Source organism: Henckelia pumila, chromosome 1 (assembly GCF_033568475.1).
Source record: "Henckelia pumila isolate YLH828 chromosome 1, ASM3356847v2, whole genome shotgun sequence".
Taxonomy (NCBI): Eukaryota; Viridiplantae; Streptophyta; class Magnoliopsida; order Lamiales; family Gesneriaceae; genus Henckelia; species Henckelia pumila.
In genome coordinates, this window is record NC_133120.1 from 147,340,045 (window position 1) to 147,412,133 (window position 72,089).

Genomic DNA, 72,089 nt, shown 5'->3' on the forward strand with positions numbered 1-72,089 from the left:
AAGACAAGAATAAATTAAACTCTTTTAATTTTTATTTTTTTGGCTTGATATAAATTTTGAATCTTATTTAAAATGAGGGGTTTTAATTTTGAAATTGTCTCATTATTTTATTTTAAAAATCGTGTGCCATGATTTTGTATGTTTGTCGGATTCATGCAAATATATTATCTAATAATATACATACATTCATACTACTATATATCACATATATCATAATATTATAATTAAATAAACAAGAATGATCGATAGCCAATACTATTTGATCCATGTGAGCCAAACATGGATCCAAGCTCAAATCTTAGTTAAATGCAGGGATGCAAATGCAACTTATTACATAAACTTTCAATATTTTACATGTCATCATCTTGATTATCGGGCATACCATCTTCCAATCTTGATCTTCCACTAATTCTAATAATTACATTTGAAAAACCATGGCACGTAAGGGATACATCTCATGGGGTGAGAACATATCATAAACCAGACCAACTTTTATTCAAAATAAAAGAAATGATAAAAATAGTAAAATATTCTAACATACACCTAGCAAATTGGTCTTGGCTCTCGATCATACTTCATGCATATAATATCACATATTATAAATTCCATCAAATCATGTATCTTGTAATTTTATTACTAACCGCCATAATTATTAAATGAATTAATAAATTAAATAAATTATTTTATTTAATTTCCAATTAATTCAATAATAATTAATTTCTTGTAAAACTCATTTTACTATAAATAATTAAAATCACATTCTAATTATTTATTTCATAAGAAAATATTTATAATTTTACTAAAATTAATTTTAAGGGTAAACTTGTCTAATTTTCGTAAAATTTCAGTTGTACCCAAAATAATTTAAAATTATGAAAATCACATCGGGCCAAAAACTCCGTTCGAAAACCCATGGGCGAGGCTGCCCAAAACTTTTCTAGACAGCCAGCCCCTTTGCTCATACGCTGCCCGAACAATTTGGGCAGCTTGAAATTGGGCTGGTGTTATCCGGCCCAATTGCAATTGTGAATTACAATTCACAATTGCAATTCACGAATTGAATTCAATTCGTGTCTGCAATTTGTAAAATTCAATATATTTTGTTAAAATTTTGGAAAAATAAAATTTTTAAGGCGGGGCGATTTTGTAAATTTTCTTATGCGGTTATAAATAATAAAAAAAACTCAACATGTAATTAACCATATGATATAGAGAACATGTCTCTGATATTATTTATGGAGTAACGTTTTTTTCATGCCCAAGACGCAGCGGAAGTTTTAATTTTTTAATTTGGCATTCAAAATATTTTTGGGTACTCGTATGATTTGAATCAACATTCATAGGGTGTTTTGAGATAATACCTTTGGTGAATTAATTTACTTGACACCAACTATTTCGGAATTAGCAGAGATAGCTCTTGTTGTAATTTCCTACGAACGATCAACTGGAATACCACATTTCTTAAATCTCCGAATCATGTCCACGATCGGATTGCTCGTTTCTCTTCAAACACGCACTAGAGATATATGAAAAAATTTATCGTTGAGATATAAAACACACAAGAAAACACCACTCAAATTTTCCCATCAATTACAGAGAAGTGGTCGAATTCTTTTCAAAGATTGGAGAGTAATTTTTTCGAGAATCATACACATACATATTGTATTTTCTTAATTAGCAAGTTTGTGTGTTAAGGATATAATATATCAACCATTGTATATTATTACCATATGTAATATATCACATATATATGTATATATATTATTCCAAACATTCACATTACCAAATCACACATTTGCATATATTATATCTATATATAATATTGCACACACACATATATATATTAATATATTACCATATATATATATGCATAATATGGAAGTTATATATATATATATATATATATATATATATATAGAGTTCTTTTATGGTGCCCAACTCTCTATGCCCAACTCCATGCCCACCATGTACAATATGTGATAAGTCAACTCATCAATTGTATTGGTCAACTCACATATTGTACATGGTGGGCATGGAGTTGGGCATATGAGTTGGGCACCATAAAAGAACTCTATATATATATATATATAGAAGTTTTCAGCTTCCCAACAAATTCCTTCCAACTTCATCCCCGACCACTCGGGTTTTAGTGGTGAAAAAAATCAAAAACAAAAACAACTAAAACCCACCATCGGATTTTAGTGGTCGGACATGAAGTGGGAAAGAATTGTTGGGTAGCTGAAACTTTCTATATATATATATATATTTGTATGTATGTTTTATGGGTCTTTTTAATCCAAGTCCAACCGGGATACAATTAATTAAATCTATTTAAGACTTTTAATTATTTTACATGATGGGCATATACTCTTACAAGTCCATTAATCATGGGCTCATTAGAGTGCTCTCATCATAATCCCGATCGATGATTAAACATCACCGATATGACAACCTCAACTTGCTTGCCATTATGATGCACATTTTGATTTTCGAAATAACTAAAGAACAACTGCTAATTTTGGAACACTTCCACTGAAATTAAACAAGTGCAATAAAATTTCTATAAGCTCTTATAAACTCATTTATAGGCTTATTGTTTGATATTATCAAACTTATTATTTGTTATAAATTCAAATCCTTGAATTTATTATCTCAACGGAAACAGGAAAACCGGTGCTTGTGTGACCATCAATGGTTCAGGGATACAAGTAGTCGTGGGTTCACAACTCTTTGTGATTCAGGACATTGTCCTTTATACGGGATCACCCTAACTCGCCCCATTCTATGCATCAACACCTTGATCATAAGAATGTTAGAATTCATTTTTGATTAGACCCATCGAATCATGGTAAGAGAGTCTAGTAGCATCGCCCCATGATTCTCTAGGTATCACTGATAGTGCCTGTAAGAACCAATATATTATGATTATCGTACAGTACGGTCCCTTCATCTCATATATCCCGATCGAATTTGCAAACATTGTGTAGTAGCCCGGACCCAGTTTTAGTGATTAACTGCTATTTAATCCAATAAACATGATTAAGGAGACTTCTAATGGATTAACGGAGCCCGGGATTAGACCCAAAATGATCAGAAATGGACCGAAGGGTCAGGCAGAACGAAAGCAATGTTCTAGGAATGGATGCAACGTTCGTGCCATCAGAAATGCATCACTGCTTACGTACTTGATGTGACATTGGCACCATCGGAAGCAACGATGGTGAACGGACGCAATGTTCGTCAGGCAGAACGAACGCAACGATGGAGGAACGGATGCAATGTTCGTTGTCTATAAATAGGGGTGCCGAGGCTCACATTTGATCACACCTTTCATCTCTTCTCTCTCGATTCCTTTGCCTTCTAACTCAGATCTAGGGAGTTCAAGGAGTCCCGTTGGGAATCCGGAAGTGGCATAGCGATCCAGGCGTCGTAGCGGAGCTGTGGCCTAGTTTTGAGGCAATCGACGGCAAAGGGCTAACGACGGACGAAGGTATAGCTTTTGCTTCCTAAAAATATTTAGGAGTATGCAATAGCCTAGTTAAGGCTTTTAGAGCTCTTTAATGATATTAGTATCATTTGGTAGTGTAGTGCGGATTATAGGTGTAGACCTAGAGCTGGTATAGCGCGCCTAGTGTTGAGGTACGAAAGTACTGTTCGAGATATCCTGACTGAGTATGCATGTATTATGTGACTGCATGATTTATATGCCATGATTTTATGTTGTATACATTTACATCTTGAGCTATCTCTATTGAGATGTCTGTTAGTAGGGTTTACCCTATCTTGTTAGTGGATGGACTTCCATCGATTTGGATCCCGCGTATCCACTGGTATTTTCGGTATGTGAGCCACCTCCTGAAGCGACGGCACAACGTGCTACATACCAGGGTCTGGTCTGTCTCTGTTATCTTATCTTTGACCTCGAGTTTGTAGGGAGTTCACTTGCATGCATGTATACTCATACTATCGTGCTTAGCATTTTATGCTCACGCCTAGTACTCTGTGTTTTTGGACACCCTATTCCATGGGGTAGGTTTGCGATTGGATGAGGCAGGTGGATCCAAGAGGGGCTAGGCAGTGGTTGGCCAGCTGGAGCTTCGTCTAGGCTTTTATTCTGTTGTATTGGGTTTATACATTGTTCGATCTGGTTGTATAATATTTGGGTATTTACAGATTCCTTTCATTGGGATTGTATAATTTTTATGGTTTCCGCAGTTTTATTCTGATTACTGTTTTGATTAAGTTCATTGCATGCCTAAACTCTGTTTAGTAGGTGATCTCGATAAGGGTCACTACACATTGGTTCATCGAGGGTTGCATGTGAAGTTCGATAACAATGTGATACATCTTAGAGAATATGTAACGCCCTCAACCGATGAAGATGTTACAAAACTAACATAACCTTACAATAACGCGGAAAAGAATTTTTTTTTTTTTTTTTTTTTTGAAAGATGTATGCATACATCAAACCTTACTTAAAACATTTCAGAATAGTTTACAACCTTAAAATACATCATAAATTTGCAAATAGCTCAAGACATAGCATATCACACTCAACACATAACACACTCATGCATCGCCCGCCGGTCCGACTCCTTGCTCTTCTTCATGTCCGACATTAAACTCGTCGACATATGCATAAATTTCTGTAAGAGTGGGTGCCCAGTGAGCCAACTGTGTGGCTATGGGCTTTGATGACTCTTTTTATGAACAATCTTTTGTTTAATATTATTTACACTTTTATGGCAATGACTTTATATTACTTCATATTGTTATATTGTGATATACTATTGTTGTTTTGATAAAGACCTTGAATATACTATAGTGTATGTAAGATGTGGTAGAACATGGAGATGTCTATCATGAAATACATCTTATAGTCACTGTATGTTCTAAAACCGTTCCTAGTCGATTGAGCCGTCCGATAATAAGGATAAGGATCGCTCGAGTTTGAGACTAGCATTTGCGATGCGGAGTACCACGTTTCATTGGTAGGGAACATGGAGATGTTCGAAGCATGCAAATGGATATTCATAGGATGAATAATCGAACTACCCTATCCGGACTTTCCAAGTGGTTATCACTTATCGAGTGGATTAAGTCCGCGGTTTTGGTTGTACACCATTAGTCCTTACGACTTGAAACATCATGGAGACTCTATATGCTAGTGCTGTGCTTTGACTCGTTTACCGACTCTATGGGGGTCATCAGGTGTCGAGATTGGGTACAGTTACGACACATATAGGAGTCAATGCATTGTTGTCAAGGATTCACCACATACTTGCGAGTATGGATATCCTATGCGATCTGAGGAGATATTAGTGTGACAAATCTCTGGCCAGAGTACTTGATGTGATTTAAGAAATGGTTTCTTAGTAGCACATGCGATGTCACTAATTTGATCTTCAAGATGTATTGCATAGTTATCGAATCTTGAGCGACTCTCGATATACCAATGGTTGTTGATTCGATCGGGATATTTGGATGAAGGGACCGTACTGTACGCTAACCAAAATCTACTGGTTCTTGTAGGCACTATCAGTGATACCTAGGGAATCATGGGGCGATGTTGCTAGGCGCTTTACCATGATTCGTTGGGCAAGTCGGAAAGTGTTGTTCCGAGTCACAAGGAGTTGTGAGCCCACGGCTAGCTGTATCCCTGAACCATTGAGGGTCACACAGTGTAATGGAGTTTTAATCCCCGTTGAGATAGTTAAATTTAAAGAGTTAAATTTAATGAACTAAGGAGTTGGACTTCTTAAATAAGAGTAAGGGAGTAGGATTTCCTAAAATGACATAGGGATGGACATTTTTGGAAACCACTGAATTCGGATTCAGGAAAATTTATTTTGACTTTAAAATGTGCAGAAATGGTTTCTGTGCACATTGGTGAAATTGGTTCATCGATCGGAGTCACGATGAATTTTATATTAATTTCTGAACGTGCGGGCTTTGCTTGTCGGGCCCTAGCTTATGACTAATGGGCCCTAAGGTGTTAGTGGCCTGCATTATAAATAAGTTATTTCAGTACAGAAATTACACACAACAGGTCATAATTTTTGAGAGCAAAAATCGAAAACCCTAGTCTCTCTAAAAGAAATTTCGGCCGACCCCTCCCCCTCTGCCCGAGAAAATTCCGGTCTGTGATTTTGAATCGCGGTCAGGAATAACGAATCAGATTCGTGTAATCTCTTCGCAGAAAACTTCTGATAGATTTTCTAGTGCAATCTATCAGAGGGATTAAACCTCTGTTCGTGGACCTGATTGAAGGAGTTCATCGGTTCCAGGGAGAGACAACAAGAGCAGATAAAATCTGTTGGTGTCCATTAATCTCGTTGCGATATTTAAGGTAAAATTTAATAATTGTTATTTGAATTTTACACACACAATAATTTAATCGTTGAATGGTTGATACCCACACCATGGAATTGTTCCATGATAAAAATTTTTAAACTTCCGCTGCACCGGGTATCAATCGTGATTGATCTGAGAGCCGCGTTTTCCAACAGTGGTATCAGAGCAAGGTTGCTCAGATCAAACGATTAAATTAATCAATTGTACAAAATTTTTGAGTCTCGGTTTTTGAAACAAAATAAATATTTTTAAATAAAAAAAAAAAATTTTCGGGGCAAAACCCGGGCAGCGATTGGATCGCTGCCCGGTGGGGCAGCAATTGTTGCTGCCCCGGGCGGCGCACGGCGCCGCCCAAAGGGGGCGCACGGCGCCGCCCAAGGCGGCGACCGTCGCCGCCCAGGGCGGCGCACGGCGCCGCCCAGGGCAGCGCTGTGCGCTGCCCAGCGCAGCGCTGGGCGCTGCGCAGGGCGGCGCTCGGCGCCGCCCAGGGGCGGCGCCAGGCGCTGCCCTATGGGGGCAGCCGGGCTGCCCCCGGCCCGCGCCCCGGGTGCGGGCCGGCCCGGGAGTGTCCCGGGCGGCCCGCGGGAAAAATTATATTTTTATTTAAAATTAATTTTAATATTTAAAATTTTATTTTTGGTCCGGTCAAAAATTGTTTTTGATTGGTTCACGAGATTTCGGATCGAATTGTTCGAGTCCGTAAATTTTAAAATTGATTTTGGATAAATTTGAATTTTTGGAAAATTTTAATATTTTATCCGTAAATTGAATTTTGAAATCAATTATTTTGGTACAATTGATGATAAGATATGATCTTATGATATATTAAGTAAAATATGATTTTATTTGTAAAATTGGATTTTATAGATAAAATATGATTTTATTTGATATAGAGATAAAATATGATTTTATATGTGAAATGAGATTTTATATATAAAATATGATTTTATCTTGTTTAAATTTGAATTGCCACAGCATGTTATCCAATAAATTAATTTTGAATTAAATGTTATTGGATAAGGATGATCGATTGCCATGACCAATTTTGTAGGTGTATGTTAGGAATTTACATTTTGTCTTTATTATTGTTGGTTTTATTAATGGGCCTGGTTTATGGCCCGATATGAATGTCATATGTAATAAAAGTGGGCTTGGTTTATAGCCCGTTCCCACCCCCTAAAAATGTATCCCCTACTTGTCATTGTTATTTATTGTAAATACATTAGATTTAGTGGGAGATCAAGATTTGAAGATGGTGGGCCCAGCAGACAATGAAGACTGAAGAAATGTAAATTGGAAGCATATGTAATAGGATTGCATTTGCATACTGCATATTACCTAGGATTGGACTAAGACCCGTGATTGGCAACCACGGGTCAATTAGAAATGGAATCGATCATCCTATAATATGTGATATTATGATTGTATGCATGTTTAGACATAAATTGCGTGAATCCGGCAATGCATGCAATAAATTAAATATGATGAGACAAATAATTTTATAAATAAAATCCCTCATTTTAAATATGATTTAAAATTTATATCAAGATAAATAAAGGAAATTTAAATATTGTTTAAATGTTCCTACCTTCCATCAACGGTCAATGTATGTGATGCTACCCGCGGATACGGTCCGGCTCATATTATTGGGGGGGCCCGTCCGTCGGAAAGCTGTACATTGGATCGACAAATGTTGTAAGTTGGGTGGAACTCCCATGGGATCGGCTCATATTATTGGGGGATCCACATGGCGACCGTCCATCACAACTTAATATTGATGGGTCATCTTGACATGTCACTTTAAACGGCGTCATATTATTGGGCCCTTATTGGACATGAGGAACACATGGGGGTTGCTTTGGAAGCAATTGGGCTCTACCTTTTGAGAATTATGGTTGGCTGATATTATTCGGGACCATAAGTTTGTCAATTGGACTCCATGTTCTCACTAAGGAAAAAGTTTCCCGTTTTCACTAGAGGGTGGTGAAATCGTTAAAATAGTGGGAGTGAGATTCATAAAATTAAATTCGCCTATCTTATGTCTTAGTAAATTGTTAAACAATCATTGATATATGTCTGTTTTTCTTTTCAGTATTTCATACAATGAATTCGCGAAATCCATTATTCTCGATCCTCGAACAAAACAAGTTGACTGGCGCCAACTATACGGAATGGTTCCGGAAGTTGAAGATTGTCTTAACTTCGGAGAAAATGCTCTACGTGTTAGAGAAAGCACCTCCGAAGGAAGCACCAGCTGACATAAGTCCGGAGGAATTGGCCAAACTTGATGCATGGTGTGACCATGACATCAAGACCAAATGCTATATGCAAGCCTCGATGTCTGATGAACTCCAGAGGCGATTTGAGGACACGGTGAATGCTGCTGACATTCACGCGCAACTCAAGGAACTTTTTGGGGCTCAGTCGAGGGCTGAAAGGTTCTCTACTGTTAAGGAGTTGATGACGTGCCGCATGCGTGAAGGGACTTCGGTCCGTGATCATGGGGTACGAGTGATTTGGCTCATACAGAAGTTAGCGACCCTTGATTTGGTGTTGGAGCATGAACTCAATGTGGACTTGCTGCTTCTATCTCTTCCTTCTTCATTTGATGGATTCGTGATAAATTTTAATATGAACAAGATAGAGGCCACCCTTGAAGAGATGGTCAATATGCTCGTTACATATGAATCCACACTTAAGAAGGATAAGCCAGCTTTCTTGGTGGGCTCCTCATCTTCTGCTAAGAAGGGGCCAAGTATGAAGGGCAAGAAACGTTCTGCCCCACCCAAGAAAGTGGAACCCGAGAAGAAGCAAAAGACAAAGGCTTCAAACAATGGAAAATCCAAGGATGTTTGCCATTACTGCAAGAAGCCGGGTCATTGGAAGCGCAACTGCAAGGAGTATCTTGAGCAGTTAGGAACTGCAAAGGGTATGTTCTATATCGAAATAAACATGTCACTTAATACAACTTCTTGGGTATTGGATACCGGATGTGGATCTCACATTTGCAATGATTTGCAGGTGATGACAAGAAGTCGCAGGCTTAGAATGGGTGAGACCCAGCTGAGGCTCGGGAATGGTTCCAGAGTTGAAGCTACGGCCATTGGAGATGTTTGTTTGATTTTGCAGAATGGTTTTAAATTATTGTTGAGAGATGTTTTATTTGTGCCAGATTTAATTAAAAACATTATTTCTATTTCTATGCTTGATAGAGATGGTTATTCTTGTAATTTTGTGAATGGGATTTGCAATATTTACAAGAATGAATGTTTAATTGGAAATGGACAACTTGAAAACGATCTATACAATTTAAAACTAAAAGACGTTCCAGTGAATTGTATTGACAAACCGGCGACAACAAACAAAAGGAAAATCGATAGTCAAAACCCGGCAAACCTTTGGCACGCTAGACTAGGTCATATTTCCTCAAGGAGGATGAACAAGCTAGTGGGAGAGGGCATGTTTGATATGTCTGATATTAACTCTCTACCTACTTGTGAATCCTGCCTAAAAGGAAAAATGACTAAATCTCCTTTTAAGGGGAAACCTGAGCGTAGTCAGAATCTGTTGGATTTGATCCATACAGATGTTTGTGGTCCATTTAGAGTAGGGACTCAACATGGCCACACCTACTTCATTACCTTTACTGATGATTATTCAAGGTGTATGGGTATTTATATTTAATGAAATATAAGTCTGAAGCATTTGAAAAGTTCAAAGAATTCAAGGCTGAAGTAGAAAACAAGCTAGGTAAAAGTATTAAAACACTTCGATCGGATCGAGGTGGAGAATACTTGAGTACCGAGTTTTTGGACTATCTGAAAGAGAATGGGATTCTCTCTCAGTGGACTCCTCCTATGACACCACAGCTTAATGGTGTATCGGAGCGTCGTAATCGAACTTTGTTGGACATGGTTCGATCTATGATGAGCTTCACTGAGCTTCCACCTTCGTTTTGGGGCTATGCGCTTGAAACGGCGGTATTGTTGTTGAACAACGTCCACACTAAAGCAGTGGACAAAACACCATACGAGTTATGGAATGGCAAAGCTCCTAAGTATTCGTACTTGAGGATTTGGGGATGTCCTGCTTACGTGAAGCGGACAGTGGGAGATAAGTTGGATAGTCGATCCAGCTTATGTTATTTTGTAGGGTATCCGAAGAATTCAATCGGATATTATTTCTATTATCCTGCTGAAACAAAGGTGTTTGTTTCTAGGAATGCCACCTTCTTGGAGAAGGAGTTCTTATTGGATAAGAAAGGCGAGATGATGGAACTCGAAGAAGTTCGAGAAGAACCCAAAATACAAAATAACGATCCTACACCTCAGGAACCATTGCTGGACACGCCTGCACCTAGAAGATCCGAAAGGACTTCTAGACCTCCAGTTCGATATGGTCTTCTTCTTGAAGGGGATCAAGATGAACCCGACATTGGATGTGATCCAAGAAACTTCAAGGAAGCAATTTCTGATGCGGATTCGAATTTATGGCTTGAAGCTATGCAGTCAGAATTGGATTCGATGCATACAAACCAAGTTTGGTCTTTAGTAGATCCTCCCGATGGAATTGTTCCGATAGGGTGTAAATGGATCTACAAAAGAAAGCTTGGGCCTGATGGTAAGGTATTGACCTACAAGGCGCGATTGGTGGCTAAAGGTTATACTCAAAGGCAAGGAGTTGACTATGACGAAACCTTTTCACCAGTTGCAATGTTCAAGTCCATAAGAATCCTAATTGCCATAGCTGCATGGTATGACTATGAGATATGGCAGATGGATGTGAAGACTGCTTTTCTTAATGGAGACATTAAGGAAGAAATCTATATGAGGCAGCCTGAGGGGTTCACATCCATGGGAAGCGAGCATAAGGTATGCAAGCTTCAGAGATCAATTTATGGTCTAAAACAAGCATCAAGAAGTTGGAACCAGAAATTTGATGAAACAATAAAAGATTTTGGTTTCATCAAGAACCCGGAGGAACCTTGCGTGTACAAGAAAGTAGTTAAGGATGCGGTGACATTCTTAGTACTTTATGTTGATGACATCCTACTCATTGGGAATGATGTAGGGATGTTGCAGTCAACAAAGATATGGTTATCAGGTAGATTTTCGATGAAGGATTTGGGAGAGGCATCCTACATTCTTGGGATACAGATCTATAGAGATAGGTCTAAGAGAATGATAGGACTCACTCAATCAACCTACATCGATACCATATTGAAACGGTTTTCAATGGATGGGTCCAAAAGAGGACATCTACCCATGTGTCATGGAGTTTCTCTATCCAAGTCTATGTGTCCCAAGACTGATGAAGAGATAGAGAATATGACACATGTACCATATGCGTCAGCTATAGGTAGTATCATGTATGGGATGATATCTACCAGACCGGATGTAGCATTTGCTCTGAGTGTCACGAGCAGATATCAGTCTAATCCTGGTCAAATGCATTGGAAAGCCGTGAAGGACATTCTTAAGTACTTGCGAAGGACTAAGAATATGTTCATGGTTTATGGAGGACGAGAACTCAAATTGGAAGGCTATACCGACTCTAGCTTCCAAAGTGATGTGGATGACTCGAAGTCAACCTCTGGATTTGTGTTCATGCTCAATGGCGGTGCTGTCTCTTGGAAGAGTTCCAAGCAGGACACCACAGCGGATTCCACCACTGAGGCTGAATACATTGCAGCATCAGCTGCTGCTAAAGAGGCCGTTTGGATGAGAAATTTCGTCCAAGAGTTGGGCGTCATTCCTGAATTTGTTGGTCCAGTCCCGGTGTACTGCGACAACACGGGTGCCGTTGCTCAAGCAAAGGAACCAAGGTCTCATCAAAGATCCAAACACGTACTGAGGAAATACCACATAATCCGGGAGATTGTGAAAAGAGGAGACATCATTGTCGAACGAGTGGCCTCTGCAGACAATATCGCTGATCCGCTTACTAAGCCCTTGCCAGGACCATTGTTTGACAAACATCGCGAAGCAATGGGTCTACGTAGTATGACTAGTTGGCTATAGGGCAAGTGGGAGATTGTAAGAGTGGGTGCCCAGTGAGCCAACTGTGTGGCTATGGGCTTTGATGACTCTTTGTATGAACAATCTTTTGTTTAATATTATTTACACTTTTATGGCAATGACTTTATATTACTTCATATTGTTATATTGTGATATACTATTGTTGTTTTGATAAAGACCTTGAATATACTATAGTGTATGTAAGATGTGGTAGAACATGGAGATGTCTATCATGAAATACATCTTATAGTCACTGTATGTTCTAAAACCGTTCCTAGTCGATTGAGCCGTCCGATAATAAGGATAAGGATCGCTCGAGTTTGAGACTAGCATTTGCGATGCGGAGTACCACGTTTCATTGGTAGGGAACATGGAGATGTTCGAAGCATGCAAATGGATATTCATAGGATGAATAATCGAACTACCCTATCCGGACTTTCCAAGTGGTTATCACTTATCGAGTGGATTAAGTCCGCGGTTTTGGTTGTACACCATTAGTCCTTACGACTTGAAACATCATGGAGACTCTATATGCTAGTGATGTGCTTTGACTCGTTTACCGACTCTATGGGGGTCATCAGGTGTCGAGATTGGGTACAGTTACGACACATATAGGAGTCAATGCATTGTTGTCAAGGATTCACCACATACTTGCGAGTATGGATATCCTATGCGATCTGAGGAGATATTAGTGTGACAAATCTCTGGCCAGAGTACTTGATGTGATTTAAGAAATGGTTTCTTAGTAGCACATGCGATGTCACTAATTTGATCTTCAAGATGTATTGCATAGTTATCGAATCTTGAGCGACTCTCGATATACCAATGGTTGTTGATTCGATCGGGATATTTGGATGAAGGGACCGTACTGTACGCTAACCAAAATCTACTGGTTCTTGTAGGCACTATCAGTGATACCTAGGGAATCATGGGGCGATGTTGCTAGGCGCTTTACCATGATTCGTTGGGCAAGTCGGAAAGTGTTGTTCCGAGTCACAAGGAGTTGTGAGCCCACGGCTAGCTGTATCCCTGAACCATTGAGGGTCACACAGTGTAATGGAGTTTTAATCCCCGTTGAGATAGTTAAATTTAAAGAGTTAAATTTAATGAACTAAGGAGTTGGACTTCTTAAATAAGAGTAAGGGAGTAGGATTTCCTAAAATGACATAGGGATGGACATTTTTGGAAACCACTGAATTCGGATTCAGGAAAATTTATTTTGACTTTAAAATGTGCAGAAATGGTTTCTGTGCACATTGGTGAAATTGGTTCATCGATCGGAGTCACGATGAATTTTATATTAATTTCTGAACGTGCGGGCTTTGCTTGTCGGGCCCTAGCTTATGACTAATGGGCCCTAAGGTGTTAGTGGCCTGCATTATAAATAAGTTATTTCAGTACAGAAATTACACACAACAGGTCATAATTTTTGAGAGCAAAAATCGAAAACCCTAGTCTCTCTAAAAGAAATTTCGGCCGACCCCTCCCCCTCTGCCCGAGAAAATTCCGGTCTGTGATTTTGAATCGCGGTCAGGAATAACGAATCAGATTCGTGTAATCTCTTCGCAGAAAACTTCTGATAGATTTTCTAGTGCAATCTATCAGAGGGATTAAACCTCTGTTCGTGGACCTGATTGAAGGAGTTCATCGGTTCCAGGGAGAGACAACAAGAGCAGATAAAATCTGTTGGTGTCCATTAATCTCGTTGCGAGATTTAAGGTAAAATTTAATAATTGTTATTTGAATTTTACACACACAATAATTTAATCGTTGAATGGTTGATACCCACACCATGGAATTGTTCCATGATAAAAATTTTTAAACTTCCGCTGCACCGGGTATCAATCGTGATTGATCTGAGAGCCGCGTTTTCCAACAATTTCATCCTCATTACCTGCACCATTCAAGTATAGTGAGTCTAAAGACTCAGCGAGTATATGCAGTAAAAATCGTGAGATTTCAAATATCATTTAAACGTAACATAACATAACATAAACTCATCATTTGGTGACGAATTATGCGAAATTGTGGCAACCGTCATAATGGGCACATTCATCCTTTTCTTGTTGATCAACAAGCATATGGCACTAAGCCTCATAACATTCGTTCTTTGGAAAGGCCCTCTCCGGAGCTCATCCCGGAGCACCAGTCCCGTGTACTTATCTGTCTCATGAGCCATGTTTGGAAAGGCCCTCTCCGGAGCCCAAACCGGAGCACCAATCCCGTGTTTGCCACCACAAAGACACATAAGACATCAAAATCTTTTCATGCATTAACATATCATATCATGATTCATCTTAACATCATTCATCATATCATTTCATTCATTATGAAACATCATTGTTTCATCGTAAATTCCATCATAACTTTCATTTCGTGAACATAAAACTTTACTCCATTACTTCTGCATGTCATAGATGATAAAAATCATACTTTCATATTGAACATAGGTTTCATGAATGAAACTTAGACATTTACATGCATCACATAGCGTAATCGATCCACGTAAGTCGTTCTTGTCGTTCTTGACTTAAAATTTGAAACTTTTTGCATAGAAACTCTTAAATATATTTTATAAGCCTTTGAAGATCATAATCATGAATTTAGGACCCTAAAATAACATAAACAAATCATGAATTTCGAGTGAAAGGCGCGGCCGCTCAACTTCTAGGCGCGGGCGCGCCTGACCTGCGCAAATGGTTCATCTTGCTCGCTCCGAAACTCTATTTTTAAGTTAGAATTTGAAAACGTGGTAAACATGAAAGTTGTATCTCTGGATCTTGGCTTTCTAATGCCGAAAACCGCACCTCAATTGGAGTTTGCAGTAAAAAGGTATGCTCATTCTCCCCAAATGTGTCACTGCCGGGAAATCAAAACACTCTACACACTTTGGGGTGATTTTGACCAATCTTCCAAAATTATTTTGACAAAACTCAAAACATGAAAGTTGTAGATAAATAAGCTAGCTTTCAAATAGAATTGGCCTCATATCATTTGGATTACTACCCTAATTGTTATCCTCAAAATCATAACAAGTATAGGTAATCCGGTGCCACCAAACACAATTTCAACACTTCAAACTTCAAACATAAACTTCTTTTAATCAAAATCCTAACTACATAAATCATCAAAGCTCATTTTCTTGTAATTGAACATGGTTTAACTAACTTCAAAACATTAAAATCTTAAAAGAACATGAACCTCTTGAATCAACTCAAGTACTTGACAAGAACAACCTACGCTTCACGATCTCGTAAAATCATAACTTCATGCTCTTGAAATTCATGAAAATCATGCATAAATATCTCAACACACAACAATTCATATCAAAATACATAATAGCTTGAATGGGTTTCAAAATCTTTTAAATTTGTACTTTCCTTGAAATGAAGACGAAGTTGATTCGGATTCTTGGCAACGAGCTAACCACACCAAGAACGAGATTTGGAACTTTGGCTTGTGACTTTCTTGAAGAACCGTGAAGGTTCAATAAAGAAACAAGAAGGAGAAGATGATAGAATGGAGAGAAGGGGAAAGAATCGTGTAGAGGATAGGGAAGAAGAGAGAGTCAAGGGAACAAGGGGACATGGGAAGTAATGGGGTGGGGAACCGGGTAGATAGATAGGATAATGATCATTCAATACATAATGTGTGTTCATCTCTAAAATGCAGTCAGTCACCCGTCCCGACTCGTCTGATAAAAATACCATCCCCCGACTCATGCATCAAAAACATATCAATATTATACTTAAAACGTTCGTAAAAATACGCTCTATCATCTCATTCGTAGGTTAGCCTCGTCCCATGATTCCAAAATCAAACTCGACCTGAAACCATTAACTTAATCGAAAGCGTTAAACATAAAATAATTATATCATGAAACCATAATCATTAAATCATAACTTAAACAATTTATGGCATAAAATCATAAAAATTATTTTAAAATCATCGTAAGTGACTTTAGTGGATTTGGACCTTACAACTCTACCCTCCTTAAAAGAATTTTTTCCTCAAAATTCGACTCACCAAATAATTCTGGGTATCGGCTATGCATATCTTGTTCAGTCTCCCAAGTAGCCTCTTCCACTAATTGATTGCGCCATAAGACCTTTACCATCTTGATCTCTTTGTTTCTCAACTTCCGGACTTGTGTATCCAAAATTTGGATAGGTACCTCTTCATATGACAAGTCTGGCGTCCACTGAACTGGTTCATGACGAATGACATGTAAAGGATTTGAGATATACTTCCTCAACATCGAGACATGGAAGACGTCGTGTACTCCTTCTAGATTTGGAGGCAATGCTAATCGATAGGCTCTTTCTCCAATCTTGTCTAGGATCTCGAAAGGCCCTATATATCTCGGACTCAGCTTTCCTTTCTTCCCAAATCTCAAAACTCCTTTCCAAGGTGACACTTTCAAGAACGCATGATCACCTACCTGAAACTCCAAGTCTCTACGCCTCTTATCGGCGTAGCTTTTCTGTCGACTCTGTGCTGTCAACATTCTGTCCTTGACTTTTGCTATCATGTCGATTGTCTGTTGCACTATTTCTGGTCCCAATACAGCTCTTTCTCCCACTTCATCCCAATGCAATGGAGTCCTACACTTTCTCCCATACAAAGCCTCATAAGGAGTCATTCCAATAGTAGTTTGATAACTATTGTTATATGTGAACTCCACTAAAGGCAATTTCGATTCCCAATTTCCTCCGAAGTCAATCATGCAAGACCTAAGTAAATCCTCCAGTATCTGAATCACTCGCTCAGATTGTCCATATGTTTGTGGATGAAAAGCTGTACTGAAGGCTAACTTTGTCCCCAATCCATGATGTAGACTCTTCCAAAAGTTTGATGTGAACCTGGGATCCCTGTCAGAGACTATCCTTGCTGGAACTCCATGCAATCTAACTACCTCTCGAATATACAACTCTGCATATTGATTCATCGAGAAGTTGTTTCTAACTGGTAAAAAGTGAGCTGACTTCGTCAACCTATCAACTATTATCCATATTGAATTCATTCTTCGTTGTGTAATTGGCAGTCCAATCACAAAGTCCATGGTGACATCTTCCCATTTCCAAGTGGGAATGTGTAATGGTTTCAGAAGTCCTACTGGCCTTTGATGTTCAACTTTGACCTGTTGACATGTCAAACATTCGCTAACAAACTTAAGGATGTCTTTCTTCATACCTGGCCACCAGTATAGCATCTGTAAATCCTTGAACATCTATGTACTCCCTGGATGAATAGAATATGGTACAGTGTGAGCCTCAGTCATCACATCTTCCCTCAGTAAATCTACTGCTGGTACCCACTTTCGCCCTTTGTGATGCACGATCCCATCCTTCACTGTATACAATGCACCCCCTTTAGCTTCATCTTTAAGTTTCCAAGTTAATAATTGCTGGTCTGAAGCCTGACCCGTTCGAATCTTGTCGAGCAAACTTGGAACCATTGTTAAGGCTGATAGGGCACAAACTTCCATCGGCTCAACTACTTCCAATCTGAGTCGTTCAAAATCTGCAATCAACTCTTGTTGAGTTGTCATTCTGTTCAAGGTTGCAAATTTACGACTCAAAGCATCTGCTACTACATTAGCTTTACCCGGATGGTAGCTAATATTACAGTCATAATCTTTCACCAATTCGAGCCATCTTCTCTGCCTCATGTTCAACTCCTTCTGGGTGAAGAAATACTTCAAACTCTTATGATCAGTGAAAATCTGACACTTCTCACCATAAAGGTAATGTCTCCACAGTTTGAGTGCGAAGACAACTGTTGCCAATTCAAGGTCATGGGTAGGGTAATTCTTTTCATGAATCTTCAACTTTCGTGAAGCATATGCTATCACCTTTCCATCTTGCATCAAGACAGCCCCTAATCCACTCTTGGAAGCATCTGTATAAATTACGAATCGACATGTTCCTTCTGGTATGGCTAGTACTGGTGCTGTCATCAACTTTTTCTTTAACACTAAAAAGCTTTTCTCACACTGATTAGACCATTCAAACTTCACACTTTTGCGAGTTAATGACGTTAGTGGCAGCGCTATCTTGGAGAAATCCTGAATGAATCTCCTATAGTAACCCGCTAATCCCAAGAAACTCCGTATCTCTGTAGCATTCTTTGGAGTAACCCAATTTTTAATTGCTTCTATCTTTGCTGGATCAACCTCTATTCCCTTAGCCGAAACTATGTGACCCAAAAATGCAATATGTTCCAACCAAAATTCACACTTACTGAACTTAGCAAACAATTGTTTTTCTTTCAGAATCTGCAAGACTGTAGTTAGATGCTGATGATGCTCATCTGAACTACGAGAGTATATCAGTATGTCATCTATGAATACTATGACAAACTGATCTAAGAAAGGTTGAAACACTCTGTTCATAAGATCCATGAATACTGCCGGTGCATTGGTAACTCCAAATGGCATGACTAAAAACTCGTAGTGGCCATAACGAGTCCTGAAAGCCGTCTTATGAATATCTTCATCTTTCACCTTCAATTGGTGATAACCTGATCTCAAATCGATCTTGGAGAATACTACTGCCCCTTGTAACTGATCAAACAAATCATCAATCCTTGGCAGTGGATATTTGTTCTTCACTGTTACTCGATTCAGCTCTCTATAATCGATGCACAGTCTCATAGACCCATCTTTCTTCTTGACAAACAATACCGGTGCACCCCAAGGCGATATACTTGGTCTAATAAAGCCTTTATTGAGTAGCTCTTGTAGTTGCTCCTTCAATTCTTTCATTTCAGTCGGTGCTAATCTGTATGGTGCTTTGGAAGCTGGTTGGGTTCCGAGCATTAATTCAATCCCAAATTCTACCTCCCTAGCTGGAGGTAATCCTGCAATATCATCAGAAAATACTTCTGGAAAATCTCTCACTACCTCGACGTCTTCAAGTTTCGGTCGAGGTAATTCTTGGTCGCAAGTGACACTTGCGAGGAAACCTTCACATCCTTTATTCAACAGTTGTCATGCCTTACCTACTGAAATTAAAAGAGATGAATTATTTTTCGGTGTGGCATGGAATAGAAACGTTTCTCCATCCTTAGTTTTCAAGGAAACCGTCCTTCATTTACAGTCTATTGTAGCCTCGTAACAAGACAACCAATCCATACCAAATATCACGTCAAAGTCCGACATTTTGAGGATAATAAGATCAGCATACAACTCATGACCTTGCATTTGTATACTGCATCCTCTGATAATCAAATCACTACTCAATTCTTCCCCTGAAGGCAAAGATATACTAAACCCCGAAATTGACTTATCCGGTACCAAACCAGATTTATTAACAAATTCAACAGATATGAATGAATATGTAGCTCCAGTATCAATTAAGATATGAGCAGGAATACTGGAAACATTAATCATACCTGTGACGATGGCTGAGTTTGTGTCCACTTGCTCATGAGTCATGGCAAACACTCGGCCTTTGGCCGGTCCTCTTTGTTGGGGACATTCCTTTGCAAAATGTCCTGGTTGTTTGCACAAGTAACATACACCAGTTCCCATCATACATTGGCCTGAATGAAGTTTTCCACATTTTTGACAAGTTGTTGGTGCATTTGCCGGTTTTGGTGCTGACAGAGCCAACTGTTTCTGCCCTTGAGGTTGAGGCTGTTGTTGTTGGTACGATCGGTGTTGGGGAGGGGCTTGGTACGACCTCTTTCTGTTAGAATTTCCTTGTTGGTCTCGACCCTGATAGTTAGATCTTTTTGCCTGTGACTCTTTGATAATATCATTTCTGTCCTTTTCGGACAGCATGGCCTGATCTACCGCTTCTTTGTAATTTTTCGCTCCACTTAGTCTAACATCCTTTCTGATGAATGCATTCAACCCTTCTGTAAAGTGTTTCTACTCTTTAGCAGGATCACCAGAAATCATCGGTACAAAGTATCTTCCCCTTTCAAACTTCTTTACATACTCCGCAATTGACATGTTTCCTTGACGGATCTCCAAAAACTCTCTAGCCAACCTGTTTCGGGTGCTCACCGTGAAATATTTGCCGTAGAACACATCCTTGAATCCATTCCAAGTAAGGGTGGTTAGGTTCAACGCTGCTTTGGCTCCATTCCACCAAACACGAGCATCATCACGGAACATATAGGTAGCACATCTCAATCTATCCGCATCCGTGATTTGCATGAATTCAAAAGCAGTCTCCATAGCTAGGAACCATTGTTCCGCAATCAAAGGATCAGTCTCTCCTTTGAACTCAGGTGGTCCCAACTCTAAGAACCTTTTGTGGATAGGGTTTTGATTAGCCGCAGGATGGTTATTTCCGGCATTAGCTGTCTGGGCTTGAAGCAACTGTTGGATTTGAGCTCCCTGAGCACGGCTTTGCTCTTGAAGCAGAGCAGTTAATCCCGCCAAAAACTAGTTGTTTTGATTGTTCTCACTATCTGGCCCGCAATCATTATGGTTGTTGTTAGCGGCCTTGGCATTGGCGTTGGTGTTATTTCCCCTACGTGATGCCATAGTCCTAAAGTCCAATATTATCCACACCGCTTAGTCACGATTCAATACATAAATATACTAAAACATGTAACATGCATACAATATCTCATCGCATTATCATACACATAATCAAATAAACATCATAACTTACAGACATGAAGACTGATCGTTGGAGTCGTGGCGAGTATGCATGAATGTTTCAAGAAAACCCAGAGCGAACTGCTCTGATACCAAACTGTAACGCCCTCAACCGATGAAGATATTACAAAACTAACATAACCTTACAATAACGCGGAAAAGAATTTTTTTTTTTGAAAGATGTATGCATACATCAAACCTTACTTAAAACATTTCAGAATAGTTTACAAACCAAATTCAAACCTTAAAATTTATAAAACTTGTTTACAACCTTAAAATACATCATAAAGTTGCAAATAGCTCAAGACATAGCATATCACACTCAACACATAACACACTCATGCATCGCCCGCCGGTCCGACTCCTTGCTCTTCTTCATGTCCGACATTAAACTCGTCGACATATGCATAAATGTCATCCTCATTACCTGCACCATTCAAGTATAGTGAGTCTAAAGACTCAGCGAGTATATGCAGTAAAAATCGTGAGATTTCAAATATCATTTAAACGTAACATAACATAACATAAACTCATCATTTGGTGACGAATTATGCGAAATTGTGGCAACCGTCATAATGGGAACATTCATCCTTTTCTTGTTGATCAACAAGCATATGGCACTAAGCCTCATAACATTCGTTCTTGGGAAAGGCCCTCTCCGGAGCTCATCCCGGAGCACCAGTCCCGTGTACTTATCTGTCTCATGAGCCATGTTTGGAAAGGCCCTCTCCGGAACCCAAACCGGAGCACCAATCCCGTGTTTGCCACCACAAAGACACATAAGACATCAAAATCTTTTCATGCATTAACATATCATATCATGATTCATCTTAACATCATTCATCATATCATTTCATTCATTATGAAACATCATTGTTTCATCGTAAATTCCGTCATAACTTTCATTTCATGAACATAAAACTTTACTCCATTACTTCATGCATGTCATAGATGATAAAAATCATACTTTCATATTGAACATAGGTTTCATGAATGAAACTTAGACATTTACATGCATCACATAGCGTAATCGATCCACGTAAGTCGTTCTTGTCGTTCTTGACTTAAAACTTGAAACTTTTTGCATAAAAACTCTTAAATATATTTTATAAGCCTTTGAAGATCATAATCATGAATTTAGGACCCTAAAATAACATAAACAAATCATGAATTTCGAGTGAAAGGCGCGGCCGCTCAACTTCTAGGCGCGGGTGCGCCTGACCTGCAAATGGTTCATCTTGCTCGCTCAGAAACTCTATTTTTAAGTTAGAATTTGAAACAGTGGTAAACATGAAAGTTGTAGCTCTGGATCTTGGCTTTCTAATGCCGAAAACCGCACCTCAATTGGAGTTTGCAGTAAAAAGGTATGCTCATTCTCCCCAAATGTGTCACTGCCGGGAAATCAAAACACTCTACACACTTTGGGGTGATTTTGACCAATCTTCCAAAATTATTTTGACAAAACTCAAAACATGAAAGTTGTAGATAAATAAGCTAGCTTTCAAATAGAATTGGCCTCATATCATTGGGATTACTACCCTAATTGTTATCCTCAAAATCTAACAAGTATAGGTAATCCGGTGCCACCAAACACAATTTCAACACTTCAAACTTCAAACATAAACTTCTTTTAATCAAAATCCTAACTACATAAATCATCAAAGCTCATTTTCTTGTAATTGAACATGGTTTAACTAACTTCAAAACATTAAAATCTTAAAAGAACATGAACCTCTTGAATCAACTCAAGTACTTGACAAGAACAACCTACGCTTCACGATCTCGTAAAATCATAACTTCATGCTCTTGAAATTCATGAAAATCATGCATAAATATCTCAACACACAACAATTCATATCAAAATACATAATAGCTTGAATGGGTTTCAAAATCTTTTAAATTTGTACTTGCCTTGAAATGAAGACGAAGTTGATTCGGATTCTTGGCAACGAGCTAACCACACCAAGAACGAGATTTGGAACTTTGGCTTGTGACTTTCTTGAAGAACCGTGAAGGTTCAATAAAGAAACAAGAAGGAGAAGATGATAGAATGGAGAGAAGGGGAAAGAATCGTGTAGAGGATAGGGAAGAAGACAGAGTCAAGGGAACAAGGGGACATGAGAAGTAATGGGGTGGGGAACCGAGTAGATAGATAGGATAATGATCATTCAATACATAATGTGTGTTCATCTCTAAAATGCAGTCAGTCACCCGTCCCGACTCGTCTGATAAAAATACCATCCCCCGACTCATGCATAAAAAACATATCAATATTATACTTAAAACGTTTGTAAAAATACGCTCTATCATCTCGTTCGTAGGTTAGCCTCGTCCCATGATTCCAAAATCAAACTCGACCTGAAACCATTAACTTAATCGAAAGCGTTAAACATAAAATAATTATTTCATGAAACCATAATCATTAAATCATAACTTGAACAATTTATGGCATAAAATCATAAAAATTATTTTAAAATCATCGTAAGTGAGTTTAGTGGATTTGGACCTTACAGAATACATAGTGGCATCGCATGTGTAACTAAGAAACCACTTTACCCTAATGCACATTTCATACTCTGGCCAGAGACTCCATGCACTATTATATCATAAGATCACATATGATATCCACACCCGTAGGTGAGCGATGAATTCCCGACTACAATGCACTAGCTCCTACATGTTTCGCAACTATACCCAATCTCGCCACCTGATGACCCTCTTTGAGTTGGTAAACGAGTCAAAACACAATCCTAGCATGTAGAGCCTCAGTGTTGTCTCGGGTCGTAAGGACTAATGGTGTACAACAATAACCACAGACTTATCCACTCGATGAATGATAACCATTTAGAAAGTACGAGGGAGGGTAGTTCAGTGAACTCATCGTATGAGCACCAATCTGTATGATAGAACATCTATATGTCCATATCAATGAAACGTGGTACACAACATCACAGATTCTAGTCTCGAGCTCGAGCGATCCTTATCCTTATTTTGGATGACCTAATCGACTAGGAACTTGATTTAGAATATACAGTAATTAAAATATGTGTTTCATGATTGTCATCATATGTAACCTCATATTTATTTACTATAGTATATTCAAGGTATTTATCTATGCAGCTTGCATGGTTATGCAGATAAATTAAATTCCGAATTGAATAAAAGATTAATTATATTAATATAAAATATTGTTTATTACACTTGAGTCAATAAAATGTCTAGCCAATGGTTGGCTTGCAAGACATCTACTCTAACAAGTCATACTCAAACTGTTTTTGAATGAATTAGATAACGACAAAATATGAAAATTGTTTATAAATTTGTTCAATGATTTTTTAATGCGTGTAAAAAAAAAACAAATAAATCGATATATTTACATTAATGGATGGATGTAGTATATGATAATGATAACAATAGATAATAAAATCCTTGAAATCATTATATTTAATATATGTGTATATATATATAATGTATAATGTAAATGTGGAAGAGGTTTTTTGTGAAACAATGTATATTTATGACATGAGTTGACCAGTTTTATATTTACAAAATTTATATTATTAATATAAAAATATTTTTTATAATTCAATTCAAATTAAATAAAAATCCGTCCCACAATAACAAAATTGCATATAGTTTTGGTCAAATCCCAATTCCTGAAAAAGAAATAAATTGACTTGAGGCAGCTCCAGCCGTTAAGTTGGCACCACGTGTTCTTTTGTACAAGAACCCCAGCTGCGACTGCCCCCCACCCCACCCTTCTTCTCCAACTCCCGACTAGATCCCGTCCCAATTTCCCCACCAATCACTTGCGAAATCCCACGTTTTACCTCAGACTTCACCTGAATTTCCTTCGCTGGGGCGGTGATCGTCGGATTCTTATTCCAACTACTCCAATTCTTATTTCTGTTTGACCCAGGTAACCGGGGGTTACTCGTTTCTTGATTCGTTGAAGATTGGTTCTGTTGGATTTGTGGTTTCGTGGTTTTGGAGTGTAATCTTCCTGCACTGTTGGGCTTGTGTTGCATTTCTTGTTTCTTTGGTTTTTCCCTGTTTCGAATTAGGGTTTCGGTTCCTGGAGTTGGTTTTTTCTTTTGTTTATTAAAAAATGCCCGTAAGCCGGGTTTAGGCTCATCCTTACTTGTTTAATAAACAAATTGAACGAAAAATAGACTCGGTCAAGGACTACGCGAGGTGTGTTTCGGTTATGTTTAATTCTGTGATTAATAATCTCGTTTTGTTAACCATAGTTTTAAATCTTTTAGGTCTTCAATCGTGTTGTTTTAAAGTTGTACTAATGGGTAATGATGCTATTAAAGTGAAATTTTCTAAATTTGGTTTTGGATTTCTCCCCCAATTATTTAAATTGCATAAGGTGGAAGTGGAATCCGGCATGATATTTTAGTTAGGTTGTGGAAGTAGTTTAAATTGCTAATTGGTTGATTTATTGAATTAGTTTTGGGGATGGGTTACGTGGACGGTCAATGTATAGATGCTGTTGAAAGCTACAGATTTAAGTATAAATTTCATGGCTTCCATTTATTAAAATGAAAGCTCCGCAAGCATATCTTTTAGCAAATAAGTGCTATTTGACTATAAAGATCGTACTGCTGACCTGGATGAGCTTCAAACTTTGTATGAAGAATCAATAGTATGCTAGGTTATAAGGCGTCCATCCCAAAAGGCTTGCCTATTGGGTGGTGTGCCCACATGAGTTTATAAGCAACTCTTTATTAGTTTAGTATTTTAATGTGGGATATTGTAACATAGTACTGAAAAACAAGTCTTTAATGAACCATATTGCATAATATTTTGAGTAAATATATCCTACTAAATAATAGATATAGATAAGAGTAAAAAGTGGAAGAATTTGAATGAAAGTAGATAATTGTGTAATGAGAATAGTACTGGAAAGGTAATGAACTGGTTAAATCTTGGGGTAAAAGCATGGAATAGGTTGCATATCTATCCAATTTCCTACAGACATACAAATTTAGATGGGGAAACATGTTTTTGAATCGAAAAATTAGTAAACCTTATTGAATTTTAAACTTCAGGTTCTTTTTCTTTGCCACCGGCCCCTCTTTGCTGCTAAATCTGATTAAAGGGGAAGGAGAAAGTAAAACTGTACACCCCAACCCCACTAAAATGGCCATAGTGAAAGCCCATTTTTGTCTCAGCCAAATGTTTTAATCATTTGCATGCTGGTATCATGATGTGTTCTGAATTATAATTGTTTGTGATGGCTGCGCAGTAGCATTTCATGTTTCATGGTTGACTTCTTGATACATGCATAATATTTGAATGGGCTTTTTATGACCTGTGCTTTTACTGACAGATTCTTTCCATCTCTTTTATCTCAAGGTTGTAGGTGGTTCTTTAGTTGTGGTGCATGAGTAAGATCGAACAAGTACCCCTTAAGAGTTGAGGTATGTAAATAATTCTCTATGTCGCATGCGTACACACGCTTATGTAGTACTTTATTTGTCTAAATAATTAATAGGACCTCTCGCCTCTTCAAACTAAGTGAGAAAGATAAGATATGGAAACAACAGTGCTTGTGTTTTGTGCGAAGCACTTTTTCTCGACTTCTTAATCCTTTTACCACCATTTTTATGTTCACACCATTTGTTATAACCTTTTATTTTGGCTTTATAACCATTTGACTTTCTTTAATTCCACTCCCACTATTCTAACCAAATTTTCTAGGCCAATGACTTGTTCCACATGGCCAGGTTAATACTTTTTTCAATCTGTTGACCACCATCTTATTTTGTACCAGTGTTTAGCATTTTTAATATTGGGATCCATGAATTCAACTTTGATTATTCTTCTACTTTCACTTTTTGGACAGAGCTTCCGTTTCCCCCCCTTCTCATAGTTCTTTTAACTCGACATGGTTGTGAAGATTGTCTTTTTCAATCCAGTGTTAGTAGGGGAACTTAACATGGAACGGAAACTTGATTATATTGGTCTGTTTTAATGTTTCGTTCTTTGGTTTTCTTTGCTTTCACTACATTACTTTGTACAATTGCAAAAAACTTGAAATGCAATAAGATCTTGGAATTAACAGTTTTTTGTATTATTATTTCCAGTACATTCCCTGGCAGTAATGTGCTACTACCGTATAAGACGCTGATATATGGATCCTGATTTTAACAAGTTTGGAAGAGGTAAGACTTAAAGAATATACATGTTGGTATCACATGAGTTGGTTTGGAACTTTTTCTTGTTCATTCTCCTTGATTTCCTCTTTATGGGAAATCATTTCAAATAAATATAATTTGAATTTGTATTCATAGGTCAATTGAAATCGAGAGAAGTCTTTGTTGGAATGGTGCTTGTTGGATTGATAAACATATATTTGCCTTGAAGTTAATGTTTACTAGTTGAAGGCGATCTTATTGTCATTCCTATGATGCCAGTTTATCAAAATTCTTGCATTTCTTATTTTAAAATTAAAATTGAGACCCTATCCCATCACTTGCAGATAGATCCCATCATGTTGTAGAAGAATGGAATCTAGACACTGGCTTTTTCTATTCATGTAGAGCAAGCTTGTGAGTTGTGATAAATAATATGTTCGTTTGTAGGAAGCTTGTTTTTGAGAATGAGAGGTGGTATATGGAAGTCATGGTCATAAGACCCAAGCATTGGGGCCGGGAATTATTATTTCATTTACTTTCCAGCATGGAATCATTTTTAAGATAATAGAAGAAGTAACTCTGATACTGATTTACAATCAGAAAATGTGCCTTTTTTTTCTCTCTTTTTTCTCCCTGTTTCTAGAGTTTCAAGTGCTATCCAATGTCTTGAAAGGCTTAAGCCAAAGTTGCTTAGCTCACGTCATCTTTATAATGGTTTTAATTTCTTTTGAACGAGATGATTATCTACAGCAGTCTGGATTCTTCAGCAATATATTAGATTTCAAATTGTTTCAAATCATCAAGTTTTGATATTTTCAATTAACTTATGAACCTATTCATTGAATTAGGGCCTAGAGAACTTACAGGTGCTGTGGATCTTGTAAGTCATTACAAGTTGTTGCCACACTATGATTTCTTCTGCAAGAGGCCGCTTCCGGTGTCAATTTCAGAGAGTCACTATCTCCATAACGTTGTTGGAGATACAGAAATCAGGAAAGGGGAGGGGATGCAATTGGGCCAGCTTATTCAAGATGCATCTTCATCAAGGGATACTAAGACACGAATACAACCTTTTGACTTAGATATTCTTAGGGAAGCCTTTCTGCTAAGGGACACAACTCGTGTTGATCTTTCTTCTGTGAGTGCTTTTATTAGCATTGCTTCTATAAAATTTCATTGGACTGCTGACTGCTTGATTATGGTCCTTGGGCTTTTCTGACAATAATAAAAATTTGAGCTCATTAACTGTAACCTTATTATTTTACCTTATGGAAGTATGCATTTTGTGTTGGGAAAACTAATCTGGCTGTTTGTAATGTTCTGTAGTCTGATAAAGAAGCTCCTACTATTCCTGGTAAATCTAAAAATGTGATGTTCTGTAGTCTGATAAAGGTGCTCCTACTATTCCTGGTAAATCTAAAAATGAGTCTAAAGACAAGGAGAAGAAGCACAAAAAGCACAAGGACAAAGACAAGGAGAAAGATAAAGAGCACAAGAAGCATAAACATCGGCATAAAGATCGAAGTAAAGATAAAGACAAGGAGAAGAAGAAAGATAAAACTGCCCATCATGATTCTGGCAATGATCACTCAAAAAGACACCACGAGAAGGTTAGAAAACTGTTTTCTTTACTAGTTGCTTTGGGTTGTTCAAACAAAATTTTCTTGAGAAACTTGGCTGTAACGTGCATAATTTTTTTGGAGTGAGATTTTGTTTATTATTATGTGCCAGAAACCTTTGTTGAATTCTTTGCAGTTTACTGATCCAGGCCTTTCTAGTCTTCTTTTTTTGTTTCTTTGTGACCTTTAACTGATTACTGCCTGAATGCATGCTCTCATTTCAGAAGAGGAAGCAAGAAGGAGATGAAGAGAATGACATTCATAAGCACAAGAAGAGTAAGGTAACAAGAGGACAAATGGTCTGACCTCCTTTCTGTTGGTCGTTTTCTTCTCATGTAGCAGACTAAAAATCATTTCGGTTGTAGTTCGCCTTATATTTCTGGGTTGAAATTTTACAGCACAAGAGCTCAAAGATAGATGAAACAGGAGCTGTTAAAGCGGCAGGCTGAAAAAGTGGTGTATGGTCTTTTAGTTTTGTCATCAGATGTTGCAGTTGAGAATTTGTGCTATCTTTGCTTACCATATTGTAATTAACTGAGGTACAAAGTCACTTTATTAATTTTCCCATTGTGTTTTATCTTATTCATTGATGATACAGGGCTTCAGTTTAGGGGTCAAATTAGAGCTCGTATGGCCTCTTGCGTTGATTATATATGGTGTGGTTCAATTGGCTCTACTTGTCAATGTTTGCTAAATTGTGGAACCCACAGGGAACTCAGTTGCCCTGAAATTCTGCCATTTTCCTTGACAATGAAGAAATGTTTTCTGCTTTTGCAGATCCTTCGTCTGAAATGACTTAGATAAGCCTCGTGAAGTAATTTTATTGATTTGCTTACTCAATCTGATTATATAATATGGTACATAAGCCTCAGTAGTGCAGAAAGTAAATCTCCATCTACATATCTCTGGGTACATCTAGGGTGTATTTGTGACTCGCGCATTACTATAGAGAAGTTCATAATTTTAGGCATCATGACCACAGGGTACCGTTTATTTGTACTCCTAGTTAACCTCTCTCTGGTTCGAGCCTCTGGTTCTTAACTATGTTTGCATTTCTCTTTCTATGCAGAGCTTTATTTGGACCTACTAATGTTTACCAAGAAGGTGAATTCACTTGCTGAAGTTTACAAAATGTTGAAGACGATCTGTTCTGTATTTATCATCATGCAAGAGCTCTCATGTTCCTGTAACGATAATAGAAAGACATAGAATTCATTCTTTGGCTTTTAGGCATGCACTAGGAATCAAGATTAAGTAGTTTGAGATGTTCGTGTACGATTCTATGAAAGTGGAACTGCAGATAACACATACTTCGTGAAAGGGTATTATTTGTCTGATCTCACGTTTTAGGTCGGGGTTTGGTTAGAGAGAGTCTGGTATAATTGGGTGGGGTTTGACATGATATTGTAAATTTTGTAGATTGTGCTCTTCAGTAGTTGCTGATACTTACGTTTCCTTAGCATCTTTGTATTCGCATTGACGGTATGATAGCCAAGACTACTGCTAATTCTCCTTGCATAACCAATCTATAGTGTGAATTAGTGGCACAAACTGTTTGATTGCGTCATACCGTGTATTTTATTTGTCTTTGGACTTTGATGCCTGAGGAAACTCTCCATTCCAGATTCCCAGTGTTGAGAAAAATTATGTGCTTGTTTTTAGAGGTTTCTTTTGGGGTATTGAAAAAGGTTGAATTGTTGAAGCCCGACGAGGGATTTTTGTGATAGGCTCAGTTTGAACTCAAAAATTTAGAAAAGTTTGGTAGTAACAGAATAAAGTTTAAATACTCAAATAATTGGCTGTAAAAGTTTAATTGAAAATATGATTGTTTTGTATAATATTTTATAAAACAAGAGTCCCATTATTATGGGATGATTTTGAATCTTAGCACTGATCAAATTTTTATTTTTTTATTTTTTTATTTTTTTGGAAAGAAAGTGTTTACTGATGTAGAAAATTAATCGGTGGACAAGACATTTCTATAAATTTTTTACGTTTTTGCTGAAAAATTTGAATTTGGTCACGGTGTCAAATGGAGTAGATGAAGACTTGTGGTCGAAGGCACAATTTATTTAAGATTGTGTTATGGGTATAATAATATTTATACAAAAATTCTTATGTCACAAAAAAATCAATACAAAAATTTTATTTATCAGAATCTCATGATAAAATCAATACAAAATTTTACGATATAATAGATGTAAATATTGTTATCGAAAAGAGTAATATTCATTTTGGTACATGAACTACTGATAAAATATCAAATTAGTACATGGAATTTTGTAAATATAAAATTGGTATATGATCAAATTAAAAAATCAAGTTTACCCGCTATTAAGTCCAATTAATATTAATAAAATTTGATTAGTACATAATTTAATTTCAAGGTTATTTATTTATTAATTTTAAAAATACCATATTTATTTCAAATTATATCATGAAAATATTGACAACTCAAATTATACAACAACGAATACTGTAATATATTGATGAAAATATAATAAAATAAATATATGTCAACCGAGCTCGTTGATCTTGTTTTTAAACTGTTGAAGCAAAAATATCACCATTTTAGTTTTTCGAAGCTCGCAAAAATTCTACTCGCATTCGGAGGACCACTCGAAATCAACACCCTTGCGGGTAAGCTGCGTCAACGGTCGAGCTAGCTGAGAGAAGTTCAAAATGAAGCGACGATAATATCCCGCTAGACCCAGAAAACTACGGATCTCAGCAACCATCGTCGGACGTGACCAATTAAGCACAACCTCAATCTTGTTCGGATCTACAGAAATCCCCTCCCTGGATATGATATGGCCAAGAAAGACCACTCGATCCATCCAGAACTCACACTTGCTCAGTTTGGCGTACAACTGCTCATCCGAAGAGTCTGTAGTACCAACCGCAAGTGAGAAACATGCTCGTCCGCATTGCGCGAATACACCAGGATGTCGTCAATGAAGACCACGACAAATTTATCCAAATACTCCCTGAAAACACGGTTCATCAGATCCATAAATATAGTCGGCGCATTAGTCAATCCAAATGGCATCACTAGAAACTCGTAATGCCCATAGCGAGTATGGAATGCAGTCTTGGCTACGTCCTGATCTCGGACTCTCATCTGATGATACCCAGACCTCAAGTCAATCTTGGAGTAAACTGAAGTACCCTGCAGCTGATCAAACAAGTCATCAATACGAGGCAAAGGATACTTGTTCTTCACAGTAACTCGATTCAGCTGCCGATAGTCAATGCACAACCGCATAGACCCATCTGCAAGAATCGACGTACGCTGAAACGATCCTCATCACGACGACGATGATGACGTTCCCGACGACGCTCATGATCATCATCTCCCCAGCGTCCACCTCCACTACCATGGCTACTCTGGTCATCGTAGTTCGCCATCTACAAAAGTTCCTCACGGTTACCTTATGCAGAATCTAAATCCCAAGAATACTATGCATGCTCTGATACCATAAATGTAGTGACCCTTACCGAGATCACTTACTAAACAGAACTACTACGTCTAGTGCAATGCAATTAACTTAATAAAATAGTAATCAAAATTAAACTGCGGAAACCAAAAACAATATACAATCCCAAGGAAAGGAATCTGTAAATACCCAAATAGTTATAAAAACAAATCGAACAGCTGTATCAATCCAATACATAAGAATAAACCTAGACGAAGCTCCTGCTGGCCAACCACTGACTAGCCCCTCTTGGATCCACCCGCCTCATCCAATCGCAAACCTGCCCCATGAAATAGGGTGTCCAAAAACACAGAGTACGAGACGTGAGCATAAAACGCTCAGCACGAGAGTATGAGTATACATGAATGCAAGTGAACCGCCTACTGACTAGAGGTCAAGAATAGATAACAGAGACAGACCGGGCCCTGGTATGTAGCATGTTGTGCCGTCGCTTCAGGAGGTGGCTCACATACCGAAATATTAGCGGATACGCCGGACCCAAATCGATGGAAGTCCATCCATTAACAGGATAGGGTAGAACCCTACTAGCAGACATCTCAAAGGAGATAGTACAAGATGCAAATGTATGCAGCATATAATCATGACATATAAATCATGCAGTCACATAATACATGCATACTCAGTCAGGATATCTCGAACAGTACTTTCGTACATCATATACTAGGCAAGTGCTATCAGCTCTAGGTCCACGCCTATAATCCGCACTACACTGCCAAATGATACTAATATCATTATAGTGCTCTAAAAGCCTTAACTAAGCTATTGCATACTCCTAAATATTTTTAGGAAGCAAAAGCTATAACTTCGTCCGTTGTTAGCCCTTTGCTGTCGTTGCCTCAAAACTAGGCCACAGCTCCCCTGCGACGCCTGGATCGCTACGCCACTTCCGGATTCCCCACGGGACACCTAGAATGCCCTAGATCTAAGCTAGAAGACCAAGGAATCGAGAGAGAAGAGGTGAATGGTGCGACTGAAAGTGAAACTCGGCCCTCCTATTTATAGACGGAGTTCGGGCCGTCCGAACTCCACTTCGGGCCCTGCGAACACAATCGGACCGTCCGATCTTGACTTCGGGTCGTCCGAACCCAAAAATACGTCATTGCTTACGTCAGCACAATGACGTCATCCACGACGTCTGTCGGCAGAACAATCGGAGCGTCCGAACTTGCCTTCGGATCGTCCTATCCCGTTCGGAGCCTCCGATCCTCCACTTCGGATCGTCTGGACTCGAGTTTAAAAAATGCGATTAGTTCCTTAATCTCTTTAATTGGTTACGGGCTACTACAATTCCTGTAATCTAAAATTAAAATCTGAGTCTTGAATCGACTACTTGTTACATAATTTTTCTGGTATCTACGTGTGTCCTTGATCGAGCTTTTCCCATATTGAATTTAATCCAAAATTTCTGCTGCGTTTTCAATTGAATTTTATTTTCAATTTAATTTCTTTGAGTTAAAAATCTGAATTTTCATCATTTTTATTGATTAGTCTAGATTTATTAGGAATAATCATATTATGATACTCATACATATACAGTCCCTGTGGGTTCGACATATGATTTTTATTCATTATCTATAACTTGACCTGGTGCACTTGCCACTAGATTTTTATCACACCGATTTAAGCGGTCAATACGTTTGAGGGGATTGGTTGTTGTAGTAACCCGAATTTCATTTTACGAGCTTAAATGGTTAAACTTGGTCAAAGGATTTTAATATGATTAATCGGACCAAGAAATCAACTCCAAGATGTCAGAAAATGGTCTAAGAGTCAAAGTTGTCACGGATATTTCGGAAGGTCCGAACGTGAACCATGGGAGAACTTCACGTTCGGACCTTCCGAACGTGAGATCGGAACTTCCGAAGAGTTAGGCCATGCACACTAGTAATGTGTCGCCAGAGTTTTGACATGTAATCACACGCATGAGATCAGAACGTCCGAAGGTGTAGATCGAAGATTCCGAACAAGGCAGTTTGGCACGTGGAAGACAGGCAAATATCAGAGCTTCCGATCACTTGCTTATAAATAGGCCGAGAAATCTCACAATTTAATGTGTTTAAGGTGTTGACCTGATTCAGTGTTTATTTCTTAGGGTTTTAGTCTTCTTCTCGAGGGCCGGACGATAACATGGTGTTATAGGGCTTGTAGCGGAGCTGTGATTGGGTCAGAGCCTTTGATATCAGTGGGCTGACGACGGATGCAGGTATAGTCCGAGATCCCTATTATTACTATGAAGTATTTACTAGCTTAGTGATAACTGCATTTTGTGTGCATTATTTTATGTTATTTTTATGTCTATTTTGCATGCATTCGTATTGTCTCGTTGTGTTTTTGTGTGTTTTTATGTGATTTATTGCATATGTGTGAATTTCACTCTCCGGATTGATTTTTGTAGGAATTTGCGAAGAAATCATGATTTTGGGGCAAGAGAAGAGCCAAAAGAATGAATTACAAAGCAAAAATAGTAAAAATATTATTTTTGATATTAGATTTATACTAATCCGATCTTCACCGTTCAAAATAAATTTTAAGATGTTTTGAAGCTGCTTTCCGAATTTTAGCTCGATCCGATGGCTAGAACTTGTATATTATTTTTTCAAGAAAACTGCACACTAGGAAGAAAATCAGGCGCCTAGGCGTCGGTGATGCGTCTGTGAAAAATTAATTCATGGGGCAAAAATTTGCTCGCTCGAGCGCAACTTGCGCTCGAGCGAAATATCGCGAATCAGAAAAAATTAAACATTTCGGAAAATAAAACTCACAACTTTTCGGACTTTATTTCTTGGGCTTTCAAAGACATATAAATAGGAACTCAGAACGTGATTGAGGGATGTAGAGATTCACGCAGACAACACGTGAGGCGGCTAGGGCGGAGGCTTGGAGATTGAAGAACGCTCCATTCGAGTTCTTCTTCCTTTCTTCTTCAGATTTTTAAACTGTTGTTGAATACTGTTTTTGTTATTTGAGTAGTTTTTCTTCAACCTAGACCATGAGATTGGATTGAACAGATTATTGTCGAACATGTGAATTTTTATTTGGTATTTTCATATTTTTATTAAAATTATTGATTTTTGGATTTATATTTTATCTTGTGAATAATTTGGCCAATTTTTTACTTGTATGTTAATTGATTCTGAGTCGACAGATTAGGAATTAATTTTGATCACTTCAATAATTGACATATGGTTAAACCGACTAGAAATAGTATTCGGTTTCAGTATGTGGCTTTAGGTGAAAACTGAATTCTCATAGTTTCTAATGCATTTGAGTTTGATTAGAATTATGAAAATTAATCCGTCATAATTTGAATAGTTTTAACAAATTATAGAAATATAATGTTAAACAGATTAGGAGAATTCGCCGTGATTTAGATTAAAATTGGATCTTAGATTTTGCCATTTGTTTGCATGGTTTGGTCGGTACCTTCGTGTATCTTGGTTGTCTCATTTTAATTAAATTTATTTTTCAGCAATTTTAATTCTTTTTTTTTAGTAATTGAATTTTTATTTAATTCATCGCATCTTTTTTTTTTATTATTGTGTCTAAATTAAGCTAAATAATTAAATCTTGAGAATGAACTACAGTCTCTATGAGATCGATACTTGGACTCATTATCCACTTACTATTATTTGACCTAGTGCACTTGCTAGTTCCAACCGAATTAAGTCGGTCACTTAGTTAAGACTTTTAGATCAGTATTAGTGTTGTATGATTATCTTGACTTGTAGTGATGGACTGTAGATGCCTGTACATCTAGGAAAATTATTGAGGTACGTAAGTATTGACTGAGATTTTCAGTGAGTATGCATGCTTATATGTTGCATTTTTATGTGTCATGATCCATGTTTTACTGCTTTGATATATTATGTTGCAAGTGCAAATATCATGTTGAGCTTGATTCTCCTTTGAGATAGCTTTCCTAGTAGGGTCGCTAAGCCCTTGTTTTGGATGGTTAGATACTAAGAGTCACAGTGGCCGACAGGTCGTGCGGACTCTAGTGTTCTTAGACATTTTATATCCACGTTTGGTTTGGAGTGAGGGAGTTACCTAGTGGTTTGAGTCCCCGATGGTACTACTCACACTTTGGCGCCAGTCTGAGCAGGATTTGATCACTATACCAAGTTACCCAGTCATTCATTTTGCATGCATCATGTCAGTATGTTTTCTCATTCCATCCGGGCTTGGAATGTGAATGAAATTCTATTCACTATTTCATAACTAAGTTTGCGGATTTCATGGGATTGTAGTTCCATCCGAGCTATAGACGAGGGGATTGAAATTCAAATCCTATCTAGTTGTGGCTAAGTATGCGAGTAATTATTGGGAATTTTAATAAATGTCGGGTGCAAAATATGATGGTGCATAATTATATCTCAAGAGAGTTGTTTTGTGTTGATGGATTGTTGAGAGGAGAGTTCTTGATTGTGAAACTTGTTGTAGTAACCCGTATCCAGAATTAGCGATTAAGGAGTATATTAATTGTGTAATCATATTTAGATTAATTAAAACATGATTAAGAAAATTCCAAATGGGTTAACGGAGTCCAAAAATGGATTCAGGACACTCGAAAATAGCCGGAAAGGTCCCGAAGATTCGGAGGGTTTGGAAGCTCCGAACCAAGTTAGGAGGCTCGAACTGGATCGGAGGATCCAAACTCAGGATCGGAGACTCCGAAGTGGATCGGAAGCTCTGTCGATAATATCGGAAATTCCGATCGGGATCAGGGCACACGTCATCGCTTACGTTAGCAAGGTGATGTCATGGCTGACGTAATATTGGGCGATCGAACGCTCCGAAGACGGGATCGGAGGTTCCGATCGTGTTCGGACGTTCCGAATCGGGTTCGGAGGCTCCGAACTCCGTCTATAAATAGGGGGCCGAGATTTCATTTCAAAGTGCACCTTTCCCTCTCTTTTCTCTGATTCCTAAGCCTTCTAACTCAGATCTAGGGAGTTCTAGGAATCCTATTGGGAATTCGGAAGTGGCATAGCGATCCCGACGTCGAGGCGAAGATGCGCCTAAGTTTTGAGGCTATTGTCATCAGCGGGCTGACGATGGACACAGGTATAACTATGGTCTCCTTAAATTATTTAGGAGTATGCAATAGCTTAGTTAAGGTTTTTAGAGCTTAATTATTGATGCATGGGTATTTGCATTGTAGAGCTGATATAGCCTTGGAACCTAGAGCGGGACTGCTAGGAACTTCCTGTAGAAAGGTACGTAAGTACAGACTGAGATAGCCAGCGGGTTTTCATGCTTATATGTTGCATTTGTGTGTCATATTATTATGCAACATGTGCATATCATATTGTGCCTGTCCATCTTGTGAGATGAGCCATGTAGGGTCGCTCAGCCCTGTCTGGACGGGTGATGTCTAGTGCCTAGTGACTGACGGGTCATGGGTAGTTAGCATCTGGGGACATAGTCCACATCCTATAGGAATGAGCAGTGTCGACAGGGTTTGCTCCCCAGGTTGTACCACTCATGTCCTAGGTGCCATTACTGAGCAGTTATATACAGTTATCCCAGATATGGATACCCTATCATTTGCATGCATCATATTTGTATGTTTTACCTAGTGCTTTTGTATTGAGCTTAGTGCTCACGTCCAGTCTTTTCTGTGTACCTGGACACCCCATTCGACGGGGCAGGTGTAGGTGCAGAATTGAGCACCAGGAGCTTGGAGTAGCCAATGACCAGTGAAGACAGCAGGATTAGCTGTAGGTTTTGCCTTTAGGCTATTTATTCGATTTGATTGTATAAATCAAATTGGTTTAAGCGGTTGTATTCTGTCGGTCTATTTTTATTTAAGTCTTCCGCAGCGATTTATTTAATGCATGTTTAATTATGCTCTTAACTCTGATTAGCTAGTGGATCCGGGTAGGGTCACTACATTTATTGGTATCAGAGCATATGCATGCAAGAGACTTGGGATATAGTAATGAGACTTTGGGTTATCCTTATAGGATGGATGAGACCTTGGAAGAGGTGATGATGCGGCAATTAGTTTGCCAGAGACTATCGTCATCGACAGGATTTCTAAAGATTTGGCTTATGGGATTCCAGCAAGTACGGACAGGAGTGATGGATCGTGTCCGAGTTTTCAAGACTTTTACTCATGTGGATCCTAGTTTTGGATCGAGTACCAGATGCCAGAGGCAGTGGCAGAGCATTGGATGGGATGCACTTGATGCTTGCATCTATATCGTCCATACCATGATGACACTACTCTGAAGATTCTCCACTAGTAGCTGGAGAGATTGTCAGATAGACCTTCACCAGGGAATGTCTCGAGTGCCTAAGGCATGACAGGTTTCGAGCGTAAGGTCTTTAACCTCATGCAGAACATGGTTTTGCCGGTATTCTTGTATCGATGCGTTCGGTAGGCACACGGGAAACTTCATGTTCAAAAGCATGATATAAATACAAGAAGAATGCTGATGGTAGATCGTGAGCAGAAGGGGTCAACTGACATGCACTGACGCAAAGCATAGCTGGTTATCTATCACGAGCCATTTCTCCGGAGTTCTTCGTAGGAGGACATGTAGAGAGACTTGGTCGGGAGTATGCTTGTATCGATGCGTGTGTCAATTAGAAGCTTCATGCTCAAGGAACAAGATTAGTACGATGATTTAAATATTGTATTGATGTAGTTGTAAACAGTATTTCAGTTGTAAAGAATCATCATACTTTATTTGTATCATTTCAAGTTCGATTGTACATTTCATTGTATTTTGAATACTGTATATATTACATGGGATTGTAATTGAGAAATTGTACATAAATGAAAGCAATGATACATGTTTTATTTATCCAGCAATTCGTGGATGATTGCATGATTGTGCAAAAGTTTGGATTGGGTTTAGTTGATTAGCGTTCAACTATTGTAGCTCATGGGATTTGAGTGGGCCAACTATGAAAGTGTGACTTGCGGCTAGTCTAGGCGTTTTTCTAGGATTGACCTAGTTAGTCGATGGACTGAGTTAGTGCCAGCGATGAGTGGACTCATCTGGAGGCATTAAGGGTATTGTTGGGTTTAGAACATTTGGGCTTTGTTCTAGGTTGTTTCCTTGAGAACAGTAGGCTTTCTGACCTTTGTTAGGTTGAGGCTTGTGATGATGGGTTTTCATCGGGATACCAGGTCCAGTATATGCCAAGAGTTGTAGACTATGACCATGACTAGACGTGATGGGGCGCGACCCTATGCCAGTGTTATCTGGGAGCCTTTGTGCTTCAGGAGATGGCGGTGGGAAGGCTACTCAGTCTAGGGATTTGGTGACAGTCACGACAGGGTATGACCTTGGATTAGATATCAGGTTTGATATTGATGGTTCGATATCGTCTGGGGAGCCAGAGATATACATTGAGTTTTTTGCTATGGGAACCAGTCATGAAGGGATTTTCTTGACAAGTGTATACTCTGAGCAGATAGGTTTTAACCTTTAAGTTACTGCTAGACATGCGGATCTAGTAGGTGGATGGATTTTACCAGCGATGGCTATGGGTTGTCATCAGAGTTGTGGTTAGAATTTCCTTGTGATAGGAATTATCCAAGATATTGGATGGGATGTTGTTACGAGACTTAGACTCAAATACGAGGACTACTCCATGATGAATGACTTCATCTGCGAGGGATTATATCAGATGTTGAGGATTGTACATGACTATTTAAGATGTGAGGGAAGCATGGCCTATGATCGTGAAACCTTGGTGGTTGTCCAGGTGGGTTATTGAGGTAAGCTACCTTAGTCTTGAACTATTGCACAACCTTAACTAGGGATATGATCAGGAGAGTGTTCGAAGATTGTGGAAATCCTTGGGATTCTTTAGTTATTCTTCTTGGACTTAACGAGCCGTGGTGTTCATTCTGAATGAACGAGGTAAGGATAGTGAGTCCAGTGGTTGCGCTAAGTACTGTTTGATATTTTCAGAGATTGAGCGTAGGATTTTCCATGGGATGGAAATGGGCTTAGTTTATCTTGATGTTTGCCTTGGGTGAACAAGACAACGATTAGTAGTGTTAAGGTGGCACGGGATCTGTGCTAGTGACTACTAGTGGTTATTGGGTAACTCTGTCAGAGTTAGGATGATTAAGTTCAGAATACGAAGCAGCGCTAAGTAGTGTTGAAAAGGCGCAGGACTTGTGCCAAGTAAACTATTTATGTACTGTGATCTGACACTATTTGGAAAGGGTTCTTTGTGGCAGCTGAGTCATAATTATTGACCGAGCCATGTAGGTTGGATGATCAGTGGTGGTTTGATCTGATAAGTGCGAGTTTAAGTAGATCGACAAATTCGATTGGTTGAGCCAATCAGGGTTAATCAGGATGTAGCAATTAAGAAATACTTGGGATAGTATTTTGTCGAGTAATGCTTATGGGATGAGTACTGAATACCATCTCAGAGAAATCGGAGATTTGAGTTATTTAGTCTCAATGATAGCCAGAGATGAATCTTTTGGGATTGCTGTAATCGGGAACGATTGCAAGTGGACTTGTATGATCAAGTTAGGTGCTAACTTGACAAACAAGCAAAGGAGTTGGTAGTTTCCAGTATAGTGCATTCTTGTTAAGAAGGAAACTGATATTGATCTAATCAATTTCTTAGTGATAGCAATAGGGCAGGAAAGGATTATGTTGTTGTTTCATGTGAGAGTTTTCCATTGAACAACAATAGTGAAGATTGTTGACCGGACATTTCGGTTAAGTGAGGGCATCTATGTGTACCGTTGTGGTTAGATCCAACGAGCAGTTGGAAATGCTAATGGACATTAGCAAGGAACATTAGTTGTCTAATCGTGTGGTATGACATTAGCTGGAATCTAATTCTCGAGATCTAGCAGGTTGTGTCACTAATCTTCTAGCGAGTGATGTGCGATATGTGATTGAGATAGTCAAGGATCGACTTAGTAGCCAACGAGGTTTGCCTATGGGATCGAAGATTTCGCAAGATCGTGACGGATCGAGTTTGTTCTTTCAAGTCAGTGAGCATTGTGTGACAAGTTACTTCGAGCACAAGTATTTCTCAGGATTGACTAGGAATCGACGAATTAGATCGTTCAGTGCTGAGACTAATGCATTCAGCAAGGGAGCGATTTGACCATTGAGAACCCGTTGGAATTTAATTCCAGGATCAGTATGTTCAACCTTGGGAGGTTGGTATGAGCTGATGGTATTATCAAAGACTCTGAGTTGAGTTATACCAGGTGCAATAACTGTCGAGTTTCAAGACAAAATAGGAAGCGTTTCCATATGTCTATGTACTGTGGAATGTCCCAGTCGAGCATATTGGTGAGAGCTTTCCTTATTCTTGATGTGTGTACAGTGGTTGCGAGTATGTATGACTATCAGGAGGATGTCCAACGATTGAGATTAATGGGTGAATAACCTATGGTTGAGACGATGTAGATCATCAGAGGTGTAATGACTTCTATTGCAATGTATGCGTGATTTCGCAGGCCAATGGCTAGGAGATGACTTAGTGTCATTATTAGTGATCGATGATAGTTTTCATCAAGGCACAATGTTGAGGTTATGCTAAGAAACGTGGACAGCAGAATGTACTAGACATGATGGTTTAAGTTTCCAGTATTCCTTGGGAAGCCGGTTATGCTTCAGGGAGAGTGGGGAGGATAACCAGTCTAGGGAACATTGTGAACAGTTACGTTGAAGTATAGACTTGAGTCCACTGGATTATCTTAAGCGAGATTCATGTTAGAATGTGTCAGCACAATGTTGGGATTAGTGTTTTTCTGACTAGAGGTGTTGAGCACCGAGAACTTTTGGAACCATTAGATGGTTAGGTTCGATAAGTAATTCGACGAATGCAATAAAACCAGTCAAGTTATGACTTGGTATTCGTTAGTCTAAAATTACTTTGGGACGATGATATTGATCAAGTGGGTACTGTATCCTTCGTGGTCAGGAAGATCATGGTCCAAGTGAAAGATGTATCAGAGTTACGATACGCTAGCGCTAAGGAAGTTCGATTGTCAACCAGTAGCGCAGTAATTTTCAGTTGGGAAAATGTTAATGCGGTTCAGCATTAATGAAGCTTGCAGAGAATTCGACGGGAGTCTGAGTGTGTCGGAGGATATTTCGACCAGACATTCGAGCAAGGGTTTCTTTTACGTTCTCGAGGTGTTACCCTAGATTTCGAGGACGAAATCTTTTAAGGGGGGGAGAATGTAGTAACCCGTATCTAGAATTAGCGATTAATGAGTATATTAATCGTGTAATCATGTTTTGATTAAGTAAAACATGATTAAGGAAATTCCAAATGGGTTAACGGAGTCCAGAAATGGATTCAGGACACTCGAAAATAGCCGGGAAGGTCCCAAGGATCCGGAGGGTTCGGAAGCTCCGAACCAAGTCAGGAGGCTCCGAACTGGATCGGAGGATCCGAACTCAGAATCGGAGGCTCCGAAGTGGATCGGAAGCTCCGTCGGTAAGATCGGACGTTCCGATCGGGACCAGGGCACACATCATCGCTTACGTCAGCAAGGTGACATAATGGCTGACGGAATATTGGGCGATCGGATGCTCCGAAGACGGGATCGGAGGTTCCGATCATGTTCAGACGTTCCGAACCGGGTTCGGAGGCTCCGAACTCCGTCTATAAATAGGGGGCCGAGATTTCATTTCAAAGTGCACATTTTCCTCTCTTCTCTCTGATTCCTAAGCCTTCTAACTCAGATCTAAGGAGTTCTAGGCATCCTATTGGGAATCCGGAAGTGGCATAGCGATCCCAACGTCGAGGCGAAGATGTGCCTAAGTTTTGAGGCAATTGTCATCAGCGGGCTGACGAAGGACGCAGGTATAGCTATGGTCTCCTTAAATTATTTAGGAGTATGCAATAGCTTAGTTAAGGCTTTTAGAGATTAATTATTGATGCATGGGTATTTGCATTGTGGAGCTGATATAGGCTTGGAACCTAGAGCGGACTGCTAGGAACTGCCTGTAGAAAGGTACGTAAGTACAGACTGAGATAGCCAGCGGGTTTTGCATGCTTATATGTTGCATTTGTGTGTCATATTATTATGCAACATGTGCATATCATATTGTGCATGTCCATCTTGTGAGATGAGCCATGTAGGGCCGCTCAGCCCTGTCTGGACTGGTGATGTCTAGTGCCTAGTGACTGACGGGTCATGGGTAGTTAGCATCTGGGGACACAGTCCACGTCCTATAGGAATGAGCAGTGTCGACAGGGTTTGCTCCCCGGGTTGTACCACTCATGTCCTAGGCGCCATTACTGAGCATTTATATACAGTTATCCCAGATATGGATACCCTATCATTTGCATGCATCATATTTGTATGTTTTACCAAGTGCTTTCATATTGAGCTTAGAGCTCACGTCCAGTCTTTTCTGTGTACCTGGACACCCCATTCGACGGGGCAGGTGTAGGTGCAGGATTGAGCACCAGGAGCTTGGAGTAGCCAGTGACCAGTGAAGACAGCAGGATTAGCTGTAGGTTTTGCCTTTAGGCTATTTATTCGATTTGGTTGTATAAATCGAATTGGTTTAACCGGTTGTATTCTGCCGGTCTGTTTTTATTTAAGTCTTCCGCAACGATTTATTTAATGCATGTTTAATTATGCTCTTAACTCTGATTAGCTAGTGGATCCAGGTAGGGTCACTACACTTGCACTGAATTGTTTAATGTCGGCGAACAGTCTTGAAACTTGTATTTTGAAGTTGCATGTAGCTGGGGTAACATGTCACACACACACGTTCGCATTCGACTGAAGGTGTATCATTGATGATCGAGATTATGTATGAACTTGTTTTTTGTGTGAAAAAAAAAACTTCTCTGAGGCTATGTTATGAATGATTCATCCTTGTTTATGTGTTTGTTGTGTTTTCATTCTATTTTTACATGAATTTCTCAAGGGCGAGCAAGGAGTAAGTGTGGGGGAATTTGATAGTTGTGTTTGTGTTGCATATTTTAATGTCATTCAATTTTTGTTTTGCATTCGTTTATGTGTTTTAATTACGTATTTTGTTCTTATTTCATATTTTATGTATGCATGATCTGTTTCTCGGTTTGTTGTGTAGGTCGTGCATTTTGGAGGCCATATGGACGGAACCTTGGAGCAAGGAAAATGATGCAAGCAATTATGAAGAAATTACTGTGGCCGCTCGATCCGCAATGTTCTACCGATCAAGCGGTCGTATGAAGATTGAAGGCAGTAGGCGCTGTAATTTTAGCTCGCTCGATCGGTTAACTTCTACCGATCGAGCGGCCGCATGAATTTGAAGAACATTAGGATTACAATTTTGGTCTCGCTCGATCGGTCAATCTTTTTCGATCGAGCGAGCGGGTTTGTTCGGGAAGAGGAATTCTTAATTTTGGAAACTCTTTTAGTTTGGACTCTAGCCTTTTATTAGGTCCTTTATTCCATTTTTCAGAGTGAATTATCAGATTTTGAAGTTTTCTTTTGGCGGCTAGGTTTTGTGTTCTATCTTTTTCAGACAATTTCTTCTTTTCTTTTGACTTTTCTTCGGTTGTTCATGAATCGTTGTGGCTAAACCTTAGAACTTGATTGAGGAAGACGAACCCTTGATTTTGTTTATTCATGAGATTCGAATTTTTAATGTTTGATTATTGTTGAGTATCAAAAGTTGTTCTGTTTTATTTCATGCTTGTATGTGAGATTTTTGGATTGGACATCTTAGGATTTCGCTATACAATCTACTGCTAAATTAGAATTCAAATCCGTAATTATTTGAACCATCTAATCTGTGAAGCAACTGCGTTTAATATTTTTTGCTGGTGAATTTGTTAAATCGTAGGAACAACAATTGACTAGATAAAATACAATCGGTGGTATTTGTGTTGTCTAGATTCATCAGTTTTACTCATTTGAATGCTACCTTAAATTTAAATCTAGATCGGTGGTATCCAGGTTTATTTATTGGTAAGGGTTAATCTAGAACGCTGGTGTCTAATTATCTAAGATTAAGGTGAAACAGGAATTTAATTATCAATGATGAATATTTGATATGATTAATTATTTTTAGTTAATCGATGATTGAATGAATAATATCAAGGGTGTAGTCGACCGGTACCTAGACTTGTTTCTCATTGATTTCTTCGTCATAATTTTAATCTTGCATTTTAGTGGTAAACTTGAATTTTAATTTTCTTAAATTCTCAGTAGTTAATCTCAAAAATTCAAACACTCTTTTATTTTATTTTTAAGAACACTATTAAATTTCCATTTCCTCGTGGGAATGATCCCTACTCACTCTACTACGTATTTTGTTTATATGATTGAGTCGGGTAATTTGTGCGTGACATGATTAAGCGCTACCAAATTTTGGCGCCGTTGCCGGGGAACGGTGTTAAATTTATTGTGTTCTTTTTATTTTTGTTTAATCTCACTCTCTTTTCTTTTCTTTGTTTCTAGTTTCTCTCTGTCGTTCATGCTTTCAGGTACTCTTCTGACAAAGAATTCCCCTACGACCCAGAGATCAAAAGAACTTTTCAAAGGCTAAGGAGAGAAACTCGTAGAAGACAAGAAGAGGATGAAATTCGTTCTGAAATTCCTGAGGAAGAGATAGCTGCTAACGCAAATCTGAGCCTAAGATAATTGGATACTCCTGATCCAAACCAACAACCTTTATGCATTACTTTTCCTACTCTAGAAAATAATTCTACTTTTGAGCTTAAATCTGGATTAATTCACTTATTGCCTTCTTTTCATGGTTTTGCAGGTGAGGACCCTAACAAGCACTTGATGGAATTCCATGTGGTTTGCACAAGTATGAAACCCCATGGAGTGACAGAGGAGCAGATTCAATTGAGGGCATTTCCTTTCTCTTTGAAGAGTGCTGCAAAGGATTGACTGTATTATTTACCCTCTGGATCCATCAAGACTTGGACTGAGATGAAATTTTTTTTTCTAGAGAAGTATTTCCCAGCTTCCAGAGCAGCGAATATCAGGAAGGAAATTTATGGGATCAAGCAATTTACAGGGGAATCACTTCATGAATACTGAGAGCGGTTCAAAAAGCTGTGTGCTAGTTGTCCGAAACATCAGATAAGTGAGAACTTGTTAATTCAATACACTTATGAAGGGTTGTTATCTCATGACAGGAGTATGTTAGATGCGGCCAGTGGAGGAGTTTTTGTGGATAGAACTCCAGTTCAAGTGAGGAATCTGATAGAGAATATGGCTGCCAATTCTTAACAATTTGGCACCAACAGAAATGATCATGTGGTAGCGCTAAGTCACGTCATGCCCAAATTACCCAACTCAATAGATAAAGAAGAATATGTAGTAGTGTGAGTAGGGATCGTTCCCACGAGGAAAGGGAAATTTAATGTGTTCAAAATAAACTAAAGGGGGTTTATGAGTTTTTGACTTAACTACTGAAATTTTAAACAATTAAAATTAAGTATTATCACTATCATGCAAGATTGAGAATTAAACAGAAGAAATCAATAAGAGCCAAGCCTTGGTATCGGTCGATGACCGGCAAAATCGGTGTGATATAAATCTACTAGCAAGCGTACTAGGTCAAGTAATAGTAAAGTGGACAGAGAGTCCAAGTATCGATCCCACAGGGACTGCAGTCAATTCTCAAAAATTAATTATTTTACTTAATCTAGACAAAATCATAAAGAGCAATTTGATTTAAATAATATAAGAATATAAAATAAAAACTGCTTAAGAAATAAGAATAAAAATAACTGAAGATAAAATTAATTAAAACAAAGACAACCAAGACACACGTAGGTACCAAACAAATCATGTAACATGTAGTTGATTCAGGACTCAGATTTAATCTTAGATCACGAGAATTCTCCTATCTTGTTCAAAGGTCTATTTCTAGAACAATCAAACCTACTCAAATATTGACGGATTAATCTTTCGTAATTCTAATCAAATTTGAATGCCTTAAATATTTGCGAAATTCAGTTTACACCCAAACCGCACACTGAAACCGAATTCTATTTCTAGTCGATTTTACAATATGTTGATTATCAAAGTGATCAAAATCAAAACCTCCTCTCTCGGCTTGGAATCGATTAACATGCAAGCAAACAGTCGATCAGATTATTCACAAGACAAATATAAATCTGAAAACCAATAAAATAAAATCAACTCTGAAAAATCCCAAACAAACATCCAAGTTTTCTACATGAATTTGTTCGCCTCAATCACGCCGTCTTGGTTGAAAATAAACTACTCAATAATTAAAAACAATAATTCAAAAATAAAAATAAAAAGAAGAAAAGAAAAGATAAATCTTCTCTCCCAAGCCTGTAGCCGCCACATCTGTGTTGTCTGCCTTCTGGAAATTCCAAACCCTAAAAAATATGTTATATCTTCTATATATATGGTCCGGAACGCCTACCAATTAATTTTCTTCCAAAACAAAAACTTTTCGGAACAAATCTGACGCTGGAACATGCGCGCGCGCGCCTGTAGAAGCCTCGCGCGCGCGCAGAACAAAAAACAGAGTGTGAACATGCAACTCGCGCGCGCGCGAGCTCAATTCTCGTGTGCGCGCAACACTAAAATTTTGCTGTGAGCGACAATTTTGAAAAATTCATATCTCAAGATCTAATCGTCGGATCAAGCTAAAATTTGGACAGCAGCTTCAAAAAACCTTGAACTTTATTCTGAATAGTCGAGATTGGATTTGAATCTCTCTAAAATTAAATTTGATTTTTTGAACAAATCTGCTCCGTAATTCACTCTTCAACAATTCATTTTCCTACAAAATTAACCCGAGGAGTGAAATACACTCATGCACTAAAACACATAAAAATACATAAAAACAATATGAATGCACACAAAATAAAAAAAACCCATCACGAAATAATGCACAAAAAATGCACTTATCAACACCCCATACTTAAACCTTGCTCGCCCTCGAGCAAGACATGCAAAAACACAATATGCAAACAATGACATAAGTAAGAATGAATCATGAACAACATAACCTCCGATAAGTTTCAACTTGAACAACGAAAAACCACAAAAACTTTTGATTGTTCACAATACACTGTCAGTTTAACGTAAACGTGAGTGTGTTCCATGTCATTCTAGTTTCATGCAACTTCAAAAGAATCTGTCCTAAGAATGCTTAGCGACCTATGACAAATCAGTGCAAGTGTTACAATCCAGTACTCCGTCATCTCAACAATCCCAAACAAAAATATGCACTTTCTTGAGATTAATTATATACCTCCGGATTTTGCACCGGGTATTTTTAATAAGCCCCAATAATTACCCGCAAACTTAGCTATAACTATGATAGGATTCGAATTTCAATCCCCTCGTCTATAGCCCAGATGGAGCATCAATCTCATTTAACCCGCAAACTTAGCTATGGAACAAAGATTAGGATTTCAATCATTGTCCAAGCCCGGATGGAATTGTTATTTTAAAATTTCAAATTTTCAACCCCATGAAATCCGCATACTTAGTCAAGAACAAGAGATTAGAATTTCAATCTCTGCTCGTAACCTTGATGGAGTTAACTTAATTTTCAACAAAAGTTTTTTTAAAAATTTTATAGGTACGCCCAAGATTATACATGCAATGTCTAACAACTATCAAGAATCCAAAGACAATATCATGATCAGCAAACATCTATTTGTTGGATAAACTGGCGGTCAGATCAATCACGATTGATACCCGGTGCAGCGGAAGTTTAAAAATTTTTATCATGGAACAATTCCATGGTGTGGGTATCAACCATTCAACGATTAAATTATTGTGTGTGTAAAATTCAAATAACAATTAATTAAATTTTACCTTCAATCTCGAATCGAGATTAATGGACACCACACAGATTTCTCTGCGCTTCTTGTATCTCCCAGGAACTGATGAACTCCTTCAATCAGGTCCACGAATGGGGTTTAAATCCCTCTGATAGATTGCACTAGAAAATCTATCAGAAGTTTTCTGCGAAGAGATTAAACGAATCTGATTCGTTATTCCTGACTGCAATTCAAAAATCACAGACCGGAATTTTCTCTGACAGAGTGAAGGGGGGCGGCCGAAAACTTGAGAGAAGGCTAGGGTTTATTTTCGAAAATCCTGTCTCTCAATAATGACCTGTTGTGTCTAATTTCTGTACTGCAATAACTTATTTATAATGCAGGCCACTAACACCTTAGGGCCCATTAATCATAAGTTAGGGCCCGACAAGCAAAGCCCGCACGTTCAGAAATTAATATAAAATTCATCGTGACTCCGATTGATGAACCAATTTCACCAATGTGCACAGAAACCATTTCTGCACATTTTAAAGTCAAAATAAATTATCCTGAATCCGAATTCAGTGGTTTCCAAAAATGTCCATCCCTATGTCATTTTAGGAAATCCTACTCCCTTACTCTTATTTAAGAAGTCCAACTTTTTTGTTCATTAAATTTAACTCTTTAAATTTAACTATCTCAACGGGGATTAAAACTCCATTACACTGTGTGACCCTCAATGGTTCAGGGATACAGCTAGCCGTGGGCTCACAACTCCTTGTGACTCGGAACAACACTTTCCGACTTGCCCAACGAATCATGGTAAAGCGCCTAGCAACATCGCCCCATGATTCCCTAGGTATCACTGATAGTGCCTACAAGAACCAGTAGATTTTGGTTAGCGTACAGTACGGTCCCTTCATCCATATATCCCGATCGAATCAACAACCATTGGTATATCGAGAGTCGCTCAAGATTCGATAACTATGCAATACATCTTGAAGATCAAATTAGTGACATCGCATGTGCTACTAAGAAACCATTTCTTAAATCACATCAAGTACTCTGGCCAGAGATTTGTCACACTAATATCTCCTCAGATCGCATAGGATATCCACACTCGCAAGTATGTGGTGAATCCTTGACAACAATGCATTGACTCCTATATGTGTCGTAACTGTACCCAATCTCGACACCTGATGACCCCCATAGAGTCGGTAAACGAGTCAAAGCACAGCACTAGCATATAGAGTCTCCATGATGTTTCAAGTCGTAAGGACTAATGGTGTACAACCAAAACCGCGGACTTTATCCACTCGATAAGTGATAACCACTTGGAAAGTCCGGATAGGGTAGTTCGATTATTCATCCTATGAATATCCATTTGCATGCTTCGAACATCTCCATGTTCCCTACCAATGAAACGTGGTACTCCGCATCGCAAATGCTAGTCTCAAACTCGAGCGATCCTTATCCTTATTATCGGACGGCTCAATCGACTAGGAACGGTTTTAGAATATACAGTGACTATAAGATGTATTTCATGATAGACATCCCCATGTTCTACCACATCTTACATACACTATAGTATATTCAAGGTCTTTATCAAAACAACAATAGTATATCACAATATAACAATATGAAGTAATATAAAGTCATTGCCATTAATAAAAGTGTAAATAATATTAAACAAAAGATTGTTTATACAAAGAGTCATCAAAGCCCATAGCCACACAGTTGGCTCACTGGGCACCCACTCTTACAATCTCCCACTTGCCCTATAGCCAACTAGTCATACTACGTAGACCCATTGCTTCGCGATGTTTGTCAAACAATGGTCCTGGCAAGGGCTTAGTAAGCGGATCAGCGATATTGTCTGCAGAGGCCACTCGTTCGACAATGATGTCTCCTCTTTCCACAATCTCCCGGATTATGTGGTATTTCCTCAGTACGTGTTTGGATCTTTGATGAGACCTTGGTTCCTTTGCTTGAGCAACGGCACCCGTGTTGTCACAGTACACCGGGACTGGACCAACAAATTCAGGAATAACGCCCAACTCTTGGACGAACTTCCTCATCCAAACGGCCTCTTTAGCAGCAGCTGATGCTGCAATGTATTCAGCCTCAGTGGTGGAATCCGCTGTGGTGTCCTACTTGGAACTCTTCCAAGAGACAGCACCGCCATTGAGCATGAACACAAATCCAGAGGTTGACTTCGAGTCATCCACATCACTTTGGAAGCTAGAGTCGGTATAGCCTTCCAATTTGAGATCTCGTCCTCCATACACCATGAACATATTCTTAGTCCTTCGCAAGTACTTAAGAATGTCCTTCACGGCTTTCCAATGCATTTGACCAGGATTAGACTGATATCTGCTCGTGACACTCAGAGCAAATGCTACATCCGGTCTGGTAGATATCATCCCATACATGATACTACCTATAGCTGACGCATATGGTACATGTGTCATATTCTCTATCTCTGCATCAGTCTTGGGACACATAGACTTGGATAGAGAAACTCCATGACACATGGGTAGATGTCCTATTTTGGACCCATCCATTGAAAACCGTTTCAATATGGTATCGATGTAGGTTGATTGAGTGAGTCCTATCATTCTCTTAGACCTATCTCTATAGATCTGTATCCCAAGAATGTAGGATGCCTCTCCCAAATCCTTCATCGAAAATCTACCTGATAACCATATCTTTGTTGACTGCAACATCCCTACATCATTCCCAATGAGTAGGATGTCATCAACATAAAGTACTAAGAATGTCACCGCATCCTTAACTACTTTCTTGTACACGCAAGGTTCCTCCGGGTTCTTGATGAAACCAAAATCTTTTATTGTTTCATCAAATTTCTGGTTCCAACTTCTTGATGCTTGTTTTAGACCATAAATTGATCTCTGAAGCTTGCATACCTTATGCTCGCTTCCCATGGATGTGTACCCCTCAGGCTGCTTCATATAGATTTCTTCCTTAATGTCTCCATTAAGAAAAGCAGTCTTCACATCCATTTGCCATATCTCATAGTCATACCATGCAGCTATGGCAATCAGGATTCTTATGGACTTGAACATTGCAACTGGTGAAAAGGTTTCATCATAGTCAACTCCTTGCCTTTGAGTATAACCTTTCGCCACCAATCGCGCCTTGTAGGTCAATACCTTACCATCAGGCCCAAGCTTTCTCTTGTAGATCCATTTACACCCTATTGGAACAATTCCATCGGGAGGATCTACTAAAGACCAAACTTGGTTTGTATGCATCGAATCCAATTCTGACTGCATAGCTTCAAGCCATAAATTCGAATCCGCATCAGAAATTGCTTCCTTGAAGTTTCTTGGATCACATCCAATGTCGGGTTCATCTTGATCCCCTTCAAGAAGAAGACCATATCGAACTGGAGGTCTAGAAGTCCTTTCGGATCTTCTAGGTGCAGGCGTGTCCAGCAATGGTTCCTGAGGTGTAGGATCGTTATTTTGTATTTCGGGTTCTTCTCGAACTTCTTCGAGTTCCATCATCTCGCCTTTCTTATCCAATAAGAACTCCTTCTCCAAGAAGGTGGCATTCCTAGAAACAAACACCTTTGTTTCAGCAGGATAATAGAAATAATATCCGATTGAATTCTTCGGATACCCTACAAAATAACATAAGCTGGATCGACTATCCAACTTATCTCCCACTGTCCGCTTCACGTAAGCAGGACATCCCCAAATCCTCAAGTACGAATACTTAGGAGCTTTGCCATTCCATAACTCGTATGGTGTTTTGTCCACTGCTTTAGTGTGGACGTTGTTCAACAACAATACCGCCGTTTCAAGACCATAGCCCCAAAACGAAGGTGGAAGCTCAGTGAAGCTCATCATAGATCGAACCATGTCCAACAAAGTTCGATTACGACGCTCCGATACACCATTAAGCTGTGGTGTCATAGGAGGAGTCCACTGAGAGAGAATCCCATTCTCTTTCAGATAGTCCAAAAACTCGGTACTCAAGTATTCTCCACCTCGATCCGATCGAAGTGCTTTAATACTTTTACCTAGCTTGTTTTCTACTTCAGCCCTGAATTCTTTGAACTTTTCAAATGCTTCAGACTTATATTTCATTAAATATAAATACCCATACCTTGAATAATCATCAGTAAAGGTAATGAAATAGGTGTGGCCATGTTGAGTCCCTACTCTAAATGGACCACAAACATCTGTATGGATCAAATCCAACAGATTCTGACTACGCTCAGGTCTCCCCTTAAAAGGAGATTTAGTCATTTTTCCTTTTAGGCAGGATTCACAAGTAGGTAGAGAATTAATATCAGACATATCAAACATGCCCTCTCCCACTAGCTTGTTCATCCTCCTTGAGGAAATATGACCTAGCCTAGCATGCCAAAGGTTTGCCGGGTTTTGACTATCGATTTTCCTTTTGTTTGTTGTCGCCGGTTTATCAACATAATTCACTGGAACGTCTTTTAGTTTTAAGTTGTATAGATCGTTTTCAAGTTGTCCATTTCCAATTAAACATTCATTCTTGTAAATATTGCAAATCCCATTCACAAAATTGCAAGAATAACCATCTCTATCAAGCATAGAAATAGAAATAATGTTTTTAATTAAATCTGGCACAAATAAAACATCTCTTAACAATAATTTAAAACCGTTCTGCAAAGTCAAACAAACATCTCCAATGGCCGTAGCTTCAACTCTGGAACCATTCCCGAGCCTCAGCTGGGTCTCACCCATTCTAAGCCTGCGACTTCTTGTCATCACCTGCAAATCATTGCAAATGTGAGATCCACATCCGGTATCCAATACCCAAGAAGTTGTATTAAGTGACATGTTTATTTCAATATAGAACATACCCTTTGCAGTTCCCAACTGCTCAAGATATTCCTTGCAGTTGAGCTTCCAATGACCCGGCTTCTTGCAGTAATGGCAAACATCCTTGGATTTTCCATTGTTTGAAGCCTTTGTCTTTTGCTTCTTCTCGGGCTCGACTTTCTTGGGTGGGGTAGAACATTTCTTGCCCTTCATACTTGGCCCCTTCTTAGCAGAAGATGAGGAGCCCACCAAGAAAGCTGGTTTATCCTTCTTAAGTGTGGATTCATATGTAACGAGCATATTGACCATCTCTTCTAGGGTGGCCTCTATCTTGTTCATATTAAAATTTATCACAAATCCATCAAATGAAGAAGGAAGAGACAGAAGCAATAAATCCACATTGAGTTCATGCTCCAACACCAAATCTAGGGTCGCCAACTTCTGTATGAGCCAAATCACTCGTACCCCATGATCACGGACCGAAGTCCCTTCACGCATGCGGCACGTCATCAACTCCTTAACAGTAGCGAACCTTTCAGCCCTCGACTGAGCCCCAAAAAGTTCCTTGAGTTGCGCATGAATGTCAGCAGCATTCACCGTGTCCTCAAATCGCCTCTGGAGTTCATCAGACATCGAGGCTTGCATATAGCATTTGGTCTTGATGTCATGGTCACACCATGCATCAAGTTTGGCCAATTCCTCCGGACTTATGTCAGCTGGTGCTTCCTTCGGAGGTGCTTTCTCCAACACGTAGAGCATTTTCTCCGAAGTTAAGACAATCTTCAACTTCCGGAACCATTCCGTATAGTTGGCGCCAGTCAACTTGTTTTGTTCGAGGATCGAGAATAATGGATTTCGCGAATTCATTGTATGAAATACTGAAAAGAAAAAAAGACATATATCAATGATTGTTTAACAATTTACTAAGACATAAAATAGGCGAATTTAATTTTATGAATCTCACTCCCACTATTTTAACGATTTCACCACCCTCTAGTGAAAACGGGAAACTTTTTCCTTAGTGAGAACATGGAGTCCAATTGACAAACTTATGGTCCCGAATAATATCAGCCAACCATAATTCTCAAAAGGTAGAGCCCAATTGCTTCCTAAGCAACCCCCATGTGTTTACCTCATGTCCAATAAGGGCCCAATAATATGACGCCGTTTAAAGTGACATGTCAAGATGACCCATCAATATTAAGTTGTGATGGACGGTCGCCATGTGGATCCCCCAATAATATGAGCCGATCCCATGGGAGTTCCACCCAACTTACAACATTTGTCGATCCAATGTACAGCTTTCCGACGGACGGGCCCCCCCAATAATATGAGCCGGACCGTATCCGCGGGTAGCATCACATACATTGACCGTTGATGGAAGGTAGGAACATTTAAACAAATTTAAATTTCCTTTATTTATCTTGATATAAATTTTAAATCATATTTAAAATGAGGGATTTTTAATTATAAAAATATTTGTCTCATCATATTTAATTTATTGCATGCTTGCCGGATTCACGCAATTATGTCTAAACATGCATACAATCATAATATCAAATATTATATAGGATGATCGATTCCATTTCTAATTGACCCGTGGTTGCCAATCACGGGTCTTAGTCCAATCCTAGGTAATATGCAGTATGCAATGCAATCCTATTACATGTGCTTCCAATTTACATTTCTTCAGTCTTTATTGTCTGCTGGGCCCACCGTCTTCAAATCTTGATCTCCCACTAAATCTAATGTATTTACAATAAATAACAATGACAAGTAGGGGATACATTTTTAGGGGTGGGAACGGGCTATAAACCAAGCCCACTTTTATTACATATGACATTCATATCGGGCCATAAACCAGGCCCATTAATAAAACCAACAACAATAAAAACAAAATGTAAATTCCTAACATACACCTACAAAATTGGTCATGGCAATCGATCATCCTTATCCAATAACATTTAATTCAAAATTAATTTATTGAATAACATGCAGTGGCAATTCAAATTTAAACAAGATAAAATCATATTTTATATATAAAATCTCATTTCACATATAAAATCATATTTTATCTCTATATCAAATAAAATCATATTTTATCTATAAAATCCAATTTTACAAATAAAATCATATTTTACTCAATATATCATAAGATCATATCTTATCATCAATTGTACCAAAATAATTGATTTCAAAATTCAATTTACGGATAAAACATTAAAATTTTCCAAAAATTCAAATTTATCCAAAAATCAATTTTAAAATTTACGGACTCGAACAATTCGATCCGAAATCTCGTGAACCAATCAAAAACAATTTTTGACCGGACCAAAAATAAAATTTTATCACATTAAAATTAATTTTAAATAAAAATTTAATTTTTCCCGCGGGCCGCCCGGGACACTCCCGGGCCGGCCCGCACCCGGGGCGCGGGCCAGGGGCAGCCCGGCTGCCCCCTTAGGGCAGCAACAATTGCTGCCCTGGCGGCGCCTGGCGCCGCCGCTGGGCGGCACCGTGTGTCGCCCTGGGCGGCGACGGTCGCCGTCCTGGGCGGCGCCATGCACCCCCTTTGGGCGGCGCCGTGCGCCGCCCGGGGCAGCAACAATTGCTGCCCCACCGGGCAGCGATCCAATCGCTGCCCGGGTTTTGCCCCGGAAAAAAAAAAAAAATTTTTATTTAAAAATATTTATTTTGTTTTCCAAAAACCGAGATTCAAAAATTTTGTACAATCGATTAATTTAATCGTTTGATCTGAGCAACCTGGCTCTGATACCACTGTTGGATAAACTGGCGGTCAGATCAATCACGATTGATACCCGGTGCAGCGGAAGTTTAAAAATTTTTATCATGGAACAATTCCATGGTGTGGGTATCAACCATTCAACGATTAAATTATTGTGTGTGTAAAATTCAAATAACAATTAATTAAATTTTACCTTCAATCTCGAATCGAGATTAATGGACACCACACAGATTTCTCTGCGCTTCTTGTATCTCCCAGGAACTGATGAACTCCTTCAATCAGGTCCACGAATGGGGTTTAAATCCCTCTGATAGATTGCACTAGAAAATCTATCAGAAGTTTTCTGCGAAGAGATTAAACGAATCTGATTCGTTATTCCTGACTGCAATTCAAAAATCACAGACCGGAATTTTCTTTGACAGAGTGAAGGGGGGCGGCCGAAAACTTGAGAGGAGGCTAGGGTTTATTTTCGAAAATCCTGTCTCTCAATAATGACCTGTTGTGTCTAATTTCTGTACTGCAATAACTTATTTATAATGCAGGCCACTAACACCTTAGGGCCCATTAATCATAAGTTAGGGCCCGACAAGCAAAGCCCGCACGTTCAGAAATTAATATAAAATTCATCGTGACTCCGATTGATGAACCAATTTCACCAATGTGCACAGAAACCATTTCTGCACATTTTAAAGTCAAAATAAATTATCCTGAATCCGAATTCAGTGGTTTCCAAAAATGTCCATCCCTATGTCATTTTAGGAAATCCTACTCCCTTACTCTTATTTAAGAAGTCCAACTTCTTTGTTCATTAAATTTAACTCTTTAAATTTAACTATCTCAACGGGGATTAAAACTCCATTACACTGTGTGACCCTCAATGGTTCAGGGATACAGCTAGCTGTGGGCTCACAACTCCTTGTGACTCGGAACAACACTTTCCGACTTGCCCAACGAATCATGGTAAAGCGCCTAGCAACATCGCCCCATGATTCCCTAGGTATTACTGATAGTGCCTACAAGAACCAGTAGATTTTGGTTAGCGTACAGTACGGTCCCTTCATCCATATATCCCGATCGAATCAACAACCATTGGTATATCGAGAGTCGCTCAAGATTCGATAACTATGCAATACATCTTGAAGATCAAATTAGTGACATCGCATGTGCTACTAAGAAACCATTTCTTAAATCACATCAAGTACTCTGGCCAGAGATTTGTCACACTAATATCTCCTCAGATCGCATAGGATATCCACACTCGCAAGTATGTGGTGAATCCTTGACAACAATGCATTGACTCCTATATGTGTCGTAACTGTACCCAATCTCGACACCTGATGACCCCCATAGAGTCGGTAAACGAGTCAAAACACAGCACTAGCATATAGAGTCTCCATGATGTTTCAAGTCGTAAGGACTAATGGTGTACAACCAAAACCGCGGACTTTATCCACTCGATAAGTGATAACCACTTGAAAAGTCCGGATAGGGTAGTTCGATTATTCATCCTATGAATATCCATTTGCATGCTTCGAACATCTCCATGTTCCCTACCAATGAAACGTGGTACTCCGCATCGCAAATGCTAGTCTCAAACTCGAGCGATCCTTATCCTTATTATCGGACGGCTCAATCGACTAGGAACGGTTTTAGAATATACAGTGACTATAAGATGTATTTCATGATAGACATCCCCATGTTCTACCACATCTTACATACACTATAGTATATTCAAGGTCTTTATCAAAACAACAATAGTATATCACAATATAACAATATGAAGTAATATAAAGTCATTGCCATTAATAAAAGTGTAAATAATATTAAACAAAAGATTGTTTATACAAAGAGTCATCAAAGCCCATAGCCACACAGTTGGCTCACTGGGCACCCACTCTTACACTATTGTCGTGCAATGGTCAAACAAACACAAACACTATCAATTACATCGTTACACTACACCGGTTTAACATGTGTGCTTAAAAATATTCATGATTCAACCAACAGCTTTTCATGTTCAATCAAAAGCAACATTTTCTAAAAATTTTTTTGTCTCGACAACTCTATCATCATCGGCCAATAGTCATCATTCTATTTATTCACACAACATAAATACAAAACATAATGATATGCATGAATACGAACTATATGCAATAAACTAGACCAAATGAATGCAAACAACAACACAAACAAAACTAATCAACCCCCCATACTTATCTAAAGCATTGCCCTCAATGCTTCAGAACAATGAACAGAATGCGAAACAAACACACAATGAAAACAAAAATAACACTCCTCTGGTTTCATATTCGTCCTTTTTCTCCTTTGTAAAAGTCCAACAACAAATTTTGGTTGCGGGGCAATATACTGCACATATAAAGGCGACATGTAAGGCATTGGATTAGCAAAAGATAATAAAAAGAAAAAAAAACAATAAAAAAATAATGAAAAGAGAACACTGGGTTGCCTCCCAGTCAGCGCTAAGTTTATAGTCTACAGCTCGACTATGCAGAAGCAACCATCAAAGAGCGGCTGCCGCCCATAGTAGGAATCATACGACTCTACGTATGGGTATTGATTTCCTTCGCCCTCAAGCTTGGCGTGATATATACTTTGTAAGCTCGTCGGTCCAACAACGCTTGGTCTGAAATTTTTCTTTTGGAAGGAGACTCCGAATCTAGGCTGAATCTCATAGAGAATGGAATATGTTGGAGGTGGCGTCAATGGCAAGAAAGAATCTTCTAACGGTGTGCATGGAACGGCCATTGACGAGGTAAAATCTGTAGCCTTGTATGTTTCTTCCTCCATTGTCACTTTTGATTCATCCTCACAAGAAGATTCCTCAAAAATTATTTCCTCATGCTCTGGCTCAATTACTTCACGCTCTTGGCAGATCTCAGAAACTGGTTCTCTATGAAGCGCAATCTGTTCAACCAAAAGAATAAAAAATTTGATGCGGCTTTCGAAGAACTGGTTTGTCTCTTCCTGCCTTTTCACAAAATTCTCCAACTGAGCCACATGTGTTGGAAAACGCGGCTCTCAGATCAATCACGATTGATACCCGGTGCAGCGGAAGTTTAAAAATTTTATTATGGAACAATTCCATAGTGTGGGTATCAACCGTTTAACGATTAAATTATAAGTGTGTGTAAAATTAAATAACAATTATTAAATTTTACCTTCAATCTCGAAGCGAGATTATTGGACACCAACAGATTTAATCTGCTCTTGTTGTCTCTCCCTGGAACTGATGAATATTCTGTCCTTCAATCAGGTCCACGAATGGAGGTTTAATCCCTCTGATAGATTGCACTAGAAAATCTATCAGAAGTTTTCTACGAAGAGAATAAACGAATTTGATTCGCTATTCCAGACTGCAATTCAAAATCACAGACCGGAATTTCTCACGCAGAGAAGGGAGGGGGCGGCCGAATTTGAGAGAGAGGAGGCTAGGGTTTTTCGAAAAAATCCTGTCTCAATTATGACCAGTTGTGTGTAATTTCTGTACTGCAATAACTTATTTATAATGCAGGCCACTAACACCTTAGGGCCCATTAGTCATAAGTTGAGGCCCGACAAGCAAAGCCCGCATGTTCAGAAATTAATATAAAATTCATCGTGACTCCGATTGATAAACCGATTTTACCAATGTGCACAGAAACCATTTCTGCACATTTTAAAGTCAAGATAAATTTTCCTGAATCCGAATTCTGTGGTTTCCAAAAATGTACATCCCTATGTCATTTTAGGAAATCCTACTCCCTTACTCTTATTTAAGAAGTCCAACTTCTTTATTCATTAAATTTAACTCTTTAAATTTAACTATCTCAACGGGGATTAAAACTCCATTACACTGTGTGACCCTCAATGGTTCAGGGATACAGCTAGCCGTGGGCTCACAACTCCTTGTGACTCGGAACAACGATTTCCGACTTGCCCAACGAATCATGGTAAAGCGCCTAGCAACATCGCCCCATGATTCCCTAGGTATCACTGATAGTGCCTACAAGAACCAGTAGATTTTGGTTAGCGTACAGTACGGTCCCTTCATCCATATATCCCGATCGAATCAACAACCATTGGTATATCGAGAGTCGCTCAAGATTCGATAACTATGCAATACATCTTGAAGATCAAATTAGTGACATCGCATGTGCTACCAAGAAACCATTTCTTAAATCACATCAAGTACTCTGGCCAGAGATTCGTCACACTAATATCTCCTCAGATCGCATAGGATATCCACACTCGCAAGTATGTGGTGAATCCTTGACAACAATGCATCGACTCCTATATGTGTTGTAACTGTACCCAATCCCGACACCTGATGACCCCCATAGAGTCGGTAAACGAGTCAAAGCACAGTACTAGCATATAGAGTCTCCATGATGTTTCAAGTAGTAAGGACTAATGGTGTACAACCAAAATCGCGGACTTTATCCACTCGATAAGTGATAACCACTTGGAAAGTCCGGATAGGGTAGTTCGATTATTCATCCTATGAATATCCATTTGCATGCTTCGAACATCTCCATGTTCCCTACCAATGAAACGTGGTACTCCGCATCGCAAATGCTAGTCTCAAACTCGAGCGATCCTTATCCTTATTATCGGACGGCTCAATCGACTAGGAACGGTTTTAGAATATACAGTGACTATAAGATGTATTTCATGATAGACATCCCCATGTTCTACCACATCTTACATACACTATAGTATATTCAAGGTCTTTATCAAAACAACAATAGTATATCACAATATAACAATATGAAGAAAGATAAAGTCATTGCCATTAATAAAAGTGTAAATTATATTAAACAAAAGATCGTTTGTACAAAGAGTCATCAAAGCCCATAGCCACAAGTTGGCTCACTGGGCACCCACTCTTTCAACATGATCCTCAAAATACCCTACACACTCTTCTTGATGCTCCGGTGGTTGGTTCGCAAAATTTGTGGAGTTGAATTCTGGAAGATACCATAAAAAATCTGAGTGAGCGTGTAGTTCGAAAATTGATGACATTGAAATATGTTCGCTAATTCATTAAATCTCCCCCAAACAACATAGAATGGCTCTGAGTATTGTTGGCCAAACCTTGTGAACACCTGTCGATGATCCATCTTCAAGTACCTCACAAGTAAGAAACAATAACATTAAAAATAAATAATAAAAAACTAAAAATAATAAAATATCTAGTCTCAAGCAAATAATCTATCCTAATATTAAATAAACAGTCCCCGGCAACGGCGCCAAAAACTTGACCGGCAAAATCGGTGTGATATAAATCTACTGGCAAATGTACCAGGTCAAGTAATAGTAAAGTGGACAGAGAGTCCAAGTATCGATCCCACAGGGACTGCAGTCAATTCTCAAGAATTAATTATTTTACTTAATCTAGACAAAATCATAAAGAGCAATTTGATTTAAACAATATAAGAATATAAAATAAAAATTGCTTAAGAAATAAGAATAAAAATAACTGAAGATAAAATTAATTAAAACAAAGACAACCAAGACACACGTAGGTATCAAACAAATCATGTAACATGTAGTTGATTCAGCACTCAGATTTAATCTTAGATCACAGGAATTCTCCTATCTTGTTCAAAGGTCTATTTCTAGAACAATCAAACCTACTCAAATATTGAGGATTAATTTTTTGTAATTCTAATCAAATTTGAATGCCTTAAATATTTGCGAAAATTCAGTTTGTACCCAAACCGCACACTGAAACTGAATTCTATATCTAGTCGGTTTTACAATATGTTGATTATCAAAGTGATGAAAATCAAAACCTCCTCTGTCGACTTGGAATTGATTAACATGCAAGCAAACAGTTGATCAGACTATTCACAAGACAAATATAAATCTGAAAATCAATAAAATAAAATCAACTCTGAAAAATCTTAAACAAACATCCAAGTTTTCTACATGAATTTGCTCGGCCCAATCACGCCGTCTGGGTTGAAAATAAACTACTCAATAATTAAAAACAATAATTCAAAAATAAAAATAAAAAGAAGAAAAGAAAAGATAAATCTTCTCTACCAAGCCTGTAGCCGCCTCCTCTGTGTTGTCTGCCTTCTGGAACTTCCGAACCCTCAAAAATATGTTATATCTTTTATATATATGGTCCGGAAAGCCTACAAATTAATTTCCTTCCAAAACAAGAACTTTTCGGAACAAATATGACGCTGGAACATGCGCGTGCGCAGAACAAAAATAACAGAGTCTGAACATGCAACTCGCGCGTGCGCGAGCTCAATTCTCGCACGCAATACTAAAATTTAGCTGCGAGCGACGATTTTGAAAAATTCATATCTCAAGATATATTCGCCGGATCGAGTTGAAATCTGGACAGCAACTTCAAAACATCTCGAACTGTATTCAGAACGGTGGAGATCGGATTTGAATCTTTTTAAAATTAAATTTTATTTTTTGAACAAAGCTGCTCCGTAATTCACTCTTCAACAATTCATTTTTCTACAAAATTAACCCGGGGAGTGAAATACACACATGTACTAAAACACATAAAAATAAATAAAACAATATGAATGCACACAAAATAGATAAAAACCTATCACGAAATAATGCACACAAAATGCACTTATCATTCGACAACACCCTTGATATTTATTCATTCAATCATCGATTCCCTAAAAATAATTAATCCTATCAAATATTCATCATTGGAAATCAAATTCTTGTTTTACCTTAATCTTAGTTAATTAGACACCAGCGTTCTAGATTAACCCTTACCAATAAATTAACCCGGATTCCAGCGATCTAGATTTAAATTTAAGGTAGCATTCAAACAAGTAAAACTGATGAACCTAGACAACACAAATACCAGCGATTGTATTTAGCCTAGTCAAGAATTGTTCCTACAATTTAACAAATTCAATAACAAAAAATATTAAACGTAGTTGCTTCTCAAATTAGTTGATTCAAACAATTACGGAGTTGAATCCTAATTTAGCTATAGTTTGCATAGCAAAATCCAAAAATTTCGCATACAAACATGAAATAAAAAAGATCAACTATTGATACTCAATAAGGATTAAAGAATGAAAATCGAATCTCATGAATAAACAAAATCAAGGGCTTGTCTTTCTCAACCAAGTATTAAGGTTTAGCTACAACGATTCATGAAAAACCCAAGAAAAATTCCAAAGAAAAGAAGAAATCTTGATGAAAGTTGGAATACAAAATCTAGCCACCAACGAGAGATGTAAAAAGTCTGATAATAATCTCCCAAAAATGGAATAAAAGCCTAATAAAAACTAGAGTCCCAAATAAAAGAGATTCTAAAAATATGAACTCTTTCACGAACAGCGACGCTCGCTCGATCGGTGAAATATAACCGATCGAGCGAGAATGTTTCTAATTCCGTTCCTTCCTTTTTCTTCCCGGCCGCTCGATCGGTTAATTATCGCAGATCGATTGACAATCTTTCTGTCTCGGAATGCACTATCTGGCTCGCTCGATCGGTTGAATAACATGGATCGAGCGAGAATGTTTATGTCCTTTTTTATCTTCAAAACGTCACATCCTACAACATAAACCGGGAAACATGTAATGAAGACATGAAAGATGAAATACGAACAAAATACACAATTTAAAACACTTAAATGCATGCAAAACAACAACAAAATGCTATTAAACTAAACAACACAAACACAACTATCAAAATACCCCCACAATTACTCCTTGCTCGACCTCGAGTAAGTCATGCAAAACAAAATGAAACAAAAAAAACACATAAACAAGGACGATCATGCATAATATAGCCTCAAAAAAGTCTTCCCACAAAAACAAGTGCATATTTACTCTCGATCATCAATGATACAACTTCATTCGAATGCGAATGTGTGTGTGTGTGACATGTTACCCCAGTTACATGCAACTTCAAAAGATAACTTTAGCACCAAGTAAATAAGAACGAAATTTTTCTAAAGCAAAAACTACTGCTAAAATCTCCTTTTCAGTGGTAGAGTAATTTCGTTGGGCATCGTTCAGGACACGCGAAGCGTAGTAGATAGAATGCGATGCTTTTCCAAATTTTCGGCCCAAAACCGCTCCTACAACATAGTCGCTAGCATCACACATGATCTCAAATGGTTTGCTCCAGTCTGGTGGTTGGATTATTGGTGCAGATGTCAATGAGTCTTTGAGTTTGTCAAAAGACTTTTGGCATAGTTCATGAAACTCAAACGGAACATCTTTTTGCAACAGTGTGCACATGGGGGATGCAATCTTGGCAAAATCCTGAATGTATCTCCTGTAGAAACCTGCATGGCCAAGAAAAGAACGCACTTCCCGCACACATGTGGGGTAAGGGAGAGATTGAATAATATCAATTTTTGCTTTGTCTACCTCTATTCCCTTAGATGAAACGACATGACCCAACACAACACCTTGCCCAACCATAAAATGACACTTTTCATAATTTAGGACTAGGTTAGTTTCGACACACCTCTTAAGGACAAGAGAAAGATTAGACAGACATTTTTCGAATGAGTCACCATAGACAGTGAAATCATCCATAAAGACTTCTAAGATATGCTCAATGAAATCATAAAAAATACTAACCATACACCATTGGAAAGTGGCCGGTGCATTGCAGAGTCCAAAGGGCATCCGTCGATATGAAAAGGTGCCAAACGGGCAAGTGAATGTCGTCTTTTCTTGGTCTTCTAGCGCAATAGAAATCTGAAAATAACCAGAATACCCATCAAGAAAACAATAATAAGGATGCCATGCTAAGCGTTCAATAATTTGATCAATAAAGGGTAAAGGAAAGTAGTCCTTTCGGGTTCCAGCATTTAATTTTCTATAATCTATACAAACCCTCCACCCATTTTGAATGCGGGTGGGAACCAATTCATCATCCTTGTTTTTCACCACAGTAATTCCGGTTTTCTTGGGTACCACTTGGACTGGGCTGACCCATTGACTGTCAGAAATCGGGTAGATGACTCCCACTTCAAGAAGTTTCAGAATTTCAGCTTTTACCACCTCCATCATAGGTGGATTTAACTTCCTTTGCGGCTGACGTGAGGGATTCGCTCCTTCCTCCATAAAATCCTCTGCATGCATGTAGAAGGGCTAATTCCCTTGATGTCTACTATGGTCCACCCAATAACAGTCTTGTGCTCCTGTATAACTGTAGTATCCCGTAACCAAAATCAGTAATTAAGGAATTAATCATAATTACTTGGATAGAGTTCGGAAGCTCCGAAGGTGAGTTCGGAAGTTCCGAACAGGATCGGAAGCTCCGATGCAGGATCAGAAGCTCCGATGGTATTACGTCAGGCGTGACGTGTGGCAAGATCGGAAGCTCCAATCGGGATCGGAAGCTCCGATCACCCCTATTCGAAGTCAACAAGTGATATTTTGTCACGTGGCAGATCAGGATCTTCGGAAGCTCCGATGGCAGGATCGGACGTTCCGATCGAGGTTCGGACGTTCCGATCGAGGATCGGAAGCTCCGATCGTTGTCTATAAATAGAAGGCCGAGAATTCAGTTTCAATTTCCAATTCCGGATTTCCTCTCTACTCTAGTCGTATTCGAGTTGTTCTAGCCTTCCTAGGCTTGACCCGGGATTCGTCGAGGCGTTCGATAGTCGTAGCGGAGTTGTGCCCAGGTTCTGGAGGCATCGACATCAAAGGGCTAACGACGGACGAAGGTATAGCTTTTGCTTCCTATAAATATTTAGGGGTATGCAATAGCTTAGTTAAGGCTTTTAGAGCACTTTAATGATAGTAGTATCATTTGGCAGTGTAGAGCAGACTATAGGCGTGGACCTAGAGTTGGTAGAGCTTGCACTTTTTTGAGGTACAGAAGTACTGTTCGAGATATCGTGACTGATTATACATGTATTATGTGACTGCATGATTTATATGTCATTGATTTATGCTGCATTCATTTGCATACTGAGCTATCTCCTTCGAGATGTCTGTTAGTAGGGTTTTTCCCTATCCTGTTAGTGGTTGGACTTCCATCGATTTGGCTCCGGCATATCCACTTGTATTACGGTATGGGAGCCACCTCCTGAAGCGACGGCACAGCGTGCTACATACCAGGGCCCGGTCTGTCTCTGTTATCTGATCCTTGACCTCGAGTTTATAGGGAGTTCACTTTGCATGCATGTATACTCATACTCTCGTACTGAGCATCTTATGCTCACGTCTCGTACGATGTGTTTCTAGACACCCTATTCCATGGGGCAGGTTTGCGAATGGACGAGGCGGGTGGATCCAAGAGGGGCTAGTCAGTGGTTGACCAGCTGGAGCTTCATCTAGGTTTTATTTTTGTTGTTTTGAGGTTAATACAGCTATTCGATTTGGTTGTATATTATTTGGATAAATTACAGATTCCTTTACTTGGGATTGTATAACGTTTATGGTTTCCGCAGTTTTATTCTGATATCTGTTTAATTAAGTTAATTGCATGCCAAAGTTCTGTTAGTAGGTGATCCGGGTAAGGGTCACTACATTTATGGTATCAAAGCATGCAAAGTATTCTTGGGATTTAGTTCCTACATAAGATAACCGTTAGGTTAATTTTGTAGATGGCGGATCGTGATGACCAGAGTTCTCATGGCAGTATTGGTGGGCGTTGGGGTGATGCCGACCGGGAGTCTCGTCAGGAACGCCGCCATCGTTATCGAGATGAGGACCGTTTTAGTGTACGTAGATTCTTGCAGACAGGGCCTAAGCCCTTGGTTGGAGGTGAGTCTCCGGAGGATGCGGAGAATTGGTTAGACCTCATGGAGACGACTTTTCAGACTTTCCACTGCACCGAGGAGCAGAAGATGGAGACCCTTGGCTATTTCTGGATGGGCGAGCCCGTAGGTGGTGGAAGTTTACTTTTGCACCCTTTATTGCGGCGAGAGGAGTGGCCACCTGGGCCGAGTTCCGCACAGCCTTCCAAAGGCGGTATTTTCCTCCTGCACTCCGTTAGTCGAAGGCAGGCGAGCTACTGAGTATGCGACAGGGAGCCATGTCTATTGATGAGTATCAGCAGAAGTTCTTTGATCTACTATCCTATTGCCCCGAGATTGCTGATAGCTCAGAGATGAAGTATAATCTATTCCTTCAGGGCCTTAACCCTGAGATCCACGAGCGTGTGGCGGTCGGCGATGACATGTCCTACGAGGGTTTGGTGAGCCGTTGTCACCAGGCAGAGGACAGCATTCGGCGGAACAGGTCTTTCTCTCAGTCGAGACCTGCTAGTTCTTTGGGTTCCCGTGCCCAATCTTTCAAGAAGTCTGGATCTACTTCTTCCTCTAGCTCTGCTGGTGTTGTCCGTTTCGAAAAGAAGGACAAGTGTGATCACTGTGGGAAGAACCATCCATCCGACAAGTACCGTAAAGCTTCTGGAGCTTGTTTTCATTGCGGTGAGGTGGGTCATATCCAGAGGGATTGTCCACTATCTGGGGGAGGCGGTTCTGGTTCAGGTTTAGGATTAGGTTCTCAGGCCACCGTTCAGCATAGGTCACAGGGACAGCCTGCTGGGAGTTCTCATTTGAGGCCACGAGCTTCTGGCCAGGTGTTTGCCTTGAGGCATGATCAGGCTGTGGAGGAGAATGAGAAAGTCATCGCAGGTACATTTCTGCTTTATGGTATACCTGCTCTTGTACTTATTGACACTAGTGCATCTCATTCCTTCATTTCTGCACGTTTTGTTAAGAGGCATAAGTTACCATGCATTGCACTAGATGTAGTGATGTCTGTTTCTACTCCGACGGGCCAATCTGCTTTGGCTAAACGTCTAGTGATGGGTTGCCTTTTAGAGTTCGAGGGGAACATTCTGTTAGCTAATCTCATGGTTCTTACGATGGACGACTTTGATTGTATTCTGGGAATAGATATGTTGACTACCTATCGAGCTTCAGTGGACTGCTACCAGATATTAGTATGCTTTCATCCGGAGGGGAGTGATAGCTGGTTTTTCTATGGAGAAGGAGCGCGACCCCCAATGCCTTTGGTATCAGCTTTGAGAGCCTGTCGAGCTCTAGAGTCTGGCGGGGAAGGCTACATTATCTATGCAGTTGATTTGTCCGCTGAGAGCGTTGGGATAGAGAGTATTCCTGTTGTGGATGAATTTCCAGATGTTTTTCCTGATGAGATTCCGGGTTTTCCTCCTGTTAGGGAAGTCGAGTTTGGCATAGAGTTAATGCCTGGTACTTTTCCTATTTCTCGAGCACCGTATTGTCTGCCTCCATCAGAGATGCGTGAGTTGAAGAATCAGCTACATGATCTTTTGGACAAGGGGTACATTCGTCCTAGTGTATCTCCTTGGGGAGCTCCTGTTCTCTTTGTGAAGAAGAAGGATGGGTCTATGCGGCTATGCATTGACTATCGGCAGCTGAATCGAGTCACTGTGAAGAACAAGTATCCTTTGCCTTGTATTGATGACTTGTTTGATCAGTTGCAGGGCACTTCAGTTTACTCCAAGATTGACTTGAGATCTGGGTATCATCAGTTGAGAGTCCGAGATAAAGACGTAGCCAAGACTGCATTCCGTACTCTCTATGGGCATTACGAGTTTCTAGTGATGTCATTTGGTTTGACTAATGCGCCGGCTATATTCATGGACCTGATGAACCGTGTCTTCAGGGAGTATTTGTACAAGTTTGTCGTGGTCTTCATTGACGACATCTTGGTGTATTCGCGTAATACGGAAGAGCATGTTTCTCACTTGCGGTTGGTACTGCAGACTCTTCGAGATGAGCAGTTGTACGCCAAGATGAGCAAGTGTGAGTTCTGGATGGATAGAGTGGTCTTTCTTGGCCATATCATATCCAGGGAGGGGATTTCTGTTGATCCAAGCAAGATTGAAGCGGTACTTAATTGGTCGCGTCCGACGATAGTTGCTGAGATCCGTAGTTTTCTGGGTCTAGCAGGGTATTATCGTCACTTCATTCTGAACTTCTCTCAGTTAGCTCGACCGTTGACGTAGCTTACTTGCAAGGGTGTGGACTTCGAGTGGTTCTCCGAGTGTGAGGAGAATTTCTGTGAGCTTCGAAGGCGGTTGACTTCTGCGCCGGTGTTGGCATTACCGTCAGGATCTGGAGGATATGTGGTATACACTGATGCTTCTCTTCAGGGGTTAGGTTGTGTTCTGACTCAGAATGGGCATGTGATCGCATATGCTTCTAGACAGCTGAAGCTTCACGAGGACAACTATCTAGTCCATGATTTGGAATTGGCAGCCATTGTGTTCGCTTTGAAGATCTGGCGTCATTATCTGTATGGCGAGAAATTTGAGATCTTCACCGACCATAAGAGTCTCAAGTATTTGTTCACTCAGGCGGAGTTGAACATGAGACAAAGACGTTGGATGGAATTGCTTAAAGACTATGATTGCGAGATAAAGTACCATCCGGGAGCTGCTAATCTCACCGCTGATGCTTTGAGTCGCAAGGTGCGACTATCCGCACCTCAGACTTGTTCGATGTCTAGTGCGATCAGTGACTGTTGTACTTCAGGTTATACCTTCAAGCATAAGAAAGGAATGCAGAGTATACAGATGTTTGCGATATTATCTGAGCCAGCTTTGTATTCGCAGATTCGAGATGCTCAGATGTCTGATTCGAAGACCCAACATTTAGCTCGTTTAGCTAACGAGGGTAGCTCGTCTGGATTTCATTATCAGTCAGATGGCTTTTTGTGTTTGTCTGGTAGGCTTGTGATTCCGCAGGATGAAGAGTTGCGAGAGGAGATTTTCTCTCAGGCACATCGCACTAAGTTGAGTGTTCATCCTGGGAGCAACAAGATGTACAAGGGTTTACGTACTCATTTCTGGTGGAAAGGAATGAAACGCAGTGTTTATCAGTTTGTTTCGAGATGTTTGTTGTGTCAGCAGGTCAAGGCAGAACACCGAAGACCTGGAGGATTGCTTCACAGTCTGCCTATTCTTGAATGGAAATGAGAGTTTATCACAATGGACTTTGTGACCCATTTGCCGTTATCCCCGAGGAACTGTGATGCTATCTGGGTTATGGTGGACCGACTCACCAAGTCAGTGCATTTCATTGCCTATAGCCGGGAGTACAATGTGGATCGTATGGCACGGTTGTACATTCAGGAGATCGTTCGACTTCATGGAGTGCCTGTGAGAAATGTTAGCGATCGGGACCCCAGGTTTACTTCTAGATTCTGGGGGAGTGTTCAGAGTGCGATGGGTACTACTCTCAGTTTGAGTACTGCCTATCATCCGGAGATTGATGGTCAGTCGGAGCGCACTATCCGTACTTTGGAGGATATGCTTAGAGCGTGCGTCATGAATTTTGGTTCAGCCTAGCAGGATCATTTGCCATTGATCGAGTTTGCGTACAACAACAGCTATCATACTAGTATTGGGATGGCACCTTTTGAGGCGTTGTACGGGCGACGTTGTCGTACTCCAATCTTCTGGGAAGAAGTGGGGGAGAGACAGGCTAAGGGACCGGAGTTTATCCAGCAGGCGATAGACATTGTTGATTAGATCAAGAAACGGATTAAGACTGCACAGGATCGTCAGGCCAGCTATGCAAACACTAAGCGTAGGCCTTTGCAGTTCGATGTCGGGGAGAAAGTGTTTCTGAGAGTGTCACCTTTCCGCAAGATTCTCAGATTTGGCCTTAAGGGCAAGTTGTCTCCCAGGTTTATCGGTCCGTTTGAGATCTTGGAGAGCATTGGCGATTTGGCTTATCGACTATCTTTACCACTGCATCTATCCAGTATTCACGACGTGTTCCAAATATCTCTGTTGCGACGGTATGTGACGGATGAATCTCATATTCTGCAGCAGTCTGAGGTTTAGGTGATCAAGGATTTGACCTATGTTGAGAAACCTATTCGTATCCTGGATTACAAGGATAAAGTTTTACGGAACAAAGTCATTCCTTTGGTTGTAGTTTAGTGGCAGCGCCGAGGCACTGAGGAAGCTACTTGGGAGCTTGAGGACAGGATGCGTGAAGACCATCCTGAGTTGTTTTGATTTCGTTCTTAAGTTGTATTCAGTTGCAAACTCTGTAAACGTTTGATTTGAATAAAGAATGTTTCTGATTTCTGTATTGCATTCAGTACTTAAGATCTGATTTCGAGGATGAAATATCTTAAGTGGGGGAGAATGTAGTAGCCCGTAACCAAAATCAGTAATTAAGGAATTAATCATAATTACTTGGATAGAGTTCGGAAGCTCCGAAGGTGAGTTCGGAAGTTCCGAACAGGATCGGAAGCTCCGATGCAGGATCGGAAGCTCCGATGGTATTATGTCAGGCGTGACGTGTGGCAAGATCGGAAGCTCCGATCGGGATCGGAAGCTCCGATCACCCCTATCCGAAGTCAACAAGTGATATTTTGACACATGGCAGATCAGGATCTTCGGAAGCTCCGATGACAGGATCGGACGTTCCGATCGAGGTTCGGACGTTCCGATCGAGGATCGGAAGCTCCGATCGTTGTCTATAAATAGAAGGCCGAGAATTCAGTTTCAATTGCCAATTCCGGATTTCCTCTCTACTCTAGTCGTATTCGAGTTGTTCTAGCCTTCC

The 72,089-nt window shown here is 39.3% G+C and overlaps 1 protein-coding gene across 2 annotated transcripts; it reads left to right on the top strand.

Moving 5' to 3' along the window:
- The first annotated feature begins 24,681 nt into the window (after nt 1-24,681).
- On the top strand, nt 24,682-30,358 carry LOC140892352 (mediator of RNA polymerase II transcription subunit 19a-like). 2 transcript variants are annotated; one of them, XM_073301215.1, is made up of 9 exons: nt 24,682-24,907; nt 26,353-26,417; nt 27,084-27,161; nt 27,983-28,272; nt 28,517-28,744; nt 28,978-29,034; nt 29,152-29,245; nt 29,352-29,736; nt 29,823-30,358. In XM_073301215.1, exons 3-7 carry the CDS (start codon nt 27,131-27,133, stop codon nt 29,200-29,202), a joined length of 657 nt encoding a protein of 218 aa, XP_073157316.1. In that variant the 5' UTR covers nt 24,682-24,907; nt 26,353-26,417; nt 27,084-27,130; the 3' UTR covers nt 29,203-29,245; nt 29,352-29,736; nt 29,823-30,358. The 2 variants fall into 2 exon arrangements, with proteins under 2 accessions (XP_073157316.1, XP_073157308.1); XM_073301207.1 differs by lacking the exon at nt 29,352-29,736 and having other exon boundaries at nt 24,684-24,907; nt 29,152-29,292; nt 29,823-30,339.
- Nucleotides 30,359-72,089: the final 41,731 nt, after the last annotated feature.

Excerpts from the sequence above, each read along its gene's own strand:
- LOC140892352 (XM_073301215.1), top strand. The coding sequence starts at position 27,131 with ATGGATCCTGATTTTAACAAGTTTGGAAGAG. Across the intron at positions 27,162-27,982 it reads TTTTAACAAGTTTGGAAGAG|GGCCTAGAGAACTTACAGGT; the intron begins GTAAGACTTAAA and ends TCATTGAATTAG. Across the intron at positions 28,273-28,516 it reads CTCGTGTTGATCTTTCTTCT|TCTGATAAAGGTGCTCCTAC; the intron begins GTGAGTGCTTTT and ends GATGTTCTGTAG.